We start from the raw sequence: 72,089 nt of genomic DNA, 5'->3' as shown, positions 1-72,089 counted from the left end.
CATCAACTTATCTGTTTACTGACAACATGATCCTATATCTAGAAACCCAAAAATCTCTACCAGAAGATTTCAGAGCTGATAAAAATTAATTCTCAAGTATCAGGATACAATACCAACATTCATAAATCATTTGCTTTCCTATACTCCAAGAGTGCTTCTCTTGAGAAAGAAATCAAAAAAACTATCCCATTTAGAATAACCTAAAAAACAAAACAAAACAAACAACCCCCCCCAAAAAAACCAACCACCCAAACAAACAAACAAAAATATTGAATTAATCTAACCATGGTGGCAAAAGCTCTACAATGAAAATTATAGAATACTGAAGAAAAAATTGAAGATCTTCAAAAATGGAAAGACCACCTATGTTCTTGGATTGGGCAGAATTAATATTGCCCAAATGTCCATATTGCCAAAAACAACACACAGACTCAATGCAATCCCCATCAAAATAACCATGGCATTCTTTACAAACTAGAAAAATAGTTATGGAATTCATCTGGAAGAATTAGAGACCCAGAATAGTCAAAGCAATCCTGAACAAGAAAAGAGGGTCGATGGAGGAATCACAGTAGTTAATCTCAAATGACACTATAGAGCTATATTAATAAAAATATTATGATATGAGCATTAAATTAAAATATATGCAAATGGAATAGACTTAAAGAAACATTAATAAAACCATATACTTACAGCTATCTGACATGTGACAAAGGTACCCAAATACACATGTTGGAGAAAAGATAGCCTGTGTCACAAATGTGCTGAGAAAACTATGTATCCATATGGAGAAGCATGAAACTAGATCCCAGTCTCTCACACTGCACAAAAGTGAAATCAAAGTGGATCAAAGACCTAATTTGGAATTAGAACAAAAATACTGCAACTACTAGAAGAAAACATAGGGTTAACACTCCAACATGTTTGTGCAGCCACCAACTTCCTTAACAAAACCCCCTAAACTCAAAAAATAAAACCAAAAATTAATATGTGGAATGACCTCAAATAAAAGCTTCTACATAGCAAAGGAAATGATTAAGAGCATGCATAGAGAGACTAAAGAATGAGAGAAAATCTTTGCCTGATTCTCCTCTGATAGAGGATTAATATCCAGAATATATAAAGAACTCATTATACTTAACACTAAAAAAAATAATGTAATTTATAAATTGGCAAAAAAACTAGATGGACATTTCTCAAAAGAAGAAACACAAATGATCAACATGTAAAAAAGTTATTTAAAAACTCTAGTGATCAGGAAAATGCAAATCAAAAGTACAAGAAGATTTCATCTTACTCCTGTCAGAGTGTCAATTATCAAGAATCCAAATAATAATAAATTCTGGTGAAGATGTGGGGGAAAAGGTACCCTCATACATTGTTGGTGGGGATGCAAATTAGTACAGCTACTTTGGAAAGCAGTATGAGGATTCCTCAAAAGACCAAGAATGAAACCACCATATGACTCAGCTATCCCACTCCTTGGTATTTATCCAAAAGAACTAAAATCAGCATACTATACCGATATAGTCACATAGATTTTTTAACAATAGCCAGTGCAATTCACAATAGCCATGTTATAGAAGCAGTGCAGGTCAACAATAGAATGAAATAAGAAAATGTGGTATATATACACAATGAAGTTTCACTCAGTCATAAAAAAAGAATGAAATTATGGCATTTTCTAGTAAATGGATGTAACTGGACAACACCACTAAGGGACATAAGCCAGACTCAGAAAATCGAGTGTTGGATGTTTTTTCATATGCATAAGCTAGAGAAAAATAAGGGGAAAAGATAGGAGTCATAAAGATATAGGGAAAATCAGTGGAGTACAGGAAGATGATAAGAGAGAGAGGGAGGAAGGATAGGAAAGGGGAGGAAATACTGAATGAATTTAACAAAATTACACTATGTACATGTATAAATATACCATAGTGAATTTCACCTTTATATATATCTATAAAGTACAAATTAATAATAAATAAATAAATAAATAATAAGTGAAAAGAAGACCAATAGAGGAAGGAGTATGGGGGGAAGGGGGAAGGAAAGGGAGAAGGGACGCTGGGGACTGAAGTGGAATAAATTACATTTCTTGCTGGTATAACTTTGCCTAAATGAACCCAACTATTATGTTCAACTATAATGAACTAGTAAAGCAAAAACATTAAATTACTTTGAGAATTATTAAAAATAGGAAAGATATATTATTTATATAAAGTGAGTGCTTTGTCCTTAGCTATCTCTCAACTTTTACTACCACTTATTTATCAGCTTTTCCACTCCTACTACCAACCTATTGGAAGTCAGAAATACTGAAGCCATTGCCATGAGCAACCTCGGGTGTCAGAGACAGAGGGGAAAAAGAAGTAAAAAGCAATGTACCCTGTAAGGCTGGAGTCTGAAGTTTGTATCAAGTGAATCTCGTGCAAAATTTTATGATATTTTGGTAGACCTGAGCATTGTTTTATGATCTTTATGCTTATTCTACCTAGTGTTCTTTCTAATTAAAATAATAAATGTTATTATTATTGCTAATATTTGAGGATGTCCTCACTTAAAAGGATAGAAAAACATAACTTGAGAAAATTTGTTTTAATTATTTATTTTTTTAAATGGTAAGTTTTTATGCTTTCACTTTTAGAAATAATATTTTGGTCAGGTGCAGTGACACATGCCTGTAATCCCAGAAACTCAGGAGGCTCACACAGTAGGATCAGAAATTCAAAGTCAGCCTCAGCAACTTATCAAGATCCTGTCTCAAAATAAAAAATAAAATGGCTTAGGGATGTGGCTCAGCGGCTAACTGAACCTGGGTCCAACTCCCAGTACCAAAGTAAATAAATAATAAAAAATAAATTAAAAGGACTGGGGGTAGTTCACTCATAAAACACCCCTTACTACTATCCACAGGGTCATAGATATTTCCATAGAAAAGAATGAGGACATGAAGTTTTGAATCCATTCCATTTTTTAAGTTAGAAAATTGCTTATTCCTCTGTGCTCAGCTTCCTAATCTAGAAAAATGTTTTTTTCTTCTGTATACAAGTCAATCTCATAGGATGGTTACAAGTATTAATTTAGTTAATACATGTGAAAGATTTGGGAAAATATTTAAAAATTAATGAAAGCTGTATAGACTTCATTCTATGGATAAAGTATTCCCTAACCCTGAGCCAGAAATCTTTGGCATTATGTGGGTGTCCTATACAAAAGTCTATGTCTTAGATAAATAGAGTTTTTTGTTGTTGTTGGGTTCTTTTTATTTTTGTTTTATTTTTGTGTGTGTATGTGTTTGTGTGTGGTTGGCTGGGGATCGAACCCAGGGTCTTGTGCATGAAAAACAAACACTCTACCCAGACCTAACTGAGCTATATCCCCAGCCCCAACTGAGCTATATCCCCAGCCCAATAATTAGCAATAAATATATTTAATACCAAGAAGATTGCATAATAACAACAGAGTAGGAATTACCTGATTACATCAGACCTATCTTTATTAGGTAAGGGATTTCTTAGCTTTGTGGCATCCTCAGCCAGGATTTGGTCATTGCACATTAGGTATGTTTTTTCATGGCATTTCAACATTGGTATACATGGCCCAATTTGTTTCTCAGCGCCTCATTAATATTAATCTTTCTGGAAGGATTGTGAAACTTGCAGACAAATACACACTCACATACACATATATGCATACACTATAACTAGAATTTTGAGTAACATGTTGTAATGACACCCCAAATCCCCTTTCCATCACATAAGGTATAATACTGATTGTACACTTACCATTAGAACCTTATTCTCATTCCTCCCAACCCTTAGACTCTGTTGAAATCTTTAGTGAATTACATTACTCTGTGAATTCTTGAAAGTTAGGACAGGATTTCCAAGGCTATTTTTCAACATTTTCTAGTGACTAGCTTAGGTACAGTCAATTTAAAAGAAACAGTCATCTAGTTAATTAATATTGAGTTTGTTGTTGAATCAAATGCTGCCTTTAGGTACAGTTCCCTATTTTATGCTCTGTGCCAGGCTGGACAGTACTTATCTTTCTCTTACAAGAGGTATTTTCCAACAGTACTTACATTGCAAAGTATTCTTACATACTTGATCAAATTTCTTATACTGAGTAAGTTTAAAACAAAATACAGGTAAAGTAAACTATGTTTCCTTGATATATAAGTTTAAAGAAAACATTTTTCTAACATTTCTTTTATTCTCCTTTTAATCTACTTTATTCCTTCTCTAGTAATGTCACTCTTACTGTCTCAGAGTTTGTAATTATAAGCAAGAGTTTTCCAGAACACTCTGAAGTGACAAATTACCTTCTCACTAAATAAACAAGTTTTGGTTTTTATTGAAGGAATTTCAATTCTTACAGATATGGAATACCTTTATTGTATAAATATATTTTACATTGTGTTTATATAGTAAAAATATAAATGCTGTTTTTTAACTCATTTCAACTTTATGGGTGTCTCTTTCTTAAAATTGCTATTAATATAACATCTTTTTTTACTACTGATTAAATCTGTAAGGAATATGGGAAGAGGTGTGAGGGAAGACATCAAGAGGTACAGGAGGGGTTCATGAGAACATCAAAAAAAGAACATTTCTATAGAAAGTCTCCAAAGACCAGAGATAAGACTTAAAAAAAAACTCTAGTAGCAGATGATCTATAATCAAGAATTAAGGATAGAATATTCTTCTTTTAATTTAAGAATACTTATAAAAATTCAACAGATTGTACTCATTTTCCAGTATTAAATAAGATTGATAAAATTGTGAACATTTTTAAAATTTTGATATTTAATAAGGTGCATGGGATTTTCAGAGCCTTCAACTATTCCAAGGATTTATTTGTGTAGCAGATAAAGTATATCTTCAAACATTTAACTCAACATTTCAGCTTTCATATCTGATATTTTTTCCATGCTTATGTTATTCAACTCCAATTTTCTTTTACCCATTACATAAAAATGACTTCTTACTTCTTATTCAAATATCTGACACATTCCTTTAGTCATTCAAAATAAAAATTAAAAGTAACATTTAATATTTGTGAAATAAGTTGGGGGCAACAAAACATGGTCAGGACTTTCCTATTCCTTCCAAATCCTACCATCAAAACATATTTAAAATGACCTTCCAAATAGTTTAGGTGAGATATGGGCAATATATTGGATACCCAATGTGAAAAGAAATTCTTACTAAAGGATACATTAAATTTGAAGAATCAAAGAAATCCTTGAGAAGATCAAAGCGATCTTGATCTTTAGAGACTGAGATAAGAGATTTTGGTTCCATTTGATTTGTGATGTGTGTGTGTGTGTGTGTGTGTGTGTGTGTGTGTGTTATTTGTAATAATTGTTTTTGTTTTTGTTGCACTGGGTTGAAATTTTCCTTAGCAATGCAATGACTTTGAAAAGCTACTTTTTCAAGTGTTTCTATATTTACTCAATTCTCTCTTCTCCATTAAAACCCTCGCAGAGGTCATTAGAGAAATTCTATAGATCATGTCTCCACAAAAAGTACTTACAGATCGCGTTACTCTTTCTTTCCACTTTCTGAATGTCAAGAGCTGTTCAGTGTCTAGGTTAACTCATTAGAGAACAGGCTAATTGTTTAATTCAACATGTGGGCCACTCTAGCTCAGCTTCATAACCACAGTAAAATGCACTTCTGGCACTGCTTAGTCACTCTAGGCCCTGGGCCATGCCATCCAGGGGGTTGGTTCCTTTGAGAACATCTGTCAGCATGAATAAAGCAAAGATTCCTCAGGAGAACAGATTGAGCAGTTGGAAGACTTATTGAATTTTGTTTTTACTGTTTATCAAAATTATTAAGGTGGTTTTCTGTAAAGAAATAAAAATAATTTGTATTTATTAATTTCAGTAATGATGGGCAGGTTCAATTCTCTACATTCAAACCAAAGGGAAAAGAGATTATCAAACCACATTTGATGATCATTTCATACACTCTAATACTCATAGCTGTAAGAGGTCATAACTTCATTTCATTAACTAGCCATCTGTTATTTATACAAGAGAGGAAGAGGAAATAATGATAAAATTATCGTATTAAAACATGATTGATTTATTATTTATGACATAAAGACAATTCTTTCATAGAAAGTATTTGTCAGAGAGGCCTAAGTTTAAAATACAAATGTGCCATGCAATGGATTTGTTACTTTGAGTTACTCAATTTCATTAAGTTTCCGTTTCTCTGTTGAAAAATGCAGTTGAAATTTCAAGTGTATTTTTGATAACTAAATAAATTATATAAACAAATATGCTCCATAAATCATGTGACACTTAGAATAGATGTTTTAATTATTTTATTATTCTTTTAAATAGAATTAATTCTCAACTCTGGGAGGGGTATTCAGAGTACTTTTGGTCAACTAAATGCATTATTTATTTCAGTGACTGAAAACTTATATTTTATCTCAACTAAAACACAAGTATGAAATTGTTGTCTTTATTCCTAGATAAAGTATTGGAGTTAAAAGATTTTTGTGTAACTTCCATAAATTCATACAACTAGCAAATGTCAACTATGATCTCAGACTCCCCAAAACTAAAGTATATTTTCTTAAGCACAGTATTACAAGTCTGTATTTAATTAAAAATACAGAGATGCAGATAGCAATTTCTGCTTTGATCAGTAAAAATGAACCAACTAATATAATAAAAACCATACTAACCATTTTATGTGCTTTTTAATATATCATTTCAAAATGGAACCTAAATACATTCTTTTTAATAGGATTAAATGTTGATTTTTAAGTATTGCATCAATGCTGAAATTTGAGTGTTCCTCTGCCGTCTGTATGTCCAACTTACCTCTGATTTTCATGACATTTCAGTACTACTCAGAATGGCTGTTGAACAGTAAAAATGTTACCCAATACTATTGTTATGATCCAGGGAAACCAGAAGTCCTAAGAAAGTTTCCCTCTTTCTTCCATTGAACTCATTTGATTTTTGTCATCAATGTTTTTATCTTTGTTTCTTCATTTTGTCCAGAGTGGATCTATTTTTTTTTACTGTGGAAATTGAGAAGCAAAAATATAAAATAGACAAAATATCAGAAGATGTTTTAAAGTTGTTTAGCATGACTTCTACATAAATTTTGTGTAGCATGAACTACTTAATGTTTTATCCATGCTCTCTCCACTGGCTCAAGGGACCCATTCAGTGAAAATCACAAAAAGAAGGTACCATACTCAAAGGAATATAAAACGTCATACACTTTGGTACTGAAATTCAAAAAGGAAGCTTGGGGAACAGTGTCCAGTGAGACAAAGAAGAAAAATGATAATAATCAAATGATAACAAACCAAGTCTGAAATTTTTTTCCCTTGCTGTTATTTTCTGGGATGGAAATAGCAACAAAACACAGATCTCTACCCAGTGCCCCATGACATTTTTCAAACTGAGAAACTGGTGTATTTCATTAACTGCATTCTTTATATTCATTATTTTTATTCAGTCTTTCTTTAATAATTTTTACTACCATTATAGTGCTCACGCTTCATACATTTTTTGCTTACTCCATTGCTCATCAGTGAAGAGTTTCTTCTTTTGATTGATTAATGTTGTAATTTATATAAGTATAATACTTTTTAAAAAATATTTTTTAGTTGTAGATGAACACAATACTTTTATTTATTTATCTTAATGTGTGCAGAGAATCGAACCCAGAGCCTCATACATACTAGGTGAGTGCTCTACACCTGAGCCACAAACCACAGTCCAAGTATATATTTTGAGATAATATATACCCTGAAACAACTGAAATATACTCATAATAAATAAAATGATAGGGAAAAAAGTTGAAAACAGTGCAGGTTTTTAGCAAAAGCTATGCAAAATATAAAATAGGGCAAGGAGTGTTTTGTTGTTGTTGTTTTAAATCAGGTTATTATATTGGTTATTATTGCTCAATGATCTTAAGTAACTAAACTCTTCAAAGCATTAATTTACACATTTATAAAAGGGACATAACATCTCTTCTAATTTGCAATATGGCTGTGATGATTAAGTTAGATATGGGACAGAATATACCTAGCCCAAAAAAGATATGCAATATGGGCTTTGTATAAGAGCAATTATTTTTTAAGAGATTTCATTCTTATCTAAAAAGAAAATATATATATATATATATATATATATATATATATATATATATATATATATATATAAATTTCTGCCAGACTTGCAAGTGGCATAAGAGCAATGAAAGCAACCAAAATATTCATTTTTATATGAATGTTTGAAGAAGAACATATAAAACTGCAAAGAACACATACTTTCAGCATAACTAAGAAACGGATAATATTTTAAACTTCCAGTTACTTTTAAGTGGAAAAACAAATGCCCAAGTTCATCAGAGAATGGGAAAAACTGGACAGATACTGAAAACAGCACACAAAATAGTTTGTTCTATTTGAATATTTATATTCATTATTTTTATTCAGTCTTTCTTTAATAAATAAATAGAAGAAAATTTTATTCAGTCTTTCTTTAAAAATAAATAGAACAAAATAGTTTGTTCTATTTGAACTATTTCATAGTTCATGTAATTTTAGAAAGGAAATTATGCTAGTGACAGAGAACATAAACTTAAGATTATTAAAACACTAATAGAATGTAAAATATTTTCATTATAAGAATAACTAGCAAAGTGATTTAAATTCTCCAATCACTGGTTTTCTAGTTAGATTATAAACTGACAATTACGTGGGAACTACAGATAGGTTTAAAAGGTGAAACAACATAATCATTTGCAGATTAACTAAAACAGAAACCCTGCACCTAATAAAAGAAAAAGTAGATCAAACTCATCACCATGTTGGCCCAGGCCCTGACTTCCTTAACAAGACCCCTAAATCTCAAGAAATAAAAATCAAAAATCAATAAATGAGATGAATCAAATTAAAAAGCTTTTTCTCGGCAACAGAAACAATAATGTGAAGAAAGAGCTTATAGATTGGGAGAAAATCTTTACCACATGCACCTCCAATAAAGCATTAATCTCTAGGATATATAAAGAACTCAAAAAACATAATGCCAAAAAAACAAATAACCTAATCAATAAATGGGCTAAGAAATTAAACAGACACTTCACAGAAGAAGAAGGTACAATAGATCAGCAACTATATGAAAAACTGTTCAACATTTCCAGCAATTAGAGAAATGCAAATCAAAACTATACTAAGATTTCATCTCACTCCAATCAGAATGTCAATCATTAAGAATACAGGCAACAATAAATATTGGCAAGGATGTGGAGAGAAAGATACATTCATACATTGCTGGTGGGATTACAAATTGGTAAAACCACTATGGAAAGCAGTATGAAGATTCCTCCACCGTTTGACCTAGCTATCTCACTCTTTGGTTTATACCCAAAGAACTTAAAATCAGTATATTATGGTGATGCAGCCACATCAATGCTTATAGCAGCTCAATTCACAATAGTTAAACTATGGAATCAACTATCTTTCAATATATGAATGGATAAAGAAAATGTGGTATATATACACAATGGAATAATACTCAACTTTAAAAAATAATGAAATTATGGAATGTGCTGGTAAATGGATAGAGTTGGAGAATATTATGCTGAATGAAATAAGCCAATCACAAAAAAGCAAAGATCAAATGTTATCTATAATATGTAGATGCTAAATCATAATAAGGGGGCACTAGAGAAGAATAGAGTTACCTTAGATTAGATGGAGGGAAGTGAAGGAATAGGAGGAGAGGGAATGTCAGAATAGGGAGGATAGTATAACAAAGCATACATTATTGCTGTGTGTGTGTGTGTGTGTGTGTCTGCATGACCAATTTGATTCCACAGCATGATACATCAAAGTGCATAAATGCAGTCTGCTGTCGTGTATAAGTAATTAAAACAAACTTTTAAAAAATTAAAGGAAGCTAAAGCCAAGGAACTTAGCACTGCAGGTAGCTTTTGTTTGGATATAGAAGGATAGAAGAGAAGTAAACATTGATTTCTCTAGTTGAAAATTCACCATAGCACTCATTCAGGTCAATACATACTTTCATTTGCTTCTATAAAATACTACCTTATGAACCAAATGTTTGAAGCTTTGTTGTTGGTTCCTCAAAGTATAAATAAAAGGTCCAACATGGGAGGAATAGTAGTGTTGAGGAGAGCTACTCCTTTGGTCAGTGACACTCTCTCTTTTTCTGAAGGCTTGACATACATGAATATGCAGTTTCCATAAGAGATGGAGATGACAATAATATGAGAAGAAAAAGATGGAGAAAGAGAAGTGATCAGTGACATTGTAAGAACAGAAATCTAACCAGAGGATAAGTATGAGTGGTGGGAAAATGGTCAGAAATCCTGCCAAGAACCAAAGACAAGAAGGGATCAGATTTTCTTATTCATGATGGTGGTATAATGCAGTGGCTTGAAGATGGCAGAATAGTTATTATAGGACATAAGAGCTGGAAATCAAAATTCAGACACACTCATGGAGATGAAGAAAAATAGTTGAGCTAAATTGTTATAGTAAATGCTCTTGACTTTGGTAATTATTGATTCTGAAAACTCCAGGGGTGGGAAGTATTGGTTAATGTAATGTAATGTAATGTTATTTATTTATTTATTTTAAAAAAATAAATGACAGTGGAACACATACAATTCTTATTACACATGTACAGCACAATTTTTTCATCTCTGGTTGTATATAAAGTATGTTGACACCAATTCGTATCTTCATACATGTACTTTGGAAAATGATGTCTATCACATTCCACCATCCTTGCTAATCCCTTGCCCCCTCCTTTTCCCTCTCACCCCTCTTCCCTATCTAGAATTCATCTATTTCTCCAATGCTCCCCCTCTCTACCCCACTATGAGTCACCATCCTTATATCAGAGAAAACATTTGGCATTTGTTATTTGGGGATTGGCTAACTTCACTTAGCATTACCTTGTCCAACGCCATCAATTTACCTGCAAATGCCATAATTTTACTTTCTTTTATTGATGAGTAAAATTCCATTGTGTATGTATGCCATTTTTTTATCCATTCATCCACTAAAGGGAATCTAGATTAGCTCCACAGTTTAGCTATTATGAATTGTGCTGCTATAAACATTGATGTGGCTGTGTCCCTGTAGTATGCTGTTTTTAAGTCCTTTGGGTCTTGACCGAGGAGAGGGATAGCTGGGTCAAATGGTGATTCCATTCCCAGATTTCCAAGGAATCGTCATACTGCTTTCCATATTGGCTGCACAAATTGCAGTCCCAACAGCAATGTATGAGTCATCTGGAAAAATAAGAGACCCAGAATAGCTAAAGCAATCCTTAGCAGGAAGAGTGAAACAGGTGGAATCACTATGCCAGAGCTTAAACTATACTCAGAGCAATAGTAGCAAAAATAGCATGGTATTGGCACCAAAACATACTGGTAGACCAATGGTACAGAATAGAGGACACAGAGACTAACCCACATAACTACAGTTCTCTTATATTAGACAAAGGAGCCAAAAACATACATTGGAGAAAAGATAGCCTCTTCAACAAATGATGATGGGAAAACTGGAAATCTATATGCAATAAAGTGAGATTAAACCCCTCTCTCTTACCATGCACAAAACTCAACTTAAAGTGGATCAAAGACTTAGGAATTAAAGTAGAGACACTGTGCTTTATAGAAGAAAAAGTAGGGCCAAATCTTCATCATGTCAGAGTATGCCCTAACTTCCTTAATAAGACCCCTATAACACAATAATGAAATCAAGAATCAATAAATGGGACGGATTCAAACTAAAAAGCTTCTGCTCAGCAAAAGAAACAATCAGTGAGGTGAATAGAGAACCTAAAGAATGAGAGCATGTTTTACCACATGCATGTCAGATAGAGCACTAATCTCTAGGATACATAAAGAACACAAAAATCTTAACACCAAAGAAACAAATAACCCAGTAAATAAATGGGCCCAAGAACTGTACAGACGCATCTCAGAAGATGTATAATCAATCAATATATGAAAAAAGTGTTCAACATCTTCAGCAATTAGAGAAATGCAAATCAAAACTACTCTAAGATTTTACTCCAGTCAGAATGGCAACTATTAAGAATATAAACAATATAAGTGTTGGCAAGGATGCGGGGGTGGGGGTGGGGGAGGAAGGTACACTGCTGATGGAACTGCAGATTGGTGCAGATAATATGAAAGGCAGTATGGAGAATCCTTGGAAAGCTGGGAATGGAACCACCATTTGACCCAGCTCTTCCACTCCTCAGTCTATACCCAAAGGACATAAAAACAGCATACTACAGGGACACAGCCCCATCAATGCTTACAGCACCTCAATTCACAATAGCTAAACTGTGGAACCAACATAGATGCCCTTCAGTAGATGAATGGATAAAGAAAATTATATATATATATACATACATACATACACACACACACACACACACACTGTAATGTTATTCAGCATTAAAAGAGAATAAAATCATGGCATTTGCAAGTAAATGGATGGAGTTGGAGAATATAATGCTATGTAAAGTTAGCTAATCCCAAGAAAACAAATGCCAAATGTTTTCTCTGACATAATGAGACTGACTCATAGTCGGGTAGGAAGGGGGAACATGGGAGGAATAGATGAATTCTAGATAGGGGCAGAGGGGAAAGTGTGCTGATTCATAATGTGGTGGGATGGTGGGAAGGCATGGGAGGATGAGATGAACTTTAGATAGGGCAAAGGGGAAAAGGGGAGAGAAAGGGAGGGAGGGGGCATGAGATTAGGAAAAACAGCAGAATGAGATGCATCATTACCCTAAGTACATGTATAAAGTCATAAATGGTGTGACTCTACTTTGTATACACAGATATGAAAAATTGTGCTCTATATGTGTATATGTGTATATGAATTAAAATGCATTCTGCTGTAATATATAACAAATTAAATTTTAAAATGAAAATAAAACTGTATTTCTTCATAAGTCATATTACCAACTTCTTGTTTTTAAAAATAATACTTTATTATATTGCTTTAGTAAAGTTTGTATTCAGATATTTAGTCATTTTAAAAAACTTGTTTTCAGTTTTTTTCTGTTTGTATAATTTTTTATATATTTTGGATATATACTATTTTATTTGTTAATGTAGACTACCAGTGCTTCATTTTTAAATAGATAATTGGCGATTTCAGACCAAATCAAGTTAATTAAGTGGTCACAGATTTTTTCTTTTGTTGTGAATTTGTTTACTGAATATGATTTTTCTATCAAATGATATTTGAAGAGAACAGAATTTACTCTATGTAACTAAATACAAAAAAAAAAATTTAACGTACAGTAATAATGGCTTAAGGAATTTTCAGGAAGTGTGAGGACAGATTTTAGGTCAAGGTTTCTGTAATAACCTCAAAGACACTTCACAAAATTGAGTCTCCATGAAAAGTTGCTCCTCAGCAATCTAGTACTGTTACTGTAAGCTCTGAGTTCATCTTTACCTACTGTGAAAATTCACATTTTTAATGAGTATATATGGTTGGCAAAATCAAATGCCATTTACAACTGAAAATGTAGTTCTTATAGTCTCTGCTAGAAATAAGTATATTTGAAGAATTTGGGAAGATGCCAAATAAGCAAATACATAAGATGCTTTAAAATTTTATCTCTTGGAATGTAATTTGCATGAATAAATTAAATAAAATTTATTACAATCTCTAATTTATAGATGAGAAAGCTAGGATATTGCAATTGTGGTTAAGGAGAACCACATTAGGTACCATACAAAGACAGTTGTCCTATTAACACTATTGATCTTCATACAACTGATATATTTTTTGAATAAGTTGTTTGTGAATGGTTGTATGCTGTTAAATTATAATTGGCATTGTTTAAGATAATATTAATAGTTATACTTCATTAAGCAGTTGAAAAGGTAGTGACACATTTGTAAGAACTTTTTAATCCTCATTTTAAGAAATATTCACAGCTACCCTCTGAAAAAATTACTGTTTCTAATTTTCATGTGGGAAAACTGATAACTGAGAGTGTAGCTCATTTGCCTAAGATCATCATGGAAACAGATAGTGTTTCCTATGATCACACAGAGTGATCTAGGAGTGAGACAGAACTTTCCTAAGTTAATCATATTGTTGAGTGCCATTATGATATATCACTATTATCTCTAAGAAAACAAAAACAAAAGTGTGATACCTGGGAGAATCTGATCATAGGAATCAATACCAGATAAGAATCCAGCTGTGACAACTGTGACCTTCTGAGCTGACATGGGCAGGCATTCCTGTGCTGTGATTAGCTGTTAACAATAAAACAGGCCTGCAACTTACATAGACCCTACCCACCAGAAGAAACAGAGATTTTGATTTTGTTTCCAATTCTGGTTTGAATACTACAATAAATCCTTTGAGAGACAATAATTAAAAAATGGTTTTCATTACTGGAAAAATTACAGGGATAATTAAGATAAATGAGATCTCAGTATTTAGTAAAAATTATTCTCAAATTGGTAAGCCTTCTGCATCATTCTTACACACTTATGTGATCCTATATAATAAAATCAATATATCCTCTTTATTTAGCAATATATCCAATGATATAGATGGAGTAATAAAAGAAGTGACTTGGGCTTGAGGACTTGCACACAGGAGACTAACAGTAAACAATTAAACATTCTGGAGAAAATTAGAAATAATAAAATTCTGGAGAAAATCATCATAAAGAGATGTCAGACATAATGAATACCTGATAGAGAGTGACTAAGTAATAGTCATGAGGGAGATAATGAATTATCAACCAACATTGTATGTCTACAGCTGAGGCTGGTGGTATGAATTCATATACAATACAAATATAACAGAGTCTTGCCCTCAAGACAAAGGAAAATAGAATACACTAAAAGTGTATCACAGTTACCATGAATACATACATTATATCTGAACTTAGCAACAGAAGAGTCAGGGAATCCAGAGTTTCTTTGACTAAAGTAATTTTATGTGTTGTCCAAGATATTTAATTTCTTTTTTTTAAATTTTTATTGTTGGTTGTTCAAAACACATAGTTCTTGACATATCATATTTCACACATTTGATATAAGTGGGTTATGAACTCCCATTTTTACCCCATATACAGATTTCAGAATCACATTGGTTACACATCCACTGTTTTACATATTGCCATACTAGTGTCTGTTGTATTCTGCTGCCTTTCCTATCCTCTACTATTTCCCCTCCCCTCACATCTTCTCTCTCTACCCCATCTACTGCAATTCATTTCTCCCCCTTGTTTGTTTCCCTTTCCCCTCACTTCCTCTTGTATGTAATTTTGTATAACAATGAGGGTCTCCTTCCATTTCCATGCAATTACCCTTCTCTCTCCCTTTTCCTCCCACCTCTCGTCCCTGTTTAATGTTAATCTTCTTCGCATGCTCTTCCTCCCTACTCTGTTATTATTTGCTCTCCTTATATCAAAGAAGACATTTGGCATTTGTTTTTTAGGGATTGCCTAGCTTCACTTAGCATAATCTGCTCTAATGCCATCCATTTCCCTGCAAATTCCATGATTTTGTCATTTTTTAATGCAGAGTAATACTCCATTGTGTATAAATGCCAAATTTTTTTATCCATTCATCTATTGAAGGGCATGTAGGTTGGTTCCACAGTCTAGCTATTGTGAATTGTGCTGCTATGAACATCAATGTAGCAGTGTCCCTGTAGTATGCTCTTATTAGGTCTTTAGGGAATAGACCGAGAAGGGGAATAGCTAGGTCAAATAGAGGTTCCATACCCAGCTTTCCAAGAAAACTCCATACTGCTTTCCAAATTGGCTACACAATTTGCAGTCCCACCAGCAATGTACAAGTGTACCCTTTTCCCCACATCCTAGCCAGCACTTGTTGTTGTTTGACTTCATAATGGCTGCCAATCTTACTGGAGTGAGATGGTATTTAGGGTGATTTTGACTTGTATTTCTCTGACTGCTAGAGATGGTGAGCATTTTTTTCATGTACCTATTGATTGATTGTATGTCCTCCTCTGAGAAGTATCTGTTCAGGTCCTTGGTCCATTTGTTGATTGGGTTATTTATTTTTCTTATTGTTTAATTATTTGAGTTCTTTGTATACTCTGGATATTAGGGCTCTATCTGAAGTGTGAGGAGTAAAAATTTGTTCCCAGGATGTAGGCTCCCTATTTACCTCTCTTATTGTTTCTCTTGCTGATAAAAAGAACTTTTTAGTTTGAGTAAGTCTCATTTGTTGATTCTACTTATTAACTTTTGTGCTATGGGTGTCCTATTAAGGAATTTGGAGCCCGACCCCACAATATGTACATCGGAGCCAACTTTTTCTTCTAACAGATGCAGTGTCTCTGATTTGATATCAAGCTCCTTGATCCATTTTGAGTTAACTTTTGTGCATGGCAAGAGAAAGGGATTCAGGTTCATTTTGTTGCATATAGATTTCCAGTTTTCCCAGCATCATTTGTTGAAGATGCTATCCTTCCTCCATTGCATGCTTTTAGCCCATTTATCAAATATAAGACAGTTGTAATTTTGTGGATTGGTCTCTGTGTCCTCTATTCTGTACTATTGGTCCACCCGCCTGTTTTGGTACCAGTACCATGCTGTTTTTGTTACTATTGCTCTGTAGTATAGTTTGAAGTCTGGGATCACTATACCGCATGATTCACACTTCCTGCTTAGAATTGTTTTTCCTATTCTGGGTCTTTTATTTTTCCATATGAATTTCATGATTGCTTTATCTATTTCTACAAGAAATGCCATTGGGATTTTGATTGCCATTGCATTAAACCTATAGAGAACTTTTAGTAAAATCACCATTTTGATGATGTTAGTTTTGCCTATCCATGAACAGGGTATATTTTTCCATCTTCTAAGATCTTCTATTTCTCTCTTTAGAGTTCTGTAGATTTCATTGTATAAGTCTTTCACCTCTTTTGTTAGGTTGATTCCCAAGTATTTTTTTTTTGAGGATATTGTGAATGGAGTGTTTTTCCTCATTTCCATTTCAGAAGATTTGTCGCTGATATACAGGAATGCCTTTGATTTATGCGTGTTGATTTTATATCCTGCCATTTTGCTGAATTCATTTATTAGCTCTAGTAGTTTCTTTGTAGACCCTGTTGGGTCTGCTAGGTATAGAATCATGTCACTTGAAAATAGTGATAATTTAAGTTCTTCCTTTCCTATTTTTATGCCTTTAATTTCTTTCGTCTGTATAATTGCTCTGGCCAGTGTTTCAAGAACTATGTTGAACAGAAGTAGTGAGAGAGGGCACCCCTGTCTTGTTCCAGATTTTAGAGGGAATACCTTCAATTTTTTCTTCATTCAGAATGATGCTAGCCTGAGGCTTAGCATAGATAGCTTTTACAATATTGAGGTATTTCCCTGTTATCCCTAGTTTTTCTTGAGTTTTGAACATAAAGGGATGCTGTACTTTGTCGAATGCTTTTTCTGCATCTATCAAGATGACTATATGGTTCTTATCTTTAAGTCTATTGATGTGGTGAATAACATTTATTGATTTCCATATATTGAACCAGCCTTGCATACCAGGGATGAATCCTACTTGATCATGATGCACGATCTTTTGGATATGTTTCTGTATCCGATTTGCCAGAATTTTATTGAGGATTTTTTCATCTATGTTCATTAGAGATATTGGTCTGTAGTTTTCTTTCTTTGAAGTATCTTTGTCTGGTTTAGGAATCAGGGTGATGTTGGCCTTGTTGAATGAATTTGGAAGTCCTCCCTCTTTTTCTATTTCCTGAAATACCTTGAAAAGTATTGGTATTAGTTCTTCTTTAAAGGTTTTGTAAAACTCTGCTGTATACCCATCCGGTCCTGGGCTTTTCTTAGTTGGTAGTCTTTTGATTGTTTCTTCTATTTCCTCAATTGATATTGGTCTGTTTAGGTTGTGTATATCCTCCTGACTCAATCTGGGAAGATCATATGACTTAAGAAATTTACCGATGCCTTCACTATCTTCTATTTTATTGGAGTATAAGAATTCAAAATAATTTCTAATTATCTTCTGTATTTCTGAAGTATCTGTTGTGATATTGCCTTTTTCATCCCATATGCTAGTAATTTGAGTTCTCTCTATTCTTCTCTTCATTAGCATGGCTAAGGGTGTGTCAATCTTATTTAATTTTTCAAAGAACCAACTTTTAGTTTTGTCAATTTTTTCAATTGTATCTTTTGTTTCGATTTCATTGATTTCAGCTCTGATTTTAATTATTTCTTGCCTTCTACTACTTTTGCTGTTGTTTTGCTCTTCTTTTTCTAGGATTTTGAGATGAAGTATAAGATCATTTATTTGTTGTTTTTTTCTTTTTTTTAAGGAATGAACTCCAAGCAATGAATTTTCCTCTTAGAACTGCTTTCATTGTGTCCAATAGATTCGAATATGTTGTGTCTGTGTTTTCATTTATCTCTAAGAATTTTTTAATTTCCTCCTTGATGTCTTCTATAACCCATTGATCATTCAGTAACCTATTGTTCATTCTCCAAGTAATACATGATTTTTCCTTCCTTCTTTTATCGTTTATTTCCAGTTTCATTCCATTACGATCAAATAGGATGCATGGTGTTATCTCTACTCCTTTATAATTTCTAAGAGTTGCCCTGTGACATAATATATGATCTATTTTTTTAGAAGGATCTATGTGCTGCTGAGAAAAAAAGTGTAACTGCTTGATGTTGCGTGGTATATTCTATATATGTCAATTAAGTCTAGGTTATTAATTATATTATTGAGTTGTATAGTTTCTTTATTCAACTTTTGTTTTGAAGATCTGTCCAATGATGAGAGAGGTGTGTTGAAGTCTCCCATGATTATTGTATGGTGGTCTATTAGACTCTTGAACTTGAGAAGAGTTTGTTTGATGAACATAGCTGCACCATTGTTTGGGGCATATATACTTATGATTGTTATGTCTTGTTGTTGTATGTTTCCCTTGAGCAGTATGTAGTGTCCCTCTTTATCCCTTTTGATTAACTTTGGAATTAAATATATTTTATTTGATATGAGTATGGACATTCGTGCTTGTGTCTGAGGTCCATATGAGTGATATGATTTTTCCCAACCTTTCACCTTCAGTCTATTTATGTCTTTTCCTGTAGGCAGCATATTGTTGGATCTTTTTTTTTTTTTTTTGATCCATTCTACTAGCCTGTGTCTCTTAATTGGTGAGTTCAAGCCATTAACATTTACGGTTATTATTGAGATATGAATTGTTCTTCCAGCCATATTTGTTTATTTATGTTACTTAACATGGTTTGTTTTTCCTCTTTGATTATTTTTTCCCTTTACTGTACTACCTCCCACTGTTGGTTTTCATTGTTATTTTCCATTTCCTCTTCCTGTAATGTTTTTCAGAGCATTTTTGAAGAGATGGTTTTCTAGCTGCAAATTCTTTTAACTTTTGTTTATCATGGAAAGTTTTAATTTCATCTTCCATCCTGAAGCTTAATTTCGCTGGATACACAATTCTTGGTTGGAACCCATTTTCTTTCAGCATTTGAAATATGTTGTTCCAGGATCTTCTAACTTTTAGAGTCTGTGTTGAAAGATCAGCTGTTATCCTGATTGGTTTACCCCTAAATGTAATCTGCTTCCTTTTTCTTGTAGCTTCTAAAATTCTCTCCTTATTCTGTATGTTGGGTATCTTCATTATAATGTGTCTAGGTGTAGATTTCTTATGATTTTGCACATTCAGCGTCCTGTAGGCTTCTAGGATTTGGGATTCTGTCTCATTCTTCAAGTCTGGGAAGTTTTCTCGTGTTACTTCATTGAACAGATTGCTCATTCCTTTGGTTTGGACCTCTATACTTTCCTGTATCCCAATAACTATTAAGTTTGGTCTCTTTATGTTATCCCATATTTCTTGGATGTTCTGCTCATGGTTTCTTAACAGTTTCGCTGAGCTGTCTATGTTCCTTTCAAGTTGAAGTACTTTGTCTTCATTGTCTGATGTTCTATCTTCTTAGTGTTCTACTCTGTGGTAGTACTCTCATTTAAGTTTTTAATTTGGTTTATTACTTTCTGCATTTATAGGATTTCTGTTTGTTTTTTATAACCTCTATCTCCCTGTATAGTTGATCTTTTGCTTCTTGGATTTGTTTATGTAATTCATTGTTGAAGTGATCTTTCATTGTCTGATTTTGCTGTCTAATGTCTTCCTTGAGATTCCAGATCATCTGAAGCATGTATATCCTGAATTCTTTATCTGACATTCCATCTGCTACAGATATTACCTCTTCTAAAGTTGAGTTGACCTGCATTGCTTGTGGTCCTTTCTTTCCTTCTCTTTTCATACTGCTCACGTTTCTTTCTGCTTTGTGAAACTGTTGTGTTATTGAATTTTCCCCCTATATATTTATATTGCTCTTGTATAGTTGCAAAGTCTCCCTTTTGTGGAGAAAGACAATGTTAACAGTTCTAAATATCAATAGTACATCATCTAAGCACACATTTTTCTTATTACTACATTCATAGCTAGACTCTATGTCTACAAATGTTGGTTTCGATTATCGTTTACAAATATAGTCATCAGTTTCATGAAAGGCATACCTGGTAGCTTGAAGAAAACTGAATTTCAGGTGTAAGATGTTATGTTTATGGGGAAAGGAGTGAGGGTATGGGGTTAATCTAACAGTAGCTTTGGAGAGCTTTAACCAATAGATGGGTAATTTATGGAAGAATGTACAGATTCAAATTCCTATCTGTATTTATAAGATTACCCTACTTATGAATAGTAAAATTTAGGGGGTTTCAAGTGGGATAGAAGGAGTAAGAGGGAGGAAAACAAATAACAAGGAAAGGAAGAGAAAAAAGAGAGTGGGAAAAAGAAAATACGACAAAAAAAGAAAATAAATAAAAAGGGGGAAGGGAGGTGGGGCATATGCAATTCCTCTATAGTATATTATTCTAGTGATTCAGTTGTTAAAGACCTTTTTCGTGCACAATTTTTGGTTTCACATATGTTGAGGTTGCAAAGACCCGAGGGGAAAGGGTAGAGGAGACTGGGTGAATGGCTGAAAAGAGAGAGAGAAGAGAGAAAAAGAAAGAAAAAAAAAGTCTCTCAGAACTCTGTTTTCATTTCTTCTAGTTGGTGGCATTGTCTATTCCTAACTTGAGTCTCTGGGTTCATTGTGGTGGTGGTAGTCAGTGTGAGAGGACTTGAGCTTCCACCTGTGGCCTCTCTACTCTTATTCTCTGAGATGTAAACCAGCTGCCTAATCTGCTGCAGAACCACACTGGTAGCCACACCAGCCAACCAGTTGGTAGGTTTTAAGGGTTGGTGGGATTTTCCAAGATGAGTTCCATCAGTTTTTCTCATAAGGTGTTTGATGAGGTGGGGGTGTTGGGGAAACCTTATGTTTGTCAAGAGCTCGGTCAGGTGACCGCATGGACGGGCAGCAGGGCCCCTCCTCCAGTTGAAGTGGTCTGTCTAGAGTGGTCTATCTATCACACCGGAGGGAGGCTGGGCTCCTCCAACTGGGGAGGTCTGTCTTCCATGCAGGTGGACCTCTGAGCCCCTTCTCCAGGTCCGCAGTCTGCCTACCGTGCAGGTGCAGGTGGCGGCTGGACCCCTCCTCCAATTGAGGTGGTCTGTCTACCAAGCCGGTGGGCTTCTGGGCCTGTTCTCCAGGTCGCAGGTCTGCCTACCATGCAGGCACAGTTGGCGGTCAAGAGATTTAATTTCAAAGGAGAAATTTTCTCCAGAATATCTAATTGTCTAGGGTATTATAATTTCAATAGAAATCCCCCACAATCCAAGTATGATGTTTGGATGTGCTCACTTAGTAGGATTGCCTTGTGTGTTTTCACTTTGCAAGGCTTCTCCCCTCCCCCAGGAGTTGCGGGGGCAAACTCTCCATTCAAACTTTTCTTAAGATATGCATTCGTCACATGTAGTTACATATTTCCTGTGACTCTCTACATTCTTTAAAGGGGAGAGAAAAAATACCCACTTCAAGATACTGTTATAATCTTGGAGGGAACAGTAAAATCTTAATATAGATCAAAATATTATATTCACCTAAACAGTGAGTACTGGTTTCATGGCATTAATTTATTTCTCATAATAGATTAACTTAAAAAAATAGCTCTTATGCCTGTAAACCTAGTAGCTCAGGAGGCTGAGGCAGGAGGATTGCAAATTCAAAGCCAGCCCTAGCAAGGCTGTAAGAGACCCTGTCTCAGAGTGAAAATTTTAAAAGAGCTGAGCATGTGGCTCAGTGGTTAAGCACCACTAGGTTCAATCTGTAGTCCACCCCACCAAAATGTAGCTCTTTCTTAGAAAGCATACAAAAAGAGTAATTATTATTTCCTGCTTTCTATTCATTTCCTCATGATTGACCATATGCTTCATCCTTCACTTTTACAACTTTGGGTTATTTATAATCATGGTTCTCTTTGCCCAGAATATCCATATTCATTACATTTTTAGTTACTGATACTCCCTCCTGAATAATGCAGATGTTGTGAATAACCCCCACTCTTTACATTGATATAGCACTTGGTATGTTTTTATAAAAATTAATTCTACAAATGTCTAGCATTGTAAATATAGTGTAGATGGTATTATCTTATCTACTTAAATAAATGGCACGTACTTTCAATTCTGTTGATTTAAAAATATGTTTAGAATAATGTCTGAATCATCACAATCACTTAAAAATTAGGAAGAGCAGGAATATTCTTATCCTGATTGTAGAATATGTTAATACCCATATGCAGATGTTGAGGTAAAAAGACATGGTCTACGCATAATCGCTTATTTTATTATTTATGAGATATTATCCCAGATTGTTTAACATGTATTATTTCACAATGTTCCTGTCTTATGCATGAACTTCAATAAAAAATTAAATCCCAATATTTTCTGGATGTAAAATGAGAAACACTTTAAATAGTTTGACATGGCCTAAAAATCTAGGTATAGTTGATATAACTTTTTTTCAAATAAATCTAGGGGAATAATATACACGGACTGGTACATTGGTCAACTAAGTGGAAGATGAGTTCATTATTTATGATATGAGTTGAAGCCAGAGATAGCTATTGGGAAGAGTTTTGCCACTTCTTTGAGAGCTTTGTGATCTTATTCTCATTTTATATTGAAGAAACACTGGGGTTTGTTATTTAAGTCCATGCACAAAGCAAATAGGAAAGCTGTGTGATTAATACATGTTAAATAATCTAAGTTATTATCTCTTAACTCTTCTTAATCAAGAAATAATGTAATTCTTTTTAACACAAAATATAAGATGATAAGAATGAAAACTAAAGTAACAAAAAAGAAGACAAGATTTATCACAGGCTTAGGACAAAAAATGAGCTCACATTTACCAATTATTGTGGAATTGATCATAATTCTGATAGGGTAAAAAGCACAAAATCCAACCTTCTATCATCATCAATGATAACATTGCCTAGACTATTTTTCTGCATGTGAATTTTAGAATGTTTAGAGAGGAATCATTCTTTTTTTAACAATAGCCCCCAAACCTGTCATAACATAATTAAGCATAATCTGAATAATTATAATAGAAATAATAGAAAGTTCTTTAAAAATTGTGTTTCTTATCAGAAACTTCTTATACATTATTTCAAATGAAAATCACTGTATTATAAATATATAATCTAACTCGTGATATGAGAGAAATAGACTTGTACCATAATTGCCAACTATAATATCTGAAATATTGAATTATCAATGTCTATTTCACTTTGTTTATTCATGATAAATACAAATAACACTACTTATTTCCTAAGGGAATTTATTTTTTATTTCATTTTTGTAGTTGTAAATAGACAGTATGTCTTTATTTTATTTGCTTATTTTTTATGTGGTGCTGAGGATCAAACCCAGTGCTTCAAACATGCAAGACAAGTGCTCTGCCACTGAGCTACAGCCCCAGCATCTCAAAGGGAATTTATAAAATAAATATTTCAGATGCTTTGCTTAATATAAAATAGACAATGTGGAATAATATCACAATTGTTATTTCTTGTCCCTACTGTTAAAAACTATAAACTCATTTCTACACGCTCACTTTTAGTTCTCCACAAACTCTTACCAATTTATCATTCACTTTTATTAGTCATTGTTTTATGTGTAAGTTTTTATTTGTGCATATTAATTACACAGAATAATTGGTTTCATTGTGTTATTTTGTACATGCACATAACATGAGTTAATCAAATTAATTTCATTTTTCTTGATAGGTTTTACATTTTCTGTCCTCTATCTCACATATGTATATAATTTTTGGAGTTACTTAATATACCTAAAGAAAAATACCTCTGACTAATGGAGACTATTAATTGTACATTCCTAATAAAATTGTTGAAAGAATTAAATGTGCCCCCTAGGTCTAATTGAAAAAAAAAAGTCATATCAACAACTACACCCTATCTATTCTAGGTGATGTCAAAATGTTTCAAGAATTAGTCTACCTGACTAGCTCGTGGCAGGTTTGCTGAGATATGTGGCCAGGGGAAGCTGGTGCAGAAGAATGCCAGGCAGAGTAGGGCAGTGTATGGCCAGTGACAATGACCAGCAAGACTGGACAGTGGTGCCTCATGGAAAGCAATGCTGGGGTGTTCACCAAGCTCATTGGAGCTCATTAAAGAATTTAGTTCCTAAGGGTCCCAAGTAGAAGAAATATGGAGTTTAGATCCTGAGAATTTTGAAAAATTAAAGCCAGTTCATAGTTTAACTTTCCTTTTCAAGTGCCAGCCAGAAGAACCAGCAGGCTCTGCTGTTCAATATGCCAGACTTAACATGGTATTTTTTACAAAGTAGATAATTAACGATGCACGTGTTACTCAAGGCATTGGATGTGTGTATTGAACCATACCCATCAATGTGTCTATTTAGGAGAGACATTATAGGAGTTTAAAATTTTTTCACCAAGATTTGATGCAGCTATGAAGGGTTTGGCCCTGAACAATTCGGATGTGATTCAACAGATACACCGCAGTTTTGCCAGACAACAAATGTTTGAATTTGCTGCAAAGACATCAGCCAAAGAAGATGTTTTTCATTTTGTCAGTTATGTAGTTTTTAACGGAAGACTATAAGAATTAAATGGATTAAGAGAAGGACCCATTTATTTAGGTGTGTGTAATCAATATGTCAGGATCACCACAGTAGAGCCAGTCGTAGAAAAAAAGAATATAAAAGTACAGTGAAGGTGAAATTTGCTTTAGCTTAATGGCTACATGACTGACAGAAAAATAACATAAAAGCAGAAGATAGCAGAGTTACAAAGACAGTTGTTGCAGAGGAACCTAAAGAAACAGATAAGGGTAGTAATATGTTAAGTCCTATTCGATCAGAAGTTGCCCCAAATCCGATGCTTATTGAAGAAGAAGTACAAAATTAAAAGATACAAGATTGAAAATATTGGAAGGAAGCATAATTATCATCTAATACCTCTTGTAGAAAAGGCAAAAGAAAAACAGAATTCAAAGAAAGCTCAAGAACCAAATGAAGAGGATGTTTTGGTACATCTACACATTTCTGATTCTTTACTTATTTTTATGACACTGTTAAGAATAAGAAAACTTTGAGCAACATCCTAATTGACACAGTGCACATTGGGCAACAGTACCAGTCTGACTTGTCTTTAATGCATGATTAATAAACTTTTTCCCTACCTGCATCATGTGCATGCAGTACATATTAAATAAAAGTGATACATTCATTTTATATCTGATCACTTGATTTTTAACACAAGTGTCAAGGCAATAAAACAGGGAAGGAGAGTCTTCAACAAATGGAGGTAGAATAGTGGAGCTTAATATCCACTTGGAAAAAAATAAATCACGAGCCCCCTACCTCACAAAAATGAACTTAAGTTGAATCATAGATATAAATGTACTTGCTAAAAATATAAATATTTTTTCAAGAAAACATTGGTGAATATCTTTGTGACCTGGGAGTAGCTAAAGGTTTCTAAGGTCATAGAAAGCATTAACCATAAAAGATCCAGAATTAGGGTTCATCAAAAATTAAAAACCTGTCATTAAAAGACACCTTAGCAAGAGTAGCTTGTATAGAATGACATCTTTAAACCAGCTTTATAAATTTAGGTTAACAAGTATACGGATTTTATTCCTTAGATTTAGTTCTCTTTTTTTTTTAAAGAGAGAGAGAGAATTTTTTAAATATTTATTTTTTAGTTTTCGGTGGACACAATATCTTTATTTTATTTTTATGTAGTGCTGAGGATCGAACCCAGCACCATCCCGTGCATGCCAGGTAAGCACACTACAGCTTGAGCCACATCCTCAGCCCAAGACTTAATTCTTATAAAGTCCATGATATAATTTTTTCATAATTTAACATGGTTGATCTGGTTCTTCTTTCATGATTGCAAATGTATTGTAACATCATTGTTTTTTCTGCTTGTGACTAAAAATGTATGAATTGTTTAAAAAACAAAAAAGAATTTGTCTACTGTATAATAATACTGAAAAACTTTATTTTATCTCTGCTTTCCTCTTCTTACTACTTCTCCTCATTATTGTCATAATTATTTTTATTATTAACACTCACGTTTAATACCAGGTAAGAATGAAAATTTCTAAAGTCCACATCTATCCTGATCCTATTTCTATCAAACTAAATGCCCTTTGTCTGTTCCAAAGCAAACTACTTCTATTTAAAATCATAGTCATTAATCCAGATATTCATATTTGCCCAAATACATATGAATAAAATATTTGAAAAATTAGAAAATTCTGAAGCAATATTTAGAATTATCAAATTTATTAAGAAGAGAAATTTTAACAAGGACATAGGAGGGAAAACAACAACAACAACCATAAGGAAAGTTTTGAGATGTTATGCCTAACAGAAAAAACATTAACAAGAAATATTTTTCTTTCATTCCTAATACTTTCATTTACCAGAGAGAAGCATCACTTTCTGGATGGTGTCCTTAAAGGCTTGCTTCACTTGCTGATTCCTCAGAGTGTATATAAATGGATTCATCATGGGAGCAACAGAGGTATTGAGAATAGCAACTCCTTTGGTCAATGATGCTCTTTCTTTTGCAGAGGGATTAGCATACATGAATATGCAACTTCCATAAGAGATGGAAATGACAATCATGTGAGAGGAACATGTAGAAAACGCCTTTTTTCTCTGACTGGCAGAAGGGAGTTTCAAAATTGTCCTCATGATGAACATGTAGGATAGAATTATTAATGCCAAAGTGAAAAGCAGAATCACTATTGCAGAATAAAATCCAATCACTTCTAGGAGCCATGTGTCTGAGCAGGATAATTGCAATAGGGGGAAATAGTCACAAGCAAAGTGATCAATGACATTGGAGCCACAGTAATCTAACTGGAGAAAAAGAATAACTGGTGGGAAGATGTTTAGGAATCCTGCCAGCCAAGCACAAAAGACAAGCAATATGCAGACTCTCTTGTTCATGATGGTAGTATAATGCAGGGGTTTGCAGATGGCTACATAGCGATCATAGGACATGGCTGTTAGAAGGTAAAATTCAGTTATACCCATGAAGATGAAGAAAAACAACTGAGCTGTGCAATTATTATATGAAATTGTTTTGTCCTTTGTAATAATTGTGCCCAGGAATCTAGGGATACAGACAGTTGTAAAGGTGATTTCCAATACAGAGAAGTTCCTGAGGAAGAAATACATAGGAGTCTGTAGATGAGAGTCCACCAAGGTGAGAGTTATGATTGTCATATTTCCAGTGACACTCAATATATATGTGATAATTAAAAAGAGAAAAATCACAACCTGAAGCTCTGGGTCATCTGAGAGTCCTAGTAGAATGAATTCTGTGGGCACAGTGCGGTTTTTCATTCTCAATCCTTTTTCCACCCCTTTAGAGCATAAAATGTATGTTCCCCTATAATGTAAAAATACTAGCATGAGATTGAAGATAGGACAAAACACTTTACAAAGATTCATAAAGTGAGTTTTATGTAAAATAAAATAAAACTTTGTGTTCACCAGTAACCTTCTCCCATTTCCATTGTATCTTACATCAAAATAACTTGTATTGCCAGAAGTTAAATATTGATTTCTCTTCATTGAAAATATGCTGTTACAGGACATGGGTAAAAGGTTACAATGATAATATTTAAATAGAAGCTATTTCTTCCAGTATTTCTATGAAATTATGTTTTTATTTACTTATAAAAATATTTACTTTGAAAAACACATGAATATATTGCAATATATTAATATATTTTCCTTTCCTCAAAATTACAAAACTAATCTAGAATACAGCATGAAAAAATAAGAGTTTGAAAGTCTTTGAAGTTTATTTAGACTTACCTTCAGGTGTTATATTTTGAGTAACTCAGTCCCATGTAGCTTAGGCAACTTTTACAGGTTTAACAACCAGTCACTGTAATAATCATCTCACATTAGAAAGTACATGTTTATTCATGGAAATGTGTTAGCATCCTCTCCTAACTTTCCTACTTCAAGGTTTGGCTAATGCAATTACTTTCCTTTCCTCATTTACTTTTCTAGTAAAAGGAACAAAACAAATATTGTCTAGATTTTTTAATTCATAAAATGCATGATTCAATCATTTTTACAATATTGCTGTAGCAAATGAACAATTGGATAATCAAAATAAAAGTTACTGGGGAGAATATATTCTTTCAGATAGAGAATGTCCTGTTTAAATATTATTTCCATCACAGAATAACATGTAACCATAGGGATAAAAATTTTTAAAAAATCCACATGTTTCTGTGTTCTTGTCTTGGGACCCCATTGATGATATTACCAGTAATAAATAACAAGTAATTTTGTTATTCTCTATCATAATACATATTACATTTAATTTATACATTTCAAAATACAATTATAAAATTAGAACACTTTTATTATTGAAAATTAAATAGTTGAAGAATAACAAGCTTACTTTCTGGTATTTCTTGATGATCAAGAAATGAAATTCTACCACCTGGGTTTCTTAAGTAGTCATATTTCACATCTGGCCAAATTATTCAGCAATATATTTGATTTTCTTTGTACTCTCAAAACAAATGTGATGATTTACACTTTTCATGGATCTCTGAAATTTCGTTCACTTTAATTAGAGACCAGTCATATTTGATCAAAAAGAATATTAATTCTTTTTACAGTAAACTTATCAGAACATTTTATATTACAATCAATTATACTTTTCTCTGTCTCACAAGATCCATGTGTAAACAGAGTTAAGTTTACATTAACTAAAGTACTCTTCCATTTGTTCATTCCATACAATACAAAATACTTTTTAAAAACTTTTTTTCTGCATTTACACAAACGTTTTAAATAAATATTTTGCAAACATATAATCCTACATGCATATAACATTTTCCTTAGGCTTCAGAGAATGTTACATTTTCTTGCAAATGCTGATTTGAACAATATAAAATAAGAACTATTTCAATCTATGTATGATATAGAAGTGGAGTTGTGTTATTTTTATCTGTCTCTTATTACCTTGGGAATTCATTAAGCAAACAAAGAATGCCAAGAAGGGTCATTATTAAAAAAAACAGATTAATCATTGACATTGGTCTTTTTTAATATTAAAAGAAAATATAAAATGTATTGATGTTAAAAACACAAGTATATAAATAACATGTGATATTGGGTGTATAAAAGTTGGACTTAGAATTTGATTCTCCTATGGTTGTTTGAATTCATTTAAAAAATATTTTAGTTGTAGTTGGACACAATACCTTTATTTTATTCATTTATTTTTATGTGGTGCAGAGGATCAAACCCAGGGTCTCACATGTACAAGACCAGCACTCTACCACTGAGCCACAAACCCAGCCCTGAATTCATATTTTTTACTTTGAGAAATTCTGGATCTATCTTCAGGAATGTTAGCATATTTGTATCTCTTGAATTGTGGCAACTCAGTCAAATCTTCCTTACAATAACACAGGGAGATGGTAGAAAACGCTACTTGAGTTTCTAGTCTGACTTAAGAGTCTTCCGAAATGGCCAGTGTTAAGGATCTATGATGAGTTTTATCCCTCTATCATCATTTACATTTAGGGAGAGACTTCCTATGCCTATAACTAATGTCATAACAATATTTGCTAAAAGTTGCATTTACTCCCCTTCATTGTATTGTATACTTTCATTGAACTATTGCTTATTGTTTTACATATAACATCCTCTTACTGCAAGAATAGTTATGAAGCAAGAAAATAAATATTTAGAAATCTGGTATTAAATATTTAAAATTATGTATTAAAATTGTTCTGCATTGAGGGATATAAATTTATAACTAGAAAAGTATAATACTCATATGTTAAGGTTCAGTATGCTTGTTGAAGCCCCCTAAAGCCCAAGGTTGTGCAAAAGCAGTGGCTGAGACAAAGGTCAGGGGAAGGCAAGCCAAGCTAGGAGGAGAAAATGTTCTCTTCCCCTTATCTTAAGTCACAAGCTTTGCATACCTGGGCCAACAGGGAGAGGCTCTTGGCATACTTAGCCTGGGAACAGTACATAGTAAAGAAACACATGTAGCCTTAGGGGATTAGATAAACTCTATAAAGGAACTCTTGGCTTTACTGTGCAAATAAACAGGAACGATCAGAGTTTAGCTTTGTATATTTGCTGAAGCATGTTATTAGGGCAATGTAGGCAAAGTGTAACTAAAGAATTGTTTGCCTTATGTTAAGAAGTGTATAAAAGGAGCTAAGAAATAAACATCAGCATGCAGTTGCATTTGCTGCCTTTGCTCTGCATCCCCTGAGTCCTGATTTCTTCTCGACCCTTACCCACGGACCCGAACGCACTAGACGTTCACACTCATACATCATACATAAGTTTATATATAACACACATTTTCTATTTAGCAATTTTCTCTTATTTTTTTCATGTATAACAAGTATGCAAAGCATGTGTTTATTAAATTTCAGAAGTGCAACCGCTGATGGATTGGAAAATGAGATGATCTGAAAATGGGACAGAGGAGAAAAGAGAGGGAAAGATGAGTAAACCACTAGTTAACTCAGAAAAATACAATGGTGTTGAGTTGTGTTGAATTTATGATTGATACACATTATGAAAGGCATTGAAATGACTGATTCAACATATTTATGTATAAATAATAAAAACTATTTCCTACATATGAAAACTGCATTCCATGGCCTCTGTTTTTAAATACAAATAGGAATAATTTTCCTATTTTTCTCTCTAAATCCTTTAACAGTAATAAATATAGCAATCATTGTTTGAGATTTATTGATTATCAGGTATTGACCAACTATTTTGCTTATCTATTTTTTCTAAACAGAACAAAAACCATATGAGGGAACATATATTCATATAAATGCTTGGAAGAAAGTGGTTAAGAAGTTAGTTAAGTATCTAATCCCCATCATTTGTGTATTTGTCAGCAGTGTAACCTTATTGATAGTTTTAGAGGACAAATAAGATGAATCTCTTACCAGACAAAACATAGCATTTTATTTAAATATCCTATTATATGTGCTTCTTTAAAATCTTTTCTCAAAATCTTAAATAATGAATGGCCTGCTGTGAGGACAAGTGCATGGAGTACTGCATACATGGCAAATATTAAGGACCCCTGAGTGGCTAACCACTCCCCTCATGCTAGGCATGTGAGCAGCAAACTGCTTACCCAGTAGGCACAGACCTGGTTGTGAGGCCACATGTTGCAGTCTCTGTGCTTGCTCCAAGGCCCAGTCCTCAATCGGTTGCTGCAAGGACAGTTAGCAAGAAATTGTATTGATGGCTGCCTGTAATCTGCTTAGCTACTACCTGAGTAAATATACATGGTAACTGTGCAATAAATTCAGACCTGCTTCCTGCTTGGTCTCCAGAGGTCTTGATTGGTCACTCCGCAGCCACATTTTCCTCTACCCTGTTCTGTGGATCTCCTGGCTGGATGAAAGAGAGACTATGCAGTCTCTCTTTCCACAATCACGTGCTCCTTTTTATTTCCTATCTTTATTTCATTATTTTTAGTTTCTATTAGTACTATAGTTTTTCTCCTGACCTCCTAATATTTCATTTTTAATTTTGACTGATCTGTTACACATACTTCCAAAAACAATATAGGACACTTGCTTTTTAAATAATATGCCCACTTATCCCCAAGTTGCTCTGGAAATGAATTGTCACTATGTTTTAAACCAATTAAACAGTTCAGCTACCAGGTCCTGCACTTCTTTGAAAGGGGAGGGGAATTTTGTGACTGGCAAAGCTGTACGGTGGAACAGGACTCTCTATCCATCATTGCTTTATAATCTGTACAACTATACTCACATGCAATCAGTTTCAGAACAGCAAAGGCAATCGGGTAAAACATCAACAGAAACTGGTTGTAGTATAAGAATAAAAATTGACACATCAAAGACGGTACGATGGATGGTTTTGTATAATCTTTTTCACCTCTCTCTAACCCTAGGCAGCTCCGTGTGGAGAGTGACACCATCTGAATGGGGGAAGGAGAGGTAATTGAGTGTAGAAAATTGGCCTTAGGCCCCAATTCCAGACCTACCACAATAAACACAGCACCAGATTGACTATTGACTTAAGATTGTACCCATGGACTGAACTTCTAGATTCACCCTGGCACAAGAGAAAGCACAAATCCTTTGGGATTTACTCACTTTCTGGTTCTCAAAACTACCGGTCAACAGCTGTGGACTTGGGTTTTGGACAAATCTCTTGGATGAAAGACCATAGCAGTTGTAGGCTTCAGGTTGCCCCAGCACTGCACCAGGTTCAATGGCCACACAATTACATTCCAGTGTTGAGCTACTCTTTGCAGCCCAAGATTATAAGGCCAAAGAATTATAGCCCACATTGCCAGCTGTGGTAATCCTGTGGCAATGGTTGCAGTATTTATGGGCTTAGGGATCATGCCAGATATTTACCCAGAATCTCTGAATAAGGTTACCTTTAAAAGATGTTCCTTAACAAAGTGAGACTGAAAAGACTGAAAAAAAATGTGTACATTTTCAACAAGTAGACATCAATGCATGACCACAAGAATTAAGAACAATTGAGGAAGCATGGTGTCACCAAGTAAATAAAATAAGGCATTAATGACTGGTTCTAAAGACAGATACGTAGAAACTACTTGACAAAGAATTCAAAATAGCTGTTTTGAGGAAGCTCAGTGAACTTCAAAAAAAAATACAGAGAAACAATTCAGAAATGTATTCGATAAATTTAATACAGAGATTGAAATAACAGGAAAAATAAAATAAATATTGAAAATACAATGAAAAATTGAATTCTGAGCATTAATGACAGAACTGATCAAAAAGAATCTAACTGAGACTGAAATAAGTGAGAATCTATATTCAAATAATTACATTTAAGAGAAGAAATATGTTAGAAGAAGAAACTAAAAATAATGAAAAAAGTTAATAGAATTTATGGAACAGTGACAAAAATGAAGAAATGTACAAGTCATTAGCATTCAAGAGGGAGAGAATGATAAATTGTTAGAAAGATTATTTCAGAAAATGATAGCAGAAAACTTTACAAACATGCGAAATGATATGAATATCTGGGGATGGGGGCAAAGGTTCCCAATAAAGATCATTCAAATAAGACTATCCCAGGACATATTGTAATCAAGCCATCGAAGATGGAAAATAAATCTTGAAAGCAGCAAGACAAGAGAAACAAATAATATATAGGGACATTGAGTGTACCTACAGAAGACTTCTCAGCTGAAATCTTAGAAGGTAGGGTGGGATTATGAATTCAAAGAACTGAAGCACAGCAAAACAACAATAGCAACAAAAAACTTTGCCAAACAGTAATGTTGTATCTGGAAAAGTTGTCCCTCAGAAATGAAGGCAAGATTAAGTTTTCCAGAAAACTAAAAATTTTCATGTGTTTTATTTTATTTTTAAAATGAAATAAATTTTTAAACATACATAAAATATAAACATTATATGTGATAATAAAGTACCATGGAATTGTGCAATGTTTAAATTGGGTTAAACAAAATTATCTTCTTTCATCAGTATCATTCTTTATGATGAAAACATTCAAAATATTCTGTTCTAATTTTCTGATATACACAGTCCATTATTATTATTTTCAGTCACCATGGTGTGCTATAGCACATCAGAACTTTTGGCTCCTAATTAACTGTAATTTAGTACACCTTGGTCAACATTTCCCTGTTGTTCCTACCATCCCCAGTCTTTCTTTCCTCTGTTAATATCATTTAACACACCTTCTAAGAAATAAACATTATGTGTGTGTGTATTTCATATATGAGTGACATCATGAATTACTTGACTCTGTTTCTGCCTTCTTTATTTATTTTTTAATTTATTTTAATTTGTTATATATGACAGCAGAATGCATTTAAATTCATAATACAAATATACAGCATAATTTTTCATATCACTGGTTGTACACAACATAGATTCACAACATTTGTGTCTTCACACATGTACTTAGAGGGATGATCTCCATCTCATTCCACTGCCTTTCCTATCACCATGCCCCCTTCCTTTTTCTGCCTCCCCAGTACTCTATCTAGAGTTTGTCTATCCCTCCCATGCTGCACCTCCAATTCCCATTATGAATAAGCATGCTTATATCAGAGAAAGAATTTGGCATTTGTTTTTTTAGAATTGGCTTACTTCACTTAGTATTACATTCTCCAACTCCATCCATTTGCCTTCAAATGCCATGATTTTATTCTCTTTTAGTGTTGACTAATATTCCATTGTGTATATGTACCACATTTTCTTTACCCATCATCTACTGAAGGGCATCTAGGTTGGTTCCACAGTTTAGCTATTGTGAATTGTGCTGCTATAAACATTGATATAGATGTGTCCCTGTAGTATGCTGTTTTTAAGTCCTTTGGGTATAAACCAAGGAGTGAGATAGCTGCATCAAATGGTGGTTCCATTCCAGTTTTCCAAGGAATCTCCATACTGCTTTCCATATTGGTTGCACCAATTTGCAGTCCCACCAGTAGTGTATGAGTGTGCCTTTTCCCCCACATCCTTACTGGTAATCTTAATATATGCTATTCTGACTGAAATAAGATAAAATCTTAAAGTAGTTTTGATTTGCACTTCTCTGATTGCTAGAGATGTTGAACTTTTTTCATATATTTGTTGATTGATTGTATATCTTCTTCTGAGAAGCATCTGTTCAGTTCCTGGGCCCATTTATTGACTGGGTTATTTGGGGGTTTTGAGTTTCTATCTTCTTTATTTATTTTTAATTTATTCGAATTTGTTAGAATTAGAATTTCTATATCCTAGAGATTAATGCTGTATCTGCTGTGCTTATGGTAAAAATTTGTTCCCAAATTGTAGGTTCTCTATTAAACACACTGATTGTTTCTATTGCTGAGAAGAATCTTTTTAGTTAAAATCCATCCCATTTATTGATTCTTGATTTCATTCTTGTGCTATAAGGGTCTTATTAAGGAAGTTGGGGCCTACTCTGACATGATGGACATTAGGGCCTACTTTTTCTTCTATAAGGTGCAGTGTCTCTTGTTTAATTCCTAGGTGTTTGATCCACTTTGAATTGAGTTTTGTGCATGGTGAGAGATAGGGGTTTAATTTCATTTTGTTGCATATGGATTTCCACTTCCCAGCACCATTTGTTGAAGAGACTATCTTTTCTCCAATATGTGCTTTTGGCACCTTGTCTAATATAAGATAACTGTAATTATGTGGGTTTGTCTCTGTGTACTCTACTCTGCAGCATTGATCTACAAATCTATTTTAGTGCCAATACCATGCTATTTTAGTTACTATTGCTCTGTAGTATAGTTTAAGGTCTTGTATAGTGATGACACCTTCTTCACTCTTCTTGATAAGGATTGCTTTAGCTCTTCTGGGTCTCTTATTTTTCCAGGTGAATTTCTTGATGGGTTTTTCTATTTCTATGAGAAATGTCCTTGGAATTTTGATTGCAATTGCATTAAATCTGGATAGTGCTTTTGGTAGTATGGTCATTTTGACAATATTAATTCTGTCTATTCAAGAACAAGGGATATCTTTTCATCTTCTAAGGTGTTTTTTTTAAATTTTTTTTCTTTAGTGTTTCATTGTAGAGGTCTTTCAATCATTAAGTTGATTCCCAAGTATTTTATGTTTTTTGAGGCTATTGTAAATGGGGTAGTTTTCCTCATTTCCGTTTCACAGGATTTGTCACTATACAGAAATGCCTTTGATTTATGGGTGTTTGGGGGTTTTGTTGGGTTTTTTTTGCTTAAATAAAGAAATTTTATTCAATTTAAAGTTTTTCATATGCAGATAAGTGTACTAAATATGCTAATAATTTCACATTTATAAACAAGAAACTACACTCAGAGTAAGACTATAGGCAATTTTATAGTAAAAAAATCATAAAAGATCATGTTAAAAAATTAATATGTTAGTCTGGGGATATAGTTCCATTGGTAGAATGTTTGTCTCACATGCACAAGGCCCTGGTTTCAATCCCCAGCACCACAAAAAAATATTAATTTCTTAGGAAAATAACAAACAGTATTAGAAAGAGATAAGGATATAAATTGGAATAATGTATATGCAGTGCACTAGGAAAACAGTTGTTCTGTTTTTGTAACTTTTTATATTTCAGATAATCAATGTAATGATCAGTTTTTATTTTACTTAAACATAAATGTATATTCTTATTTTTATGCTTAGAAAAATTGTATGTTTGAATTGGATTTTAATAGAATTATTTAATAATTTTCTAAATGCATTTCGTGAAAAAAATACATTAATTAATACATAATTATTCCAAAACAATTAATTTTTAAGTAATTTTTAATCCAATCTGCCAGTCAATGTCTTTTGATTGGTGAGTTAAGGCCATTAACATTCATGGTTATCATTGAGACATGATTTGTATTCCTAGCCATTTTTGTTTATTTTAGGTTTTTAACTTGACTTACTTTCTCCTTTGATTAGTTTTTCTTTTAATGTAATACCTCACCCTGCTGATTTTCATTGTTGTTTCTCAATTCCTCTTTGTGGAATATTTTGCCAAGGATGTTCTAGTGCAGGCTTTCTGGTTGTAAATTATTTTAAATGTTGTTTATCATGGAAGATTTTTATTTCATCATCAAATATAAAGCTTAATTTTGCTGGATACAAAATTCTTGGTGGGCATCCATTTTCTTTCACGGCTTGGTATATGTTGTTCCTCAATCTTCTAGCTTTCAGGTCTGTGTTGAAAATCTGCAGAGATCCTTATTGGTTTTCTCCTATATGTAATCTTATTCCTTTCTCTTATGGCTTTTAAAATTCCCTCCTTATTCATTATAATGTGTCTTGATGTGGATCTGTTGTTAATTTGTACATTTGGTGTACTGTAAGTCTCTTGCATTTAGTTTTCCAATTCATTATTTATGTTTTGGAAATTTTCTGATAATATTTTATTAAATAGATTGCTCATTCCTTTGGTTTGGAACTCTGCTTTCTTCTGTCCCAATAACTCTAAATTTGGTCTTCTTATGCTATCCAATATTTCTTGAATATTCTGCTCATGGTTTCATACCATCTTCATTGTGTGGTCAACATTCTTTTCAAGATTATATATTTTGTCTGCATTGTCTGAGGTCCTATCTTCTGAGTGGTCCCATCTGTTGGTGACGTTTCAATTGAGCTTTTAATGTGGTTTATTGTTTCTTTTATTTCAAAAATTTATGCTTTTTTTAGAACCTCTATCTCCTTATTGAAGTAACCTTTTGTTTCTTGAATTTGCTTATATAGCTCTTTATCAAAATGATGTTTTACTGCCTGTATTTGCTCCCTTATATTATCCTTTAATTCACAGAACATTTTAATTATGTACATCCTGAACTCCTTCCCTTTCATTTCTTCTGCTGTGCTTGCCATGGACTCTAATAATGTAGCATCTTGGTTTGTTTGGGGCACTTTCTTCCATTGTAATTTTGTTTGTTTGTTTATTTTTTGTTTGTTTTGTTTTTTTTTATGTTTTTCATGAGTCTTCCCTTCTAGAACTGCAGCTCTGAGGCATTATCATTTTTATCCTACATGTTTATAGTGCTCCTGCAAAGTTCCAATACCTCTCCTTTGAGGGGAAGAACAATGTTAACAGACCCAAATACAAACAATATATAACTTTAAACAAAATATTTTCTATTTAGATGTTTACAGTTTGGTCACAATATACAGAAATTATGAGTTCAATTATTATCTACAAAATAAATAGTAGGTTTGCAAAAGGTTTCTAATATTGGACAAAGAAGTGTAGTGTAGTGTAGGATGAGATGTTGGGTATCTAAATAAAATCCTAAATAGGGCTGGGGATGTGTCTCAATGGTTGAGTGCCCTTGAGTTCATTTACCAGTCCCCAAAGAGAGAGAGAGAGAGAGAGAGAGAGAGAGAGAGAGAGAGAATGTTAGTTATAAGTGGCATGTCTATTTATTGGAGGCTTTGAGATTATATATATATATATATAATATGTTTGTTTGTTTACTTTTTATCTATGTGATGGCTATTATTCTGATACAATAAATAAAAATAACAATTATTCTATCTTATTTATTGGTAAACTTATGCAAATTGTTAATGTTATAAGCAAACTATTATTATTTATTTCTCAATATGTTTCTAAATATGTACAATATAGAGGCTGGGATTGTAGATCAGTAGTAGAGCACTTGTTCAGCACATGTGAGGCACTGGATTTGATCATCAGAATATTAATAAATAAGTAAATAAATAAAGGCAGTGTATCATCTATGAATAAAATAATCTAAAAAGTTTGTACAATATATTTCTCATAGAGACATAAAAATTATAAAATTACATTGTGATAGCCTATTTACTTATTTTTTCCTCTCTTGCTTAGGTCTGCATAAGAGCAAGAACAAAATTGTTCAATTGCTGAACCATTTTTCAGTAGACATATTTTTGAATAAATAAATGTTATACATATGTGAAATTCCTTGGAAATATTTAATTCAAAAAGCTTCTGGAAAACATTTACTTCAAAGCCATGTGGTCACCCAAAAATCATAAAAATTCCTAACATTGAATTTCTCTGAGAGACATTACCTTTTTAATTTCTTATATTCGAATCCTTTGATTTCCAGATTTTAGCAGACAGTTGGGATGTAAGGACTAAGAATTAAAACTATTTACCATATTATAGAGTGTGCTTTAAGTAAATACATACCATTTCATGAAAACTCTGTACTGGAAAATTTAGGCACACTTTTAAATAACTTGGTAAACAATATGTTGGATATACTTTGGTTGTGGAAGTAGAAGAAATGGATTAGGAAAATCTCAAATTAAGTATAATGTGGCATTTAAAAAATTATTAGAGGACAAGAATATTTAATAAAGATATTTATGAATTTCAATATTTTATAAAGTTGCTTTTTATACTGTCCTTTGTATTTGAAAAAAAAGTCTCTTTCATTTATTTGTAGAATACCCTGCCCTGTGGACCACGTCCTTGAAGGCTTATTTACTTGCTGGTTCCTCAGAGTGTAGATGAAAGGGTTCAGCATAGGGGCAACAGAGGTGTTGAGAATAGCTGCTCCTTTAGTCAGTGATGCCTTTTCTTTGGCAGATGGATTAGCATACATGAATATACAACTTCCATAAGAAATAGAAATGACAATCATATGAGAGGAACAGGTGGAGAAAGCCTTTTTTCTCTGGCAGAGGGAATTCTCAAAATTGCCCTAATAATGTACATGTAAGATAAAACCACTAATGCCAAAGTGAATAGCAAATAACCAGAGCAAAGTAGAAACCAATGACTTCTAGAAGCCATGTATCTGAGCAAGACAGTCATAAGAGAGGAAAATAATCACATGCATGAACAATGACATTGGAAGCACAGTAATCCAGCTGGAGCAGAAGCATCAGGGGTGGGAAAATGGTCAGAAACCCACCCAGCCAGGCACACAGCATAAGCAGGGTGCAGAGCTTCCTGCTCATAATGGTTGTGTAATGAAGGGGCTTGCAGATGGCAACACAGTGGTCATAGGACATAGCAGTGAGAATCACCCCCATGAAGATAAAGAAAAAGAGTTGATCTGAACAATTGTTATAGGAAATGGTCTTATCCTGGGTGACAATAGTAACTAGAAACTTGGGGATACATATCTACAGTTGTAAATGGGATTTCTGAAAAAGAGAAGTTTGGGAGAAAGAAAGAAATACATAGGAGCCTATACATAGGAGTCCACCAAGGTTACAGTGATGATAGTCAGATTCCCAGTGATACTTAATGTGTACATGAGAAATAAAACCAGGAAAATCACAATCTGAAGTTCAAGATCATCGTAAAGGTCTAGTAGCACAAATTCTGTGATCACTGAGTGGTTCATCTCTCTTTCTCTTTCTCTTTTTCCTTGTCACTGCTTGGTCTCTCCTTTTTTTAATTTTATTTTTTAAGATATTAGGTGTAAAAGAGAATTAAAGAGAGAAGAAAGACATAATTTATTATGAACAACATAGTCTTTATTGATAAAATTCTAAAATATTTTCCCTAATCTCTAACAATTTTATCTACATTACTCTCTTTGTGTTATTTTTTATTACATATTTATAAGTCCAGCTTCTTTGCTTCTGGTTCTTTTATTTTAAATCTAGCAGCAGTATTTAGGGAATTTTTATACAGTAAGCCACATCAGTGAGAGAAGGCAAATAAAATCGGTAATTTAAAAATTATTACTGGGGCAAATTTATGCAAAATATTATTATCATTTTTGTTGAAATAATCACATGAATCATGCATTTTTCTTTCTTTTCCCATGGTGAATACATTAGATCATACTACAACCTAAAAACAAAAATAGATTATCTTGATTTTATCAAAGGGCAAAGTAAAAATTTGAAGACTAAAGTAACAACCCATTACTCCTTTTATGATATAAGAAATCAACTAATAATTCTGTTAAAATATTAAATACATTTTAAAAACATAAACTATTTGATTTAATTATTCATTTTATTTTTAGTATTACTGTTTTGGAGTAATTATCAAGATAACATAAGAACATTCTATACATATTATGTATATATATATATATATATATATATATATTTACTATAAGATAAATAATGTGAATATTTTATGTAGTAACCAGGGAATATGTTTACTTATTGATTTATTTTATAATTCTATTAAAATCTTTAATGTTTGATGTCTTTGATAATCTTTTTAGAAAAAATACATAATTTTAAAATAATTTTATACATGTATGTGTATATATATATATACATACATACACACACACACACACACACACACACGTGTGTGGGCTCTCTCTCACTCAGTAAGGAAGGAGGTCCATAAAACAGGGTAGAGAGTGTGGCTATAGAGTCATGAATCAAGACCTCCAAGACCAAAGTGGAAGCAGGTCTGATTTTATTGCATACTCATCATGTTTATATACTCAGGCAGTAGCTAAGCAGATTACAGACAGCCACCAATACAATTTCCTGCTAACTGTCCTTGCAGAAAACATTTGAGGAGCAGGTCATGGAGCAAGAACTGGAACCAGAAAACATAGCCTCCCACCAAGGGCTGTGCCTACAGAGTAAGCAGTTTGCTGCCCATGTACCTTGCACAAGGGGAGTGGCTTGCCACTTAGGGGCCCTTAACATATGCAATGTATGCATTACTCCATGCACTTGTACACACACACACACACACACACACACACACACACACACACACACGTGTACACATATATACATACACATATGGGGCACATAGTATACAGATATTTTTCACTTATGAGCTTAAAGAAACATTATTTTTCATTTTGCTTTGAAGCATAAATTTGAAAGTAATACTTGCCTTAGATCTTAGCAGTTCTGTCACTTGGATTATAAAATAGTATATTTTCCAACTGAACATCATCCTTCCTTATCCATTAAGTTTTATGGAAAAGTATTTTCTTCCTTTTTCATTTTGTCCCACATTAGGCTCTCATTCCACAGATCCACTCATTCACCAGGATGTCTAAAAATGTACAGAAAAACCTCTCCCATTCACCTTAACCCATTCAGTTAGTTCCAGCTCTTCAAACACTGCCTGGGTATGCTATTCTGTGGATTTAGTCTGCTAAGTCTATTTTAGATTTTCACATTTCTGCCATGCAGGACAGATGTTAGCAAAGTTCACACTTTAATCAAATTTGATTTTATATTTTCTCTATTTTACAATTACAGAAGGGAAATATTTTAGGAAATAAGAATGTAATGTCAGAAACCTTCAGAAAAAAAATATGATCCCCTTTACTAATATGATCTAGAAGTTTAAGGAAGTAATATTTAAAGAAAGAACAGAGAAAGATATGACACCATTAGGTATTATAAGTGCACATTCTTAAATCAGAATTTTGCTTCCAACTGGTTTTACTTTATATCTCAAATACTTCAAGTCTATTTCTTTTGTTTTCTGAAGATTTGATTTCCTGGGAACAAGATAAAGTCCAGGCCATATCTCTGTTATCTTATTGACCTTGAGGGACTTCTGTTAGCCATCCTTCAGTTTCTCAGTAGCCTCCTAACTCTTCTCTATTGGGGATCTCCCTTGAGAATGGTTACATTCATTTTTGTATCTCATAGAGAATCTACAATGCTCAATGCTATTCTACAAACTGTTTATTTCCATTGACTGCAATTATGTAATATTTTATTATTATATAATGTTTCATGAGCAAAAAAATAGCTATGAAACATACTTTGTTACAAAACCTGAACCCTTAATCTAAATGATATTTAATTATATTTTTAAAATATAAAAATTTTCTACATATGCCTTTTTGATTGTTCAAACTTTATCTTTGTTAGATATTGGTCACCTGTAAACTAGTGGCTATTCTATTACAGTAAGTTAAAGAATAACTATTATAATGTATATATTTTTCTATATTATTGCCTATTTTAACTAATTTCATCCTCATTCTAAAGTGCAATATTTAATTGCAATGTCAACTTTTCTCATCTTACTATTCATCTTGGCTCTACCTTTATTTATCATCGCTTCCACATTTTAATAAAAAATAATCACAAAATGATAAACCTTTGTTTATATGACATTTTGATGGTGGAATACACCTCTTTATTCTCTTTCATGTTCTTCATGCTTCTCAAATATTTTTACAATAAAAATAAAATATCAAATGTGTTAGTCAGTTTTTCATTATTGTGACTCAAATACCTGACAAGGCCAACTTAAAGTAGGAACACTGATTTGGGGGTTCACAGTTTCAGAGACTCAATTCATGGTCTGTGAACTCTATTGCTCTGTGCCCCAGTGAGGCAGAATATCATGGTCAAAGGGCCATGGTGGAGTAGAACTTCTCAACTCTTGGAAGGCAGGAAGAAGGAGGGAGAGAAGACGGAGATGGCAAAGGGGAAGGAGAGGAACTGAAGGAACAAGATAAAGTTGGTTCTTTTGTATTTTATGTTGAATTACATGGACATATGAATTTATAGCTTTCAAAGTTCTTCTATACCACATTAGTGTTTTCATAGATGTAACAAGGAAAATTTAAATTGACAATTCTACGTCTTTGGAGTGCTTCAGTTAGGACAAAGTATTTTTGTATTATTTTTGTTTATTTGTTTGTTTTTTATTTTGTTTAGTATTTTGAAAGCACATGTTAAATTTAGATTTCTCTCTTCTTATCTAATACTTTTTCCAGACTGTTTCAGCACTTTTCTACATTGTACCTGGAATTAATAATTTCTCCAGAGTCTTCTTACTTTATTGGGAATTGTGAACTGAGATAAGAATCTAGCCCCAGTTTTATCATATACAGCCTTTAAAATGTAGAGGTAAATTTCTTCTGTCCCTAGTTGCTTCAGGATTTTTAACATGAATAGGTGCTGTATTTTGTCCAAACCTATTTCTACATCTATTGGGGGATGTTATAACTCTTGTCCTTAATTCTATTTATGTGGCAAATCACATTTATTGATTTATTGTGTTGAACCAACCAGAGAAATCAGTCAAGAGAAGGAAATTAAATAAATACATATAGGAAGAAGTCTAATTATCTCTGTTTGCTGATGATATAATCCTATATCTACAAGACTCCCTCCTCATAAAAAGAAAAAGAAAAAGAAAGAAAACTTCACCAGAAGACTTCTAGAGCTGATAAATGAATTCAGCAAAGTACCAGAATATAAGACCAAAGTTCTTAAATCAATATATTATATATACATGAATGGTGATGTTCCTGAGAAATAAATTAGAAAAACTCTTACATTCATAGTAATCTCAAAAAAATCCCTTGGTATTAATATTAATCTAACCATGGACATGAACGATCTCTATAATGAAAATTATAGTACTCTGAAAAAAAATTGAAGAAGACCTTAGAAGACAGAAAGATCTCCTATGTTCCTAGATAGGCAGAATTAATATTGTCAAAGTGGGCATACTATGAAAAACAACATTCAGATTTAATGTGACTTCCATCAAAATATTAATGATATTATTCACAGAACTAGAAAAAGCACTCCTGAATTTTATCTGGAAAATTAAGAGACCCAGAACAGCCAAAGCAATCCTAAGCAAAAAGAGAAAATCTGGATGCATCACAATACCTGACTCCAAATTATACTATAGAGTTATAATAACAAAAACAACATGTTATTAGCATCAAAAATAGAAATATTATTGGAATAGAATAGAAAGCACAAAGACAAACCCAAAAGCAGAGTAATCTGATACTTGACAAAGGTGTCAAAAATATATGTTGGACTGACTCCTTAGCCCATTTATTGATTGGGCTGTTAAGTGATTTTGGTGTTTTTTGAGTTTTTTATATATCCTAAAGAAGATATACAATCAATCAACAAATATATGAAAAGATGTTTAACATCTCTAGTAACTAGAGAAATGCAAATCAAAACTATTCTAAGATTTCATCTCACTCCAGTCAGAATGGCACTTATCAAGAATACAAACAACAATAAGTGTTGATGAGGATATGAAAGAAAAGGCACACTTACACATTGCTGGTGGGACTGCAAATTGGTTCAGCCAATCTGTAAAGCAGTATGGAGATTCCTTAGAAAACTTGGAAAACTTGGAATGATATAAGGAGGCTGATACATAGTGGGATAGGGAGAGGGAGCATGGGAGGAATAGACAAACTCTAGACAGGGCAGAGGGTTGGGGGGAAAAGGGAGGGGGAATGGGATTAGAAATCATGGTGGAATGTGATGATCATTATTATCCAAAGTACATGTATGAAGACACCAATTGGTGTGTATATACTTTGTATATAACCAGAGATATGGAAAATTGTACTCTATATATGTAAATAAGAATTGTAATGCATTCCACTGTCATATATAAATAAAAATAATAATAATTTTTTAAAAAGGAATATAAATAATAATTCATTCTGGGAGGATTTGAAAAACGTACATTCATAGATTGTTGGTGGGACTGCAAATTCACACAACCTCTCAGTAAAACAGTATGGAGATTCTTCAAAAGATTAAAAATGGAACCACTATATGACCCAGCTATTCCAATCTTCATAATTTATCCTAAAGAACTAAAATCAGCACACTACAGTGATATATGCATACCAATGTTAATATCAGTGAAATTCACATCAGCCAAGACTAAAGAAGACTAAATGCCTGTTTACAGATGAATGGATTGAGAAAATGTGAAATAGAAACACAACCCACTTGAATCAAATGTATGAAATATGATATGTCAAGAGCTATGTAATGTTTTGAACAACTAATAATAAATAAATAAATAAATAAATAAATAAATAAATAAATAAATAAATAAATAAAACACAATGATTTCAAGAAGAATGAAATCATGGCATTTGCTGGTAAATGGATAGACCTGGAGAACATCATGCTAAGTGAAATAAGCCAGATTCAGAAATGATTGCTCTTATTACAGAAGCCAAAGAAAGATAAAGGGGAAAAGGGGTGTGGTGGGGATCTCAATAAAATTAGCATGAGATTTTCCCAGAGCCTTCAGACATTATTGTAAAGATGTATGAAACTTTTATTTCCTACTGTTCATGTCTGAGTAGTGAGATGAAGAGAAAATCAAGACTTATTGTCAACATCTCCTCAAAATATAATCACATTTTTTCAATAAAGATTTTCAACTTTTGACTGACCATATATATTTTTGTATGTTATTGTTTTCTTTCACTTTTCATTAGTTTTATTAGTCTCTTTAGATTATCGTGTCCTCCCTCATATTTAGCAAGCAAAACTTATTTTTGTTTGTTTGTTTTTGGTACAAAGAAACTTTATAACAAGCATTCTTTTACATGCTTGAGAAATAATAGTCAAGAAAAGTGATAGAGACCCAGTTCACATGAACTAGATAGAGACACAGTAAATAATAAACATAATAATTTTTAAAATTATGTTATTAGGTAATAAAATACTATAGAAAAATCAATGAAAACCCACACACATAGACTAGGCTAAGGATTATGTAGAGTCCTGTAGTAGAGCTAGGCTTAAGATTAAGTCAGATATTTAGGACTTGCTCATTAAAGTAGCAATGCTCATTAAGGAGATTTCAGTGACAGAAATTTTTATAACTGTGTCTGGAAAACCCAACAACTGAGATGATCACATAGAATTTATGATCTATAAGTATTACTGACAGAGTTTCCAGGCTTTTCATATGACTCAATATTTTATCATATGCCACACAGAGCCTGGTTACATATTACAGGGACAATTATAAAACAATCCGTCTATAGCTTGTTTTGTTAGTTCTTAAATGTTTTCAAAATGTATCAAACTGTACCTTTTCCCACTTAACCTGGTTCTAGAAGAACTAAGGATGAGCTGGTTAATTTTAGGTATTATCCTGGCTGAACTAAGGGATACGAGATGACTGATTAAACATTATTTCTGAGTGTGTCTGTGAGTGTGTTTACATTTGAATTTGTACACTGACTTCAAAAGGAAGGGCCTCTCTGTTGTGGGTGGACATCGTTCTGTCTGTTGATAACTCAAACAGAACAAAAAGATAGAAGAAAGATTGAATTTTCTCTCTTTTGACCTAAGAAATCCAACTACTGTTGCCATGGGACAGTTCTAAGGCTTAAAACTCAGTCAAGGCTTTCAGCTATGTATTCCTCAACCTCAGATCTTTAGTCATGGATTAGAGCTACACCATTGGTTTGGTGGACATCAGTTTGCAGATGGCAGATTATGTGACGTCTGTTACTACAGCTGCATAAGTCAAATCTTCCTAATAAAATTCTTTCCATATATCTGTACTTATATCTCCTATCACTTTAATTTCTTTGGAGAAATTTTACTAATACATTTTACTTTCTGGAACATAGAGAAAATACCTTTCAGAAATTAAGAACTGGGTATACTACTACTTCTTCTTAAGTTTAATGTTAGAAAAATGGTGCATCTTAAAATGAATTCTGGACACACTGACTTAATAAGATTATGAGATCTGAGACTATGTTTGCCTTTGTTTTTTAAAATATTCTTTTCTTGCTTTTTAACATTTCCATTTTTGCAGCTTTGTGCATATTATTTTGTGGCTTTTCAAAATATTTGGTTTTTGGCAAATTTCTATTTCTTGTCATTGTTGCTCTAGGAGTTAGTTCCCCATATTTACAGACTGGGCATGATTTATGACACATATCTCTTGTAACTGGTGATTTTAAAAAACAGTTATTTGTTCTAAAAGATGTGTGTTTTAAACTACTCTGCAACTGGAGAAGGCTACATATTGATAGAGAATAAAGCCTGACATTCAGAGAGTTTATTTTTGTTTTATCATGATTCATTCTATGTATATACTAGCTCAGCAAAATTTCCTCAAAATTGAGTGTATTGATTTGTATTCTTCAGATTACATATGGTAACCATTGGTCCTGGCACATATTAACTATGCTTAGAGAACATGATCAAATCTTTATGAAAATATTAAGTAGGGCACAATTTTTCTCAAAGTTATAAACTACAGTCATATTCCTAAAAGATATTCCTAAAAATACAATTCTCTTGTTGCAGACTCTAGTTGACAAGTGAGATAAATTTCAAGGATCACTAATCACACAAATGCAGAGTACAACCTATTTCTACATTACAGACTAACATTCCATCTATAAGGCAATCTTCTTAAACCAATGACATCTTCTCTAAACTACCCTAATAATTGGTGATAAATTTACAACATATATTACATTTGGATTCTGACTAATTTCATATCATAAACATTCTCTAGAGTATGTAAAGAAAAATTTATGTAGAGTTTTGGCCTGGAAAATAAACTGAACCTGCCTGAAAGAAATTATGCAGTCTGCACTTTATTGGAAAAACTCAACTACACTAGATACCTGCTGGGCAGTAGCCAGAATATGCACTCATTTTAAAGATATTTGCAATTTCTTATAGGAGGAGAAGCCTTATATAGAATACTCCATTAGAATTATACTTTTGATTTACAACCATATAAGGCATGTTTTTTCTAAGGAAAAGGAATATGCACCTGACTTAGACAGTGATTTTCCTAATAGAATTAATAGAAAATTGAACCTTGATTTCAAAAGGTCCTTTTCATAGCCATATAAGTAACATCACTGATTTATGTCTGACTTCGTTGTCAATATCAGATAAGGGAGTAATGTCTAAAATACATATGAAACTTGTACAACTACATAGAAAAGAAAGACAAATTACCTAATTTAAAATGGGCAAGATTTTGAATATAAATTTCTCTAAGAGGTGGCCAAAAAGTATATGGAAAGAACCTCAATGTCACAGAATTAAAGGTAGAACCAACTTATGATCTAGAAATCCAACTTCTGTGTATAGATCCAAAACAATTGAAATGAAGATCATAAATGTCTCTCTCACTATCATGTTCATTGTAGCATTATTCACAAAAACGATATGAAAATAAACATATATAGTTCATTTTAAACACACACAAATTATTTTTTTAAAGACAATTTTGACATACATATAATGTGAATGAAACTGAAGGACAATATACTTAGTTATATAAGCCAGTCAGGGTAGGACAAACACAATGATTTTACCTATATGAAGTATCTAGAGTAGACTCATAGAAGCAGAGAGTAGACTGACAATTTCTACATGATTGGCAGAAGAGAAAACAAGAGTTATGTTCAAGTTGTATACAGGATTTACCCTATGCAAGATGAATAAATTCTAGAGATCTCCTATAAAATATTGTGCCTATATTTAGACATGATGTATTGTGCCTTTAAAACTTGCTGAAGTATTTAGATCTCATGTCATGCGTTATTACCCCAATAACAATTTTTATCTGAAAATGTTCAAAACTATATCAGTTGGATCTAGAGAAAACTATGATAATTGCTGATTTTTTAAATTTTTTTTAGTTATCGATGGATCTTTATTTCATTCATTTATTTTTATGTTGTGCTAAGAATCGAACCCAGTGCCTCACACATGTGTGACAAGTGCTCTACCACTGAGCCACAACCTTAGCCCTTAATTGCTGATATTTAATAGTACAGACAATTATTCTATATGCTCTAGATATTTGTTTTTATCCTTATAATAAGTTACTAATGCTTCATTTATCTGTGATAATAGATCTTACTTATTGGTGAAGAAGTAGGTATTTTGAGGTTATAGAAATCGAAGTTTTTTTAACTATTTACTTCATAACATAAAAATTGGAATTCATTTGGAAACAATGTAATTTAGAAGTCATTTATAATTTTCCTCCTTTTTATCTCTCTCAGCAAATTTCATACTTAATCTCTCAATTGATTATAATATTAAGAATGTACCTCCATTGATAAGAATTACAGTATGTTTTCTCAAATGTTAGACTACTTCTCAGTATCCATAATCTTAAGTTATACACAGATACACATTATTTTAGATTTTAAGTATACTATGTGGAATAGAAATTTAACAAACGAAACCAGAACTTTATATATAATGGAATATTTTTCTTTGCAATGAAGCTTATATTTTATACAAAACAGAAACTTAAAATATTTTACTTTAGTATCTACTAATTTGGATATATGTCCTGTTTATAACTAGTCCATGAAACATGAGAAGGATATCGAATCCCATATCTAAATATTTCTTCATATATATATTTATTAAAAACACATATTTTATATATATTATATATAATATGTTCAAAGCATATATTATAAATATAATATATATATATATTTAATATATTTCATACACAAACACATATTGTGTTTTGGATTAGCTTTAAACAACACATGTATGTGTACACACACACAAACACACTCATAATCAAAAGAGAGCTTACAATGGAATTTGAGAAAATAAATTTATCCCATATATCTAATACTTATTTCTTCACTATTTTCTATAGCATGTATTTATTAGGTATTTGTGTATGTATATATTTGTATGTGTGTCTACCTATACATCTATGGAGACTTCATAGGAAATGAAAATAGGAAAGTCTATTGAGCACCTAAATCTAAAGATGTATTATTAATGAATGGCCCATGTTACTTTGTGAATAGAAAAATAACATGTTTATTCATTTATTTTCATTTTTAACTTTTGAATTATTATTAGTATTCTTTTTATTATTGTAGTGCTGGGGACTGAACTAGGACCTTGCAGATATAAGGCAAGTGCTCTACCATGGAGCTACAACCCCAGACCTAGTTCTTGGTTTTAAATGAAAAAAAAAATACATTTTTCATTCACTTATGTAGCATTTAAGATTTTTCTAGAAAAAATGTGAAAAAAAACCTCAAAGGAATTTCTGTAAAACAGAAATAAAAACACAATTTATATTTTGAGATGTGTTAAGTAAAATATATCAATTTCTTTGTGTCTCCTATATATAGGGATATGTTTTTTCCTGAGCAAAATTCAAATTGCAATTTTCTTTGTAAAATAATAATTAATTAAGAGGTTGTAATGAATAAGCACCAGAAAAATGGGGTGTCAGAAAGTCATAAAAATTATTTAAATTTGGTGAGACATATGTTAAACAAATATGCCAGTAAACTGTTAGGAAAAAGAAAAGTGTGGATGTCAAGAATGAAAAGAAGGGCAATACTTATTTTAATTGGCTACTAAATTTTCATTCTTTTTGTACTTTTAATTACACATTAATGTGCCTTTACCTCAAGACACCACGTCTTTCCGTGTACTTGTAAAAAACACAATCTTCCTTGCCATGTTCATGAAGGCTTGCTTGACCTGCTGATTCCTCAGGCTGTAAATAAAGGGGTTGAGCATAGGAGCCACTGAGGTGTTTAGCACAGCCACTCCCTTGCTCAGAGACACTCTCTCTCTTGCTGAGGGTTTAATGTACATAAAAATGCAGCTGCCATAGGAGATGGAGATGACAATCATGTGGGAAGAACACGTGGAAAAGGCCTTTGTCCTCTGACTAGTTGAAGGAATTTTCAAAATTGTTCTGATGATATATACATAGGACAGAAATATTAGTGCCAAGGTGAACATCAGAGTAAACACAGCACAGGAAAACCCCATTATCTCAAGGAATTTAGTGTTTGAACAAGAAAGTTGGAGTAGGGGGAAGTAATCACAGGTAAAATGGTCAATGATATTGGACCTACAGTAATCAAGCTGTAGTAGCAACATGAGAGCAGGGAAGATAATTAAGAATGAGACCAGCCAGGAAGCAAAGACAAGCATTGTGCAGACTTTGCGATTCATGATGGTCATGTAGTGCAGAGGTTTGCAGATGGCAATGTAACGATCATAGGACATGGCAGCCAGAAGGTAAAATTCAGTGACTCCCAAGAGAATGAAAAAAAATAACTGAGCTATACAGTTGTTAAAAGAAATGGTTTTATCTCCTGAAATAATGGTACTTAGGAACTTGGGTATACTGACGGTTGTAAATGAAACTTCTAATAGGGAGAAATTCCTGAGGAAGAAATACATGGGAGTCTGAAGATGGGGATCCAGCAGAGTAAGGGTGATGATGGTCAGGTTCCCAGTGATGCTGAGCATGTAGGTGAGGAAGAGAAAGATGAATATTACCACCTGGAGCCTGGGATCATCTGACAGGCCCAGGAGGATAAACGCTCTTACTTCTGTATGATTTCTCATTTGCTTCTTCAGTAGTTTTTTCTTGTTTAACCTATAGGAAAAACCACAAATAAAGCACTTAAGTTTAGAATTTTAAAATACCCAAGTGTGAAGCTGGAATTTTCCTGAAGTATTACACCATTTCCACCTTTAGGGAAAATGGAAAGCCACCTGATAATGACAATTATCCTTTAATTTTCTCTATTTTACAGTGAAAAACTCTAGTTTTAGCAGATTAAAAACTACTTAAAACTCCAATGAGGTACCATCTCACCCTTAGAATGGTTATTGTCAAACACACACACACACACACACACACACACGAGGAAATGTTGATTAGAATATGTCGAAGAAGAACTCTTATAAGCTGTTGGTAATAATGTAAATTAGGACAGCCATATGAATAATAGCATGTAGGTGCTCAAAAAAACTAAAAAAATAGGCCAGGTGTGGTGGCATAGTCGTGTAATCCCAGCCTCTCAAGAGGCTGAGGCAGAAAGATCATGAGTTCAAAGCCAGCCTCAGCAATGATGATACTCTTGTTACATTTTAAATAAAATATAAAATAGGGCTGGGGATGCAATTCAGTGGTTGAATGTCCCTGAGTTCAATCCCCAGTATGCTCCCAACCAAAAACAAAAAGAACTAAAAACAGAACTACAAAATTGTCTGATCTTTATACTACTGGGCATATATTCAAAAGAAATAACGTCAGCATACAAAAGATATACTTGCATGCCCATGTTTTTGTGACACAATTCACATTGTAAATATAATAAGCGTCTAGATGCTCTTCAACAGGGTAATGGATGAATAATATATAGTATATACACCAAGGAGTATTATTCAACCATGAAGTAGAATGAAATCATTTGGAACAAAATGGGTGGAATAAAGGGCATTATGTTTACTGAAGTATGCTAGACACAGGAAGACAAGTATCACAAGTTCTCTCTCATATGTGGAAACTCAAAAAGAAAAAGTAGAATAGTGACGAATAGGGATTTTGAAGTATACAGGGGTGAGTTGGTGGGAGAGTGGAAAAAGGGTGATTGAATACGATCAATGCATGCTGTACATACACCTATGTAAATATCACACTGAATGCCATTAACATGTGCAATTAATATGAGTGCATAAAATAAATTTAAAAATAATAAGAAAATTATTTTGTATCACACAGCTTGAAATGGTAGGGCCAAGGTTTTTAGGCAGATTTTCTGATTCCAAATGTTATTTCTTACTGAAAGGTTAAGATGTGTGGCTACAATCTCACTGCTCCAATCTCAATAGACATTTCCCTTTATTTAATAGTTTAATTACATTGAGAACTGCCAAAAATGGGAAAAGATAATTTTTTAAAAGTGGTTGTTTTGTCCTTAGCCATCTACCAATGTTGATTAACTCTCATTGGCTTTTCCATCTCCTGCTACTACCTCATTGGAAGTTGGAAATACTTATGTCATTGCAATAAGCAGCCTCAGATGTCAGAGATAGAGGAGAGAAAGAAGCAGAAAATGAACGTACATTGGAAGGTTTGAACCTGAGATGTATTGTATATAAATCTCTTGCAAAATTTCTTGATATTTTAGTCTACTTGTGTCACTTTTATGTTGTTTATTCCTAGTCAACTTATTTTGCATTCTACTTAAAATAATAAATATCATTATTATTGTTATTCATATTTGAGGATGCCCTCAGATACATAGTTAGGCATATCCCAAGGAAACCTGCTTTAGTAGTTTTATTTATATTTTTTAAATAATAATTTCTAATGTTTTTTTAGAGCTAAAGTTTAAATGCTATTGCCAAAGATATTTCCATAAGAAAGAGGGGGAATGTCTGGTTTTGAATCCAATCCAATTTTTAGGTCTTAAAATCACTTACTCCTCTGTGCTCAGTTTCCTTATCTACAATACAAATCAATCTCATTTGATAATTATAAGATTTAAATAAGTTAATATATGTGAAGCATTTGGAAAAATGCTTAACACTTAATGGAAATTGTATTGATATTTTTCTATAGAGAAAATGTTCCCTAATCACTGATATGAATACCTTTGGGATTAGGATGATGGTCCTCAGCCCAAGGTTATTTTAGATAAATAGGAACAAATACATTTAACCCCAAGAGAATTTCACAAGAACAACAACAATAATAGAGTAGGAATTACCTGATTGTACAGCACCTATCACATTCAGGCAAATGATGCTTAGCTTTATACTTTTACCCTATCTACATTATGCTGACCTTTCTAACCATGTTTTATGTACTTCTTCCATGCTACTATGCACACACACACACACACACACACACACACACACACATACACACGCACACACACACACGCACACATTCTACTCCCATCTCTCTCCAGGATATGATCATTGCCCCTGGAAATTAAGTATTCACAGCACATCAACATGAACCATGGCTAGTTTGTTTTTCTGTATTCATTAATTATAACCTTTCTGAAAGTGATTGTGAAGTTTGAAGTCAACTATAACAGTATTGTGAGTGGCATATTGTAATGACACTCCAAATCACCTCTTTCCATCACAGGAAAAGTATCCATTGTATACATATCATAAGAACCCCTAGTCATTCCTCCCAACCCACTACACTTAAACTACGCCGAAGTCTCATGTGAACTCTGCCATTACTCTGCACATTCTTGAAAAAACAGGTTCTTACTCCTATTTCAAAATTTTCTAGTGACTAGCATAGTTATATTGGTTTAAAAGAAAATTTCATCTAGTTAATATTGAGTTTGTTGTTAAAATAAATGCTGCCATCAGGCACAGTTCTCTATTTAATGCTATATTCTAGCTTGGACAGTACTTATACTTTATTTTTCTCCTATAAGATGTGTTTCCCCACATTACTTACCATACAAGGTATGCTTAAACACTTGACCCAAATTCCCTATATTGAATAAATTTAAAACCAAAGACATGTAAAGGAAACCATATTTTATTGATACGTAAATTTTGAAAAACTTCATTAAACATTATTTCTAATTACTTTTGTAACATTTCTTTATAATCTATCCTTTCTATTCACTTTACTCCACCTCCAGTAATATCAATCTTACCTTATCAGGGTTGTGTTTGTGTTAAAATCAAGAATTTTTCATAATACCTTAAAGTAACAAACTACGTTCCCATCAAATAGACAAAATTTGGTGTCATTATCAAGTTTAAAGTTCTTGTAATTACTTACTGATGTTGGAAACTCCGATTTTTAAAAATACATTTTACTATTTTTAGTACATTATTACTATTATTTTTATATTATTATTATTACATAGTGAAAATGTATGAATGCACTGTATTTTAACCTTGGTTCTAACTTATTGGATATCTATTTTTCTTCCAAATCTTTGTTAATTTTAATATTTTTCTGAATAATAATAATAACACTACTCACTATTTTCTTTTTGCTATTGATTAAAAATCTGAATAAATATAGGAGGATTTCTGAAGGAAGATATCAATAAAAAATGAACATTTTTTTTCAGCACATCACCAAAAAATGAACACTTCTATAGAAAGTTTTCAAAAACCAACAAACAGGTTTAATGAATCTCTAGCATTAGTAGATCTAATGTCAATAATTGGAGGTGTTATACTATGTTTTTATGTAAAAATTCAATGGATTATTTTCATTTGCTAATACAAAATAAGTATAATAAAAGTATGAGTATTCATATTCCTTTGAAACAATAATTAAATATTGAATAATGCTGATTCCTACAGCCTTAAACTATTCCAAGGATGTGTTTGTGTAGAGGATGATGGGTATCTTCAAAAATGTAACTCATCAATTCAGTTTGTTATTTGTGAATGCAAACCCATGTTTTCTCCTGGAAGAACATATCTTAGGTTATTAAGTTCTCATTTCATTTTACTCATTGTATCAAAATTACTTCTTACTTTCTTTCCAAAGAACCTAAGACAGATTCCTTGAGTCACTAAAAATAAAATTTAATAGTGATATTTATTGCTTATTAAATTAAATTTGCACTTTCCAAATCTCTACCACCAAATGAATATTAATAATGACTGCCTAAACAAATCAGATAACATATGGGCAATATATTTGATGTCCAAGGTGAAAAATTAACATTATACTAAAAGATATATTAGTTTTAAAGTATCAAAGGATGTTCCTTTGAGTCTGAGATAAGAGACTTTTGTTCCATTTGATTTCTGATCCTCTCTCTCTCTCTCTCTCTCTCTCTCTCTCTCTCTCTCTCTCTCAGTGTGTGTGTGTGTGTGTGTGTGTGTGTGTGTGTGTGTGTGTATGTGTATACAAACATACATCTGCTGTTTGTAATAGTTTTCTTTTATGTTGCCCTGGGTTGAAATCTTTCTTAGTAAAGTAAAAAATTTGAGAATCTAATTTTTAAATATTTCATTTGCTCAATTATGTCTTCTTCAATTAAACCCCAGTACAAATCATCAGAAAAATATCAGAGTAACTGATATTGCCACACTCCTTATTTCTATTTTATAAGTTTCAACAGATGTTCTAAGTCTAGGTTAGTACATTAGAGAACAGGCTAATTGTTGAATTCAAAGTGTGGGCAATCTCTAGCTTCGTAATCATAAGAAAATGCACTCTGACACTTTTCATGCATTCTAGGCTCTGAGCTAGAATACGTTCCTTTGAGAAAGCAAAAACTCCTCAGGAGAACCAACTGAGTGGTTAAAATGTTATTTTATGTTTACGGTTTCTCACAGTTATTTTAGAATATTTTTCTCTAAAAGAATAATAGGCGGCTGGAGTTATGTCTCAATGGTAGAGTGCTTGCCTGGCATGTGTGAGGCCCTGGGTTCCATCCTCAGCACCACATATAAAAAAAAAAAGATCCATTGACAACTTTAAAAAAATTTACAAAGAGGAATAATAAGAAGAATAATTTATATTTATTAATTTTAGAAATGATGGTCAGGTTCAATTCTCTGCATTTGTAGCAGTGCATACAAAACAAATCAAGGGAAAAGACATCAAATCACATTTGGTGATCACTTCATAAATACTAACACTCGTGTCTGTAAGAGTTTATACTTTCATTCCATTAACTAGTGATCTATAATTTATACAAGAAAGGAAGAGGAAATGAATTAATAACAAAATTGTCATCTCAAAACATGATTAATTTATTATTTATTACAATAGGTATGAGCATAGCTTTTAGACATAGATTAAAATACAAATGTGTCATGCAATAGATTGGTGATTTTGGATGTGTTACTTAATTTCATTAAGCTTCAGTCTTAAAATGCAGTTGGAATTTCAAGAGTGTTTTTGAGAATTAAATTATGTAAACAAAAGTACTTCATAAATCATGTGACTCTTAGGTTCTAAGAATAGCTGTGTTGATGATTTTTCTTTTGATTGGAATTAAATCTCAACTCTTGGAAGGGTATAAAGAGTAGTTGTGTTTTACCAAGTGCAAATTTATTCCAGTGACTGAAAACTTATATTCTATCTCAATCTTTATAAGATAAATATGAAATTGTTGTTCCTATTCTTAAATGAAGCATTAAGACTCAGAGATCCTGTACTTCCATTAATTCAACAGCTAGCAAATGTGGAATCTAATCTCAGATGACCTACAATTAAAGTTTGTTCTCTTAAAAACAATACTACATGTCTCTATTTAATTAAAAATATAAAGATACAGATAATAATTTCTTGCTTTTAATCAATAGAAAAGGAATAGATAAAATAAAATACCCTAACCATTTTACATATGATCATTTTATATGACTTCTAATGTGTCAAGTTTCAAAATATATGCTACCATATTCTATTTAACCTCCATCAAATGAAACCAAAGTCTGTTATCTCAGTCTCTAAGGTTAAGTCAAGCTGTGAAGTATTGAATCAATGCTGAGATTTGAGAGTCTTCCTCCACCCTCTTTACATCCAACTTACCTCTGGTTTTCATCCAGTTTCACTAACATCCAGAATGACTGGAATAATAAAAAATTAGACAATGCCTTTGTTTTAATCCAGGGAAATCAGTGTTTCTAAAAATATTCTCTCTTTCTTCCTCTGAACTAGTATAATTTGTTTTGAATTGTAGATTTTGTACCATTTAAAATAAAAGTCAATTTTGATAGTGTCAAAACTTTTGCCTTAATTTTTCCATTTTATTCAGAACATATATATTTCTTTGACCACAAATTGTGAAAAAGAAGCAAAAATATAAAATTGTGAGGAAGAAGAAAAAATATAAAATAGTATCAGAAGTTCCTTAAAAATGTTTGGCATGGTTTCTATATAAATTTTATGTAGCATGAGCTACGTAATATTTTTGTCCATTTTCTCTGTCACTGGCTCAAGGGACCAATTCAGTGAATGAAAATTGCCAGAAGAAAAATGTAAACAAAACTCAAAGGAATATAAACATAATACACATTACTATTGAAGTTCTAAAAGGAAGCTTGGGAGACAGTGTCCAATAAGACAGAGAAAAAATATTAACAAACAAATAGCAACACTAAGTATAAAGATTTTTTTCCTTTGATGTCATCTTCTGGGATGAAAAGGGCAACCAAATACAGAATCTCAATTCCTAATGCAGACCTCTATCCAATTTTCCATGACAATTTTCAAACTGGGAATCTACTACTTTATACTGAATCCCTCCTTTATTTCCATTGTTAGTCTGCTTTCCTATAATAATTTTTTCTACCATAATACTGCAACCACTGTAAATATTTTTTTAATTTCTCATTCTTTTGCTCAATTGTACTGTGGTTGAAGAGTTTCCTGTTTTGATTGATTAATTATGTAATTTATATGTCAAATAAAATATCTGGAGTTAGTATCCTCCTGGATAAAACTATCATTAATCCACTATACCCAAATGAGGTATAAATATGGAGAAAATCCAAACATTTGTTTAGATCCTTAGTAAAAAAAAATAAAATATAAAAATAAAGCAAAGACTAGTGTTTATATTTGTTTGTATTTGCATTTTATTTTTTCAGACTCTTATATTGGCTACTATTGCACAAGGATCTTAGTCAAGTTACTAAACTTTTCTAAGCATCAGTTTTGCCCATTTATAAAAAAATACATAACCATGTCTATTTTGCCATATAGCTGTGATGATCAAATAAGATATGGTACAGGACAACCTAGTCCAAAATAAAGCATGGAATAAATATTTTTTAATGAAATTTCTATCACACTTGCAGTTTGCAAAAGAGTATTGGTGGTTACATAAATATTCAACTTTATGTGTACATTTTGAAAAAATATATATGTATACATAAACAAGGAGAACATATAAAACTACATAGAACACATACTTAAGCCAAATCAAGGAAATAGAGAAATTGCAATTACTTCTAAGTGGAAAAAAATATCCAAGTCCTATGGAGACTGGTAATAATTGAACAAATATTGCAAACAACATACAAAATAGTTTGTGGCAGACAATAATTAGTTACATAGTTCATGTTAATTTTTAAAAGGAAACTGTATGGTAGTTAAATAAAAAATAAACTTTAATATTATTAAAACAACAATGTATTATAAAATATTTTCATTATTAAGAATAACTAGTAAAGTGATTTAAGTTCTATAGCCACTGGTTTTCTAGTCAGTTTTCTAAATCAGTGATTACATGGAACCTACAGATAGTTTTAATGGGAGACACAACATAGTCACCTGAAGGTTAAAAAGAAAGCTGAAGCCAAGGAGCTCAGCATTGCAGGTAACCGTGGTCTGGATATAGAAGGATAGAGGAGAAGTAAACTTTCATTTCCCTGGTTGAATCTTCACCATGGCACTCATTTAGGTCACTACATATTTTCATTTGCTTCTGTAAAATACTACCTTATGAACCAAGTGTTTGAAGCTTTGTTTTACTTGCTGGTTTCTCAAAGTGTAAATAAAAGGGTTCAACATGGGAGGAATAGTAGTGTTGAGGAGAGCTACTCCTTTGGTCAGTGACGCTCTTTGTTTTGCTGAAGGCTTGACATACATGAATATGCAGCTTCCATAAGAGATGGAGATGACAATCATGTGAGAAGAACAAGTGGAGAAAGCCTTTTTCCTCTGACCAGCAGATGGGATTCTCAGAATGGTGCTAATGATGCATATGTAGGACAGAATCACCAACGCCAACGTGAAGAGAAGAGTAACAAAGGCAAAGTAAAAGCCAATCATCTCTAAAAGCCACGTATCAGAGCAAGAGAGTTCCAGGATGGGGAAGTAGTCACAAGAGAAGTGATTGATGACATTGGAAGCACAGAAATCTAACCTGAGGATGAGCATAAGGGGTGGGAAGATGGTCAGAACTCCTGCCAGCCATGAACCAAAGACAAGAAGGGAGCAGACTTTCTTATTCATGATAGTGTTGTAATGCAGTGGCTTGCAGATGGCGACATAGCGATCATAGGACATAGCAGTCAGAAGGAAAAATTCAGACACACCCATGGAAATGAAGAAATATAATTGAGCTAAACAGTTGTTATAGGAAATGGTCTTGACTTTAGTAATTATTGACCCCAAAAATCTGGGGATAGAAACACTGGTGAATGCGATTTCCAAGAAGGAGAAATTCCGGAGGAAGAAATACATAGGGGTCTTTAGATGTGAGTCCAACAAGGTGAGAATGATGATGGTTAGGTTTCCAGTGATGTTTGATAAATAAGTAATGAATAAAAAGATAAAAAGTATAACCTGAAGCTCTGGGTTGTCTGATATGCCCAAGAATACAAACTCTTTAATCATTGTGTGGTTTCTCATTCTGAATTTTTCTCTCTTCCAACAAAGTCTATTGGTGCAAAACAAAGCAAATATGTAGAAGAAGTTTGGTGGTAAAGTATTAAAAAATTTAATTTGATATTAATATCTCCAGTGATGCTTTTGCAACATCCACTCATTCCTATGAAATCAGAAAACATGCACACATCTTCAGTTGTAATCAAATGTAGATCCCAGACATATTTTAAGTCTCTTCATCAATAAATTTACATCAAACCTCGAAGTATTTTCAAATTTTCTGTATGTGCAGCATACCTTTGAATTACAGATTTCTTCAAAAATATTTATCAAATAAATCTGTAGTTTGAAAGTTTAGATATTGTCTTCCAGGTTCCAAGATTATATACTTTTAAGACTAAATTAGTTAATTTTTACTTTAATTCAGTTGCCTTTTATAAACTTAGAAAATTGATTCGTGGGAATTGGTGACCTAATCACAGTTACTAAACTTAAATAGTGATTATTTTTATTCTCAATATATATAAATGTGATTTTTTTATTCTCAATAAATATACTTTTTAAATATAGCCATGGGAATAAATGTGTTTCAATCACAGAAATATAGAACTAGAGTTACCGTGGTTGTAAAAAAAAATGTTCTAAATTTATGAAAAGAAATACAGAGGCCAGAGAAATTAGTTAAAATTGAGATAGAAGTCAATAATATATAGATATATACAACCTAGTAGTGCTTTTATAGCATTTTATACTCATTATTTAAATTAACAAATGAGTTTTAAATTTGTATTATATTCACTTTGTCCCTTTACTCTTCAACTTGCCTGAGGACAAGACAGAAACCATAGGGGTTTCCTGATGCCAATATATGGCATTGTTTTTCCTTCTCAAGGCTAAACAACCAGAATAAATGAAATTTTCTCTAGGATTTACTTTATATAAATCACCTTCTCCACAATATACCCTATAGGACTTCTATCTGTCCTGTTCTGTCTCCCTAGCAGTCAGCACCATATCTGCAATAGAAGTTCTCAACTATATTTGTTGTATTTCTTTTTCTCTTTAGCACAAATAGGACAACTCAACAGATGAGAAGTATTAATGCTGACAGTGTGCATTTTTTTCTTCATTTTATTTTTCTTTCAATCAGTATTTGCATATATTTGTCATGAATATATCAGCAAAACTAGCGACTCCAATGCAGAAACTATTACTGTGGTTTGAAAAAAGGTTGAAACATTAAAATGTAAAATTACAATAATACTTCTATTAAATTGGTAATTTGACCATCCTTGTTATTTATTCCAACAAAATAGGCTTTTGTATGAGAGAAAAAATATATGGAACATACTTTCTAGTATGTCTGATGATGCCAATCAGAAACATAAGCCAAATATTTCTTGATTTTCTTCAAATATAAAATTTAACACATTCGTAACATACTTCAGGAGGGTTTTTTGTCATTTTGCTCACTCTTTCAATGTGTGTATTACACAAAATCCTTTCACATAGAAAAAGTATAGGCTGAATATCATATCAGATTTCTGTTAGCCTTGATTATAAACAGAATCATTGCTCTGACTTGAACTTCAAAACCGACTCCTGCAAACCTGAATGTTCTTTATATAAATTTCCACAGATTACTACTTCAACATACTGTAAGGTGAAACATTTCAAAACTCTGTGCATAAGAGTATCACACAAAGATAACACAACTTTATGTTCTCTGTGTACTATATAACCCCCAGAGGCTAGATTGAAGAAAAGAAGCATTCAAGTGGAGATAAGTTCAAGAGAGGTAGTGGTGTCATGATGTACCTTTCTGGAGAGCCAAGCCATAGAGCAGCATAAAAGCAAAAGAGTTCTAGTCAGCTAATACAATCAACCTACTTTCCCTTTGGCCGTACCTAATTTTCCTAACGCTATACTCAGGAGATAATGTATTTTCAATTCCTTGGGGATTGATTAAATCCAGGACTGAGCAACTCCAGAGTGGATGGTATCCATCTTGAATTCATTTATATATCTCTGCCAACATAGATCAGAATGAATGACTAAGAAATCCTTTTAAAATCCTTACAAATCAGAAGAATGGGGCTGGTTCAGTGGTAGAGAGATCACCTAGCATGTGTGAGGCACTGGGTTCAATCCTCAGCACCACGTAAAAAATAAGTATATAATACAATTATGTCAAAATATAAAAAAAAAAATTTAAACTCAGAAGAGCACCTCAAGCTTTAGCTTTTAATTTTTAATGTTAAAGTTAATGCATGATTTATTATGAGAATCGAGAGTATAAAGTAACCAGTGGAATGTTCTTTACATTTCCAAACAAACTTCCATTTCCCTCAAGTCTTCAAATTATCCAGCATAAAAGCATTGTTTTCTGTATCCTCCTAAAAACATGATTACATTTACACTCATAGAATTTTTTCTTTATAAACTAATGCAGTTTTAATACACAGTATATTCTGCAACATTCCTGATTTTTTTAGTTAGTAATGTTTAATGAACATTATTCCTTATCAAGTTATCCAGAAAGAACTCATCCTTTTGTAACAATTGGCTAGAATACCAGAAGGAATTATTTTTAATGTAATAAATTTAATTGATGGCTTGAAATTATAGGTTATATTGTTTTTAATTTTATATCATTAGTTATGATGTTATAGTATGTTCTTATGCATTCCTTTGCATCTGTACAAATATAACTTTCTGATACATCAACATTTCTCTGCTACAGACAAGAAAAAATCTTTTGTGTTGTATCCTAACCAACACTGGATGTTATAAATCACTTATGTTTCACAAGCAGACAAAAATGATATGCTAATTAATTTAATGATAAAAGCAATATCATTAGAACCAGATCATAGTACATGGGTTTTGAGGTTAAAGAGATAAAATTTCTTATCATTACCCTAGGTACATGTATGACTACACATGTAGTGTGACTCTACATCATGCACAGAGAAATAAAAAGTTGTGCTCCATTTGTGTGCAATGAATCAAAAAGCTTTCTGCTATCATGTGTGACTGATTAGAACTAATAAAAATTAATTGAAAAAAAAGCTAGACTTGATGGAACAAAGACTTAGCTAGAGCAGATTCTGCAGGATACCTGTCTTCATTGAGCATAGATGTCCTTAAAATCCTTGGTGCAAATGGTGAAACAAGAAGTCAATAAAGAGGGAGCCATTTCCTTTTTTCTACCCAATCAATAACAGGCTATCAACATTTCTATTAGTTAGGGAGTGAAGGGGCAAGTTTGAAAGCATAGCTGTTCCCAACCTTTGTAGCAAATTAGAATCACCGAGGGAGATTTTAAAGATTTTATGTCCTGAATTCCAGTATTCAAGATGTATCTCAGTTTAACTAAGAATTTCTGGAGGTGGGAGTCGGACTACAGAGTTTCTTGTAGATCCCTGATAGATCACCCTGGAGAAAAGTCAGGGAACCAACAGGCCAGGCTTTCAGCCCACAACCTTCCTTCATGGAAGTAGAGAGAAGTCTCCATTGTACAAATGTGAAAGAGGAAGAAAAATAACTTCTTTCCCAGACACTGAACAAATCATTTAGTGTCTCTCTGTCTCATATCCATTTACTTTAAAATGGAACTTATAATACCTACTGCTAAGAGTGACTTTTTAAAATTATACTATAATATGCAGTAAAATATTTGCACATATATGGCATACAATAGATATTTTTCCTTGTTGTAAGAGGACAGGACATTCATTACCAGTTAAGTATAAAAATCAAAGCACTCTGTAGTGAATTACCTTAACTCTTTGTTGCCTTGGCATCCATTCGGAGTCTAGATTTTACTTTTTATGCCAGAAGCAGGACTTAGCCACTCTTGTTTGTTTGTTTGTTATTAGTATTTCTTTTTTATTTTTTTAATTTTTGAAATGCCATAATGAATACTTACATCTAGATTTTTTTATTAGTTGCACATGAAATTTCAATGATGTTGACATATCATACATTTGAATCAAATGGGGTATAATTTCTCATTTTTCCAAGTGCACAGGTTGCAGAATCACATTGGTTATACAGTCACCTATATACATACAGCAATATTAGTGTCTATTTTATTCTGCTGCCCTTCCTATCCCCCCTTCCTCTCCCCTCCCCTCCCATTACTTCTCTCTACCCAATCTAATGTGACATATTTCTTTTTTTTCTTCCCCCTCACATCATCATACATGTATTTTGTAAAACGATAAGGGTCTCCTTCCATCTTCCGTGCAATTCCCCTTCTTCTTCCCATTCCCTCCCACCTCTCTTCCCTATTTAGTGGTAATCTTGTTCTCATTCTCTTCCTCCCTACCCCATCTTTAAGTCATCCCCCTTATATCAGAGAGGATAATCTTGACATAGGTTTAGGTCTCTGTCTCCTCCTAGTTCCTCATTCAGGTAGAGCTGGGTATCTGTATTAGGCAACTGCGTCCTGGTGACCATCTTCCTATGGCACATGTAGAAACAATCGACTTGACTCCCTTCAGTGATCCCACACCCCACATGGACTGTGTAAATATGTTGTAGTGAAGCAGGCCAGAGACCCCCTATCTGATGATCCTCATCATAATTATTCTTCATAACATTATATCAGCAAAGATTTCTACAAAAGAGCTTAGGGGGTTAGAACTTCCTAGTTCCTGTTGCTCTGTCTTGCAAAAACTGATTTTAACTGCTGATATTACTCCTGCTTTTGTGGTAACACATGTTAAAAACTCTGACTGTTCTAAAACATAGATGAAAAACACTTTCTGAGAACTCAAAGAAAACATTACTTTATGTAGATTCTGCAAAAATGTAAACCTTCAAGGCCCTCTTCCCACTAGGTATAAACTTCAAAGAATTTCTAGACTTTGTCCAGAGAATCTTTTAGGTGATAGGCCCTCTGGACCCTGCAATCAATAAACCTGCTTTCTTAAAGTTGAGAGAGGAGAGAGAGAGAGAGAAAATTTCTTAGTAAATTTGCAAAATTTATTTGCCCTTTCTTAGTATCAGTTTCCTATGCACAAAATAAAAAGATTGGTATTTTTGACTCATAGGATTCTGTAACAATTAAATGAGATAATGCACAAAAGTGCTTATTAGTTAAGTTATACAAATCCTTACTATATAAGTGTTATATATTTTTAAAATGTACATTTTCCAACTAATAGAGACTGAACATTTTTAAATATTTGTTTTTCTTGTCCATTAATTGGCTAGTTTATGTTCATTTTACATTATCTTGTCTTCTTTACTAGCAGGAGACATATGTGTATAATATTATATCTTATCTGTTGCAATGTATTTTCAGCTTATGTTTTAACTTTTTACAGTGTAATTCAACTGGCAGCCTTTCATGGATTCTTGATGGTCTGTCTTTCTAAAAACATCCTTATCCAGAGACCTCAGATTTATAAAAAAAATATACACATGTAAATTTAATACTTTTATGCATATTGTTTTGACATCTGTATCCTTAATTCATCCAGGACTTTTTTTTTTTTTTTTGCAGTGCTGGGGAGCAATCTCAGGCTCTTACCCATGCTAGGCAATGCTCTACCTCTGAGCTTCACCCTTAGCCCCAGAATTTATTTCTCTGTGAGATACAGATCTATTTTTGGTTTTTTGTTTGTTTGTTTTTGTTTTCCAGTGGAAAGCCAACTTACCTAACAACTCCAAGGTCTATATAAACAATATGAGAGGCTAGACAGTGAGTTATCAAGAGACCAAGGTCACTTTAATCTTCTATTAGTAACATTTTTTACCCTAAAATTCTCACTAATAATATCCATATGCAATCTTACAGGTAGGATGGAGCTGGATCTGCTGAACTATAAAATTGACCTGGGATAATTAAGCTTCTTACTTTTCTGGGAAAAAAATATTCTTTTTTGCAAGAGACTTGTTGTTCTCCTATCATTTCAGTCTTTTTCATAAATCTATGCACTCCTTAATTTTTGCCTTTCAGGACATCTACTTTTTGTTAATTTTTTTATTAATTAACTGATACCTTCTGTTTTCCTCTAAACATTGACACATGTCCTGCCTGCCTCTCCTCTCTCTCTCTCTCTCTCTCTCTCTCTCTCTCTCTCTCTCTCTCTCTCTCTCTCTCTCCATATTGTGTCCAGAAGTGGGTGTGTAAGTCCAACAGGGCTGATGCCCAGCCTTCTCACCAATTCCATCTGTAGACCAATTGGGGATGCACTGCACATTTCATTCCAAGAGCCCCTGTCCATTTCTGACAAGGAGATATTTGAGAATAGAGGCACAGAAGTATCACTGCTTTTCTGTCTGACCCTGATAAATCCCAGTTCCCTACCCCATCAGCCAAGCTCCTTATCTCAGAGACCAGAGCACCAGTTGCAAATGAAAATTTCCTTCATTATTCTCCACTATGCAGTCTGATCAACCAGACATGGTGGATGCCATGGCCATTGTGAGTTTCTACCTAGTCTGTGTTACAGTTCACTCCTATGTCCAGACAGATTAATGGCATAAGCAGTCACCAATCCAGTGACAAGTCTCCCCTTGTTTCCAGAGTGTGAGACTTCTGCTTGCTTTCTGCACATTCTTCTTCTGCTTCCTTTAGGGATAATTAGCAACCCTACAATCTCTTCTTAGATGGAGATTTTCCTTCAGTGAGAACAGAAAGGATGGTACCCCCTGTCTTTACCTCCACAGGCTTGTTCCTGGGATTTATTTCTATGATCATTTGTTGAAAGTAGACAAGGAGACCTTGACAATCCCAAAAGACATAGTTCTCCTTTCTCTCTGGTTTTCTAGCAATAAGTACATACCAGAAGCATCCCCTTACTAGAAGGATGTGAGACCTCTGCTTATTTAGGCAGCAGAGTGGGTACTCACAATTTCTTCCCTAGATTGCTCTCACAATAAATCCAGATCTTTAAAACTCTCTCTGGAAATGGTTTTTGCAAGCACTCAGTGTCTCAATTTTTCAGTGTTCATCCAAGGTATTGGTTACAAAATCACTATATTCTTGAAATTTGACAGAGTTCAGAATTCCTGAGTCCCCCATACTATGAAGAATAAAAAGGTTAATTTAACATTTGCAAATTATCTCTCTAGTTTGAAAGTGAGAAGGCTGATAAAGAGTGCAGGCTATTCAATGCTTATCTTATCAAAATTTTAATGTCATTTTCACAGAAACAACTCATTTTAAAATTCATATGGACTCAGAAAAGACTCCAACAAACCAAAGCAATCTTGAGCAAACAGAACAAAACTGGAACTCTAAACTTCCCTAATTTTAAAATACATTATGAAGCTATTATAATCAAAGCAATGTGGCACTGGCATATAAACAAAAACAAGAAATGGAAGAGGATACAAAGCTCAGATACCGACCCCAAATTATTTTATTTTTAACAAAGTTTCCAAGATCACACAACAGAGAAATAATATTCTTTTTAATAAACAGAGTTAGAGAAACTGAATATCCACATACAGAAGGGCAAAGTTGAACTTTCATCTCACACAGTAAAATTGGGCTTCTAATCAAAAATCTATACAAAATGGATAATTCAATTTAAAAATCGGCAAAGATTCAGAACAGACATTCCTTTAAAGAAGAGAAGCAAATGGTAAACAAGTTTGTGAAAACATACACAGCCTCTCTAATCATCAGGGATTTTTAAATTAAAACCACAATAAGACATCAACTCACAAAATTTTGAATGCCTGTCATAAGAAAGATGAATGATAACAAGTGTTGTAAAGGATGTGGAGGAAAGGGAACCCTGTACACTGCTGGTGAGAATGAACTTTATTAGTACAGCAATTTGAGAAAATAGTATGGCAGTTTCTCAAAAAACTAAAACCAGATTACTTTATAGTCCAGTTATGACACTTCTTCACACTGCTGGTTATGTATGGAAAGAAAATGAAATTGGCATAAGAAAGAGACATGTACACACTCCCATGTTTATTGTGGAACTACTCATAATATCTAAGATATAGAATCAACTTAGTTGCCCATCAGGGGATCAATAGATAAAGAAAATGTGGCACTTATACACAAAGGAATATTACTTGGCCATAAAAGGATGAAATTTTGTCTTTGGCAGAAAAGTAGAAGTAACTGAAGGACATTTTGTTAAGTGATTTGAGCCATAAACAGAAAGATAAGTACTACATGTTCTCTCACATTTAGAAACCTAAGAATGATAATTTGAATGCAGAACAGTGATTAGCTGAGATTGGCAAGAGTTAGGGTGTATGAAGAGTGAGTAAAGGAGCCTGGATTTGATTAGCAAACACTGTATATATGTGTTGAGATATTATTTTAAACCCACAATTAATGCATGTTCATCAAAAGCAAAATGATTTCAAAAATTTTTTAGAAGTAATTAATACATGGTGAAAATGCCCATAGTTTGGCAAATAACAAAGTAAGGTGTTTAACTCAGTGTCTGATTCAACTACACCTAAACAAAAATAACTGGAAGAAAATGTTCTTATATATGAATGATTTTTAAGGGTTTGAACACCACAGAAATTTAACTTTTATTTTATATTTTACTTTATTATTCTTCCAGGATTTCTAAAGAAAAAATTTATCAACTTTTGAATCAGAAACACATATACAGAAATTCCTCAGTGTTGCCAATAAAATTGTTCTCAGGAGTGTGACATAGCCCATCGGCATTGGCATCATCTGACAGCATGTTAGAAATTCAAAGCCTATTGAAGGAAAATGCTATTTAAAAATCTGAAGGTCCTCAGGTGTCATGACAAAATTCCTGTAGGCTCAAGGAGATCACTTTTTATTCCTGGATTTCTATCCTTTCACTTTTTATTTATTTCATGTGTTTTACTTTAGTTTCTTTGCATCTTAATTATTCCTGCGTTTAAGCAAAGCAAAGCACTTTTTTAAAAAAATTAATGTTTTGGCCATGTGTTTTAGATGCTATTTTAAAAAGTAAAACTGGTGATGTTAGTAGACATAATACTTAAAAACATGTTTATCTTTAAATGGAAATATATAATATCATCTTCTTAAGCCTCAATGAAAAAATTTATAGCTAAAATGTTCAAAGGGCTTGTTAAGTATGTATTACTTGAGAAGCCATAATTTCAAGATTTATTATTTAAATCTCCCCTGACATTGCTATCATTCCTATACGAAGTGTTCCTCCAAATCTCTTGTGTTAATACTGTAATTTTCAGAGGTGAAATAATTGGATTGTAAGAGTTACAGCTTAATCAGTCCATTCTAGTTTGAAAATGGACTGGGTGGTAATTGTAGGCAGGTGGAGCATGACTGGAAGAGATGAGTGCAGACCCTGGAAGAGTGCCTCTTCCCCATGCACCCGCTCCTATTTCCTAAGTCTGTAATGTTAGCTGCTTTCTTCTCCTGGGCCCTTCTCCTGCGATGTGCTACCTCACTTTGGGACCAGAGCAAAGGAGTTGTCCATCTTAGGCTGGGGCCTCTGAAATCATTAGCCCCAAACAATTCCCTACTATAATTTGTTCTTGTAGCTACTTTGGTCACATCAATGAAAAGTTAACTATAACAAACATGTATGCTTGTGTTTATAGTGAGACATCAAAATGAACTGATGACATTAATCATCATGTTATGCAATCTAGTGCAAATACAATCTCTCGAGAAAAATATGGCTGGGATGCAAAAGATAAATATGAAAAGGAAATTAAGAAAAAAATCATTCATAAAAACATTAAAAGAAATAAACTAGGAAATAAACTAAGGTATTGATAGCCTAGGGCTCTGAAAACTATAAAACCTTGATGAAAGAATGTTAGGAATACATAGGTAAATGGAAGACACCCAAGTCCACGGATTAATTAACTTGTTATTGTTAAAATGTCCATACAAACCCATCATGATTTACAGAGTCAATGCAACCCTATCAAAATTCCAATTAAATTTTTATGGCAAAATTACCTTTTTATTGCTACTATATTGGTTTAGTAGTTGAAATGTTGCTAGTTTGACTTAGAAACTGAATATTTAACTTGAATTAAAAATATATATCCTTCCCTATATGGGTAGTAGCTATTTTCTTAGGAAGTATTATCCTAAGTGGTCTTCTCAACAGCTGGTTAAAAAAGAGACATATTATTGACAAATGATTTTGTTGGAAAGATGATTGAGGTTAAATTTAATGACAATGTTCATCTTCTCTGAGTATATGGTTGGATGAACTTTGACAAACATGTGTAATTATGCAACCACTACCAGAATAAAAATATAAAATATTTCTTTCACCCCCTAAATGTTCTCCCATAATACTTCTCTAGCCAACCCCTGCCTTCAGCCCAAGCAGACACTCACTGATTATATTTTTATCTCAATAGTTCAGTATTTTCCACATAAATGGAATTATACATATCTTGTATGATTATAAAACCAATTTATTTCACTTTTTTTCACTCAGTATACAATTTTTAGGATTCATTCATGTTTTATATACATGGGTATTTCATTCAATTGTATGTGTAAATCACTTTGAGATTTTTCACTGTTGCTCCAGATAGTGAATTGTTGATGTTCCTGTTACATATTTTATTGATTTTTCCTAATCATTTGTGATATTTCTCAAGAATACTTTTCTTCATTTTTTACTTAAATTATAGAGGAGGGGGATTTTATTGCCAATGATTAGTACTTTTGTCACACTGGTCCCCAGAGAAGAGTTTGTTTTTGTTTTATTTCAACAGATTCCCTGGAGTGGTAGTAAATAGAAAATGATGTGACTGCAGCATTTATAAGTGGTATCTCTTTCTTAGAAGAGTTATTTATGTTTCAACAGTGATTTATTTTTAATTTCCCATTTTTTCTTTCATTTTAAAGAGTATGTATCCAATTGAGACTTTGTATAATAGCAAATTTTAAGAACAAAATTTCAAACATTCTGCATATCTGAAATGAAAATTAAGTGCTTATTAAAATGTTTGACATAAGGTCCCAAGTTTCCAAAGACATATTAATCTGAGGAAAGGTGGAAATTCGTTCCTTTGCCTCTCTCCACAAAAATCATTGGGAATAAATCTTACTGGATTATAAAATATTATTATATAAACAAGTGAAATTGTCACAGAATGGAATGAATTATGACTCAAAAAAGGTAAGTCTCCTATAATTTTAACTTAATTTCAAAATCAAAAACTAAGGCAAATAAATAAGGAGAACTCCCAAC

General features: G+C 32.8%; 3 protein-coding genes and 2 pseudogenes across 3 annotated transcripts; 1 reads left to right on the top strand and 4 right to left on the bottom strand.

The window, feature by feature from the left end:
* Positions 1-24,611: 24,611 nt before the first annotated feature.
* Positions 24,612-25,634, top strand: LOC101967847 (ubiquitin carboxyl-terminal hydrolase isozyme L5 pseudogene; annotated as a pseudogene).
* A 1,333-nt stretch (positions 25,635-26,967) lies between these two features.
* Positions 26,968-27,906, bottom strand: LOC101968420 (olfactory receptor 6C3-like). The gene has a single exon (XM_078052364.1). The coding sequence runs from the start codon at positions 27,904-27,906 to the stop codon at positions 26,968-26,970; it is 939 nt and encodes a 312-aa protein (XP_077908490.1).
* Positions 27,907-39,497: 11,591 nt separating this feature from the next.
* Positions 39,498-40,420, bottom strand: LOC144378338 (olfactory receptor 6C3-like; annotated as a pseudogene).
* Positions 40,421-51,218: 10,798 nt separating this feature from the next.
* LOC101956735 (olfactory receptor 6C1) lies at positions 51,219-52,175 on the bottom strand. The gene has a single exon (XM_021721576.2). It carries the CDS (start codon positions 52,173-52,175, stop codon positions 51,219-51,221), a length of 957 nt encoding a protein of 318 aa, XP_021577251.2.
* Positions 52,176-59,991: 7,816 nt separating this feature from the next.
* LOC144378337 (olfactory receptor 6C3-like) lies at positions 59,992-60,930 on the bottom strand. Its single transcript, XM_078052363.1, has one exon. It carries the CDS (start codon positions 60,928-60,930, stop codon positions 59,992-59,994), a length of 939 nt encoding a protein of 312 aa, XP_077908489.1.
* Between the last annotated feature and the right edge of the window lie 11,159 nt (positions 60,931-72,089).

This window comes from Ictidomys tridecemlineatus, chromosome 6 (genome assembly GCF_052094955.1).
Source record: "Ictidomys tridecemlineatus isolate mIctTri1 chromosome 6, mIctTri1.hap1, whole genome shotgun sequence".
NCBI lineage: Eukaryota > Metazoa > Chordata > Mammalia > Rodentia > Sciuridae > Ictidomys > Ictidomys tridecemlineatus.
Note: the sequence above shows the minus strand (reverse complement) of the source record. Positions and strands in the feature narration are given on the sequence as shown.

What these genes read in the sequence shown, in the direction of transcription:
- LOC101968420 (XM_078052364.1), bottom strand. Translation starts at nt 27,906, where the DNA reads ATGAAAAACCGCACTGTGCCCACAGAATTCATTCTACTAGGACTCTCA.
- LOC101956735 (XM_021721576.2), bottom strand. Translation starts at nt 52,175, where the DNA reads ATGAGAAATCATACAGAAGTAAGAGCGTTTATCCTCCTGGGCCTGTCA.
- LOC144378337 (XM_078052363.1), bottom strand. Translation starts at nt 60,930, where the DNA reads ATGAGAAACCACACAATGATTAAAGAGTTTGTATTCTTGGGCATATCA.